Source organism: Daphnia carinata, unplaced genomic scaffold, assembly GCF_022539665.2.
Source record: "Daphnia carinata strain CSIRO-1 unplaced genomic scaffold, CSIRO_AGI_Dcar_HiC_V3 NW_026453032.1, whole genome shotgun sequence".
Classification (NCBI taxonomy): domain Eukaryota; kingdom Metazoa; phylum Arthropoda; class Branchiopoda; order Diplostraca; family Daphniidae; genus Daphnia; species Daphnia carinata.
In genome coordinates, this window is record NW_026712509.1 from 1 (window position 1) to 65,703 (window position 65,703).

General features: G+C 32.2%; 5 long non-coding RNA genes and 1 pseudogene across 13 annotated transcripts; 5 read left to right on the plus strand and 1 right to left on the minus strand.

Annotated features, from left to right (window-relative positions):
- The first annotated feature begins 2,185 nt into the window (after positions 1-2,185).
- Positions 2,186-4,333, plus strand: LOC130695746 (MFS-type transporter SLC18B1-like; annotated as a pseudogene).
- Positions 4,334-10,068: 5,735 nt separating this feature from the next.
- LOC130695747 (uncharacterized) lies at positions 10,069-11,232 on the plus strand. Its single transcript, XR_009422019.1, has 3 exons — positions 10,069-10,935; positions 11,009-11,147; positions 11,208-11,232. It is a non-coding gene; the product is annotated as an uncharacterized LOC130695747 (long non-coding RNA).
- Positions 11,233-12,960: 1,728 nt separating this feature from the next.
- Positions 12,961-13,901, plus strand: LOC130695751 (uncharacterized). Its single transcript, XR_009002468.2, has 3 exons — positions 12,961-13,080; positions 13,504-13,746; positions 13,819-13,901. It is a non-coding gene; the product is annotated as an uncharacterized LOC130695751 (long non-coding RNA).
- Positions 13,897-15,912, plus strand: LOC130695750 (uncharacterized). 4 transcript variants are annotated; one of them, XR_009002464.1, is made up of 7 exons: positions 13,897-13,966; positions 14,031-14,321; positions 14,378-14,496; positions 14,578-14,703; positions 14,759-15,022; positions 15,086-15,510; positions 15,574-15,912. It is a non-coding gene; the product is annotated as an uncharacterized LOC130695750 (long non-coding RNA). The 4 variants fall into 4 exon arrangements; XR_009422016.1 differs by having other exon boundaries at positions 14,378-14,703; XR_009422017.1 differs by having other exon boundaries at positions 14,382-14,703.
- Positions 15,913-17,708: 1,796 nt separating this feature from the next.
- Positions 17,709-19,319, minus strand: LOC130695753 (uncharacterized). 3 transcript variants are annotated; one of them, XR_009002474.1, is made up of 5 exons: positions 19,155-19,319; positions 18,882-19,097; positions 18,612-18,813; positions 18,090-18,554; positions 17,709-18,020 (listed from the first exon to the last, which is right to left on the minus strand). It is a non-coding gene; the product is annotated as an uncharacterized LOC130695753 (long non-coding RNA). The 3 variants fall into 3 exon arrangements; XR_009002473.1 differs by having other exon boundaries at positions 18,882-19,102; XR_009002472.1 differs by having other exon boundaries at positions 18,882-19,319.
- A 604-nt stretch (positions 19,320-19,923) lies between these two features.
- LOC130695748 (uncharacterized) lies at positions 19,924-22,139 on the plus strand. Of its 4 annotated transcripts, none has more exons than XR_009422020.1 (6): positions 19,924-20,156; positions 20,261-20,403; positions 20,462-20,916; positions 20,986-21,188; positions 21,247-21,711; positions 21,781-22,139. It is a non-coding gene; the product is annotated as an uncharacterized LOC130695748 (long non-coding RNA). The 4 variants fall into 4 exon arrangements; XR_009002463.2 differs by having other exon boundaries at positions 19,926-20,403; positions 20,462-20,646; positions 20,704-20,916; positions 21,781-22,137; XR_009002462.2 differs by having other exon boundaries at positions 19,927-20,403; positions 20,462-20,646; positions 20,699-20,916; positions 21,781-22,136.
- Positions 22,140-65,703: the final 43,564 nt, after the last annotated feature.

The following is a 65,703-nucleotide window of genomic DNA, read 5'->3' on the forward strand; positions in this document are numbered from 1 at the left end:
GGTATCTCATCTAACAAGTCTTTATAAATCAGAACCGTAATTACCTCTTTTCGTTGATCAATAAATAGGGGTAATAGACTTTTTCGAATTCCAAATTAATGGGTTTGACAAATTTTGCCGACACAAATGCGGCAGCTTCTCGGCCTAATTCCATGGCTTCGGCCACCGTGGGTACACCGAATTTCACCATTACGGAATCTGTGTTACCATAGATTACCTGACGTGACACTAATTGAGAAAATCCTCGAGTCGCCCCGCGGTCGCGACAAGAGTATTGCACCCAGCTTGAAGATTTGACCGATGATGGCTCGTGACAGTTCCTTGATATATGACAGATTTTAAAACCGAATTGTAGGAGAATTTACACGCCCCGCGGTGAATTTGAATCGAAAATTCACGAGTGCGTGCGACAATTACAACTTCTGGCTTTTGAACCATGGCGGGGATGCACCAGAAACACCTTGTTCTAACAATATGTTCATAAACGGTACCAAGTACGCCGCCTATATGAAAAAATGTGAAATTTTAGATGACTTAATCAACGAATGTCACGAAGGGTTTCTTGAGTATCTTAAATGCAATTGGACCTTTTCGTAGTCGCAATCACAGACGTGCCCACTCAAAATTACTTTTACCTCAACTTACCCAGTTCATATCGACCCATTCGAATCAAGTTAGTACGAAGGCATCAAGGTTTCAAAATTACACAGCGTTCATTAATTGGATTACCGTTTTGCCGGAGCCCGTGACAGCACAAGTAATCAAATCTCTTTTGGCAAGAATATCTGCAACTGAAGCTTTCTGTATAGGTGTTGATTTTATGTAGCCAGCAATCTTAATGTTTTGAAGTAGTAGTAGGCGCAGGCCGGCTTCTTCGAATGATGTTATTTATCGAGGTACATCTTTTTCTGTAACCTAAAGCAAATCCAAATAGATATTTTCAAAACATAAACTACTGTTTCGAAAAATGGTTTACCTGGAGGACGACTTTATCAAAATTGTTAAAGTGTTCCCCACAGACGATCCCCTTAAACAGTTCCTTTTCATCGCATGTCACAGCTTCTGGAATGTATTGTTCACGCAGCTTTCCGTCGATTCATCAATAGATTCGGGCAGCATTTCGAGGTGTGGCCGGACTCGGCTGGAGATTCGGGCTGAGAAATAGTTAATCATGGAAACTCACCGACATCCACGACGGAATAAGTAAACGATGTTGTCCTCGTAGATATGGCATCCACTGTCATGTCATCCCCGTCGGATTTGCCGTCCCCTTTCTTGCACTTTGGTAACATGAAGCAAATGGTTGCTAGTCCCTATAGAAGGAAATAAACAATACATCTAATTATTTGTTAATAGTCATTTTTGCACAAAACTTACCACTGTAATTTGGACAGAGAAGACGACGATAGCCGTCATTTGGAAACCAATGTGGTCCACTACAATGCCAGTCCCAGCGCGTAAAACAAAACGCCCAGCACCACTAAGAGACGACCATATACCGTCAACAAGCCCGTGAGTACTGGTATTATCCGGATAACCAGCATGTCTATTATCAAAATGCAAAAAAGAAATGAATACTGGCATAGCAAATTGAATTTTTAAAATGTGGCTTACACAGCTTCTCTCATGGCATCAACGACCCCCGAAACTTGTTGCCCTGCAAACGCAACTCCACTTAGTGCCAATGCCATACCGACAACAGCTAGATTTCTAAAATAAAATCAAATAATGATACTAGTTAACGGTTTGAATTTGAGAATTGAAATCAAAAGTACCGATCAATAGGAACGAAGGGAAAACGCCCCAGCAAAAATATGGACAAGGCTCCGATCATGGTACTGGAAAAAAGGCAGAGCTTCACAGGTCCTCGGCGATCGCACAAGTATCCCCAAATAGGGCTGGCTATACTGTTGGCACCGTCTTTCAGTCCGAAAAAGATATCCACGTAAAATGGTGTCAAGTCAAACTGCAAACAAAACATAAAATGATTCTAAAGAAATTAATAATAACGCCAAGTCGGAAAACATACCGTACGCAACACTTGCGGTTCAAAGTTGATCGAGAGGAACCCGTTCGACATGTCGATACGATGAACGTGAAGAACGGGATCCAAATGGATGGAATACACAAAATAGCCAATGGCGATTGAGTTTTAGTTTATCCCTCGTCATACTGTGACACTAAAATGTTGAGAAACGAGATGAGAAGGCTGGTGACCTACAATATTTTGAATCCTACTATAATTTTGAATGGCCTACTATAATCACGGCCAGCAAACGCGCAATTGTGTTTATCATATAGAGTTCTTGCGCCTAAAATTTTTTAAAATTGCCAGCAGGGGCTGTGCACATTATAAGTTTAGGGAACACACACACACACACACACTACACACACACACACACATTAGTACCAACGATAAATTACCAAATCGAAGTTTCTTGTCACTCCTTTTGTAGGAAAAAACGTAAATATTGCCCCAAATTTGTTCCCTAAACTTATAATGTGCATCTTAATCTTTCTTGCAGCTAAAAGTTATTAGCGTTCGGTTCGCGTTTGTTTCTGAAGTTTTCATTGGAGGTATTTGCTGCTTATTGTCGGGGTGAGTAAAAAATTACACAAAAAACGCGAAAGCTGGGTTTTAATCAGTAAACTTTAAAAGCTTTTTAGAGTATTTCCCTCCCGGGGGTTCATTCGTCGTAATCTCTATATTGATCCGCGTCATTCATGCGGCCGGAAACGCTGGTACAATTACGTCGACGTTTACTTACACTGCTGTAGAGTTTCCCAATTCGGTTCTCAATTCGAGTCTTACAAGAACAATGATGAACATTGCCCAGTTTGCTAGTCCTATAGTCGGTGGTGCATTGCATGAAGTAGGTGGTTTTAAGACTACCTTTATCCTCATGGGAGGAATTCAAACTATTATGGCCTTTATTGCATTACCCTTTCTCGCCGATTATGACGGTAAGTTAGTTCAAAATATTGTACGTCACCAGCCTTCTCATCTCGTTTCTCAACATTTTAGTGTCACAGTATGACGAGGGATAAACTAAAACTCAATCGCCATTGGCTATTTTGTGTATTCCATCCATTTGGATCCCGTTCTTCACGTTCATCGTATCGACATGTCGAACGGGTTCCTCTCGATCAACTTTGAACCGCAAGTGTTGCGTACGGTATGTTTTCCGACTTGGCGTTATTATTAATTTCTTTAGAATCATTTTATGTTTTGTTTGCAGTTTGACTTGACACCATTTTACGTGGGTATCTTTTTCGGACTGAAAGACGGTGCCAACAGTATAGCCAGCCCTATTTGGGGATACTTGTGCGATCGCCGAGGACCTGTGAAGCTCTGCCTTTTTTCCAGTACCATGATCGGAGCCTTGTCCATATTTTTGCTGGGGCGTTTTCCCTTCGTTCCTATTGATCGGTACTTTTGATTTCAATTCTCAAATTCAAACCGTTTAACTAGTATCATTATTTGATTTTATTTTAGAAATCTAGCTGTTGTCGGTATCGCATTGGCACAAAGTGGAGTTGCGTTTGCAGGGCAACAAGTTTCGGGGGTCGTTGATGCCATGAGAGAAGCTGTGTAAGCCACATTTAAAAAATTCAATTTGCTGTGCCAGTATTCATTTCTTTTTTGCATTTTGATAATAGACATGCTGGTTATCCGGATAATCCCAATACTCACGGGCTTGTTGCTGGTATTTGGTCGTCTCTGCTGGGCGTTTTGTTTCACGCGCTGGGACTGGCATTTTAGTGGACCACATTGGTTTCCAAATGACGGCTGCCGTCGTGGTCTCTGTTCAAATTACAGTGGTAAGTTTTGACCATAAATAAATGACTATTAACAAGTAAATAATAAGATGCATTATTTCTTTCCTTCTATAGGGTTTAGCAACCATGTGCTTCATGTTACCAAAGTGCAAGAAAGGTGACGGCAAATCCGACGGGGATGACACGACAGTGGATGCCATATCTACGAGGACAACATCGTTTACTTATTCGTGGATATCGTGGATGTCGGTGAGTTTCCACGATTAACTATTTCTCAGCCCGAATCTCCAGCCGAGTCCGTCACGTGCAAATCAGTGTCGATCCCATTACCGCGAGACTGTGCCATTATTCGCCGCATGCGCGCTGAAACATATGCCGGGTTCTCTGGCTGAACAGATTAGGCCCATCGTGTAGACTAGATAATTGAATTTAGAAACTTGAGAATCTCATCTAGCACCCTACCACTTGCCACATCTGTAACAATACCCGATATTTTCCGTGTCTCTTCCGGCTGGCTTTAACTATTTTATGAAAATCATATCCGGCTAATCCATACTCTGTCGCACGATCTGCTTTTAATCCAATCGATAATTTTCAGGAAAGCGTTTTGGCTTCGTTTTTTCAGCCAATTTTTGATATTCGAGCAGAACAAGAGAAAAATCGATTCATGCGACAAAATCTTGTTTAAATTTAATTGAGCTTAAGCCAAATTGAATTTTAAAAATGCATTACATTTTATGTGGTGTTGTGGCGAATGGTACGGGAATGGATGAATAGGCTTTTAACAGCTGTGGTGATCACATTCAAATATTATCGATTCGACCGAAAGATGGTCGTGCTCGTCAGAGCGTCCACCCACACGCTTTATGCTAGTCATTGACTAAAAAATGTTACTTAAAGAAGCGAACCGTTCTGACCGTTGAATGAAGGACGCACGCGAGTCTTTTGATCTACTAGCGGAATAAGGATACAAAAATTGATAAATTTCCAGTTTGAAGTAGACATTTTTTTCCCCTTTTTGCAATGATAACGCCATCAACCGTTATGGCGTGACGTGTTCCATCGTTCCAAATCACTTTTCTTGTTCCCATTTTCTTTTCCGAGGGCTTTTCAAGTGGGAAAAAGGAAGAAGCCTTTGAAGTAGGAAGAACAAGCAAAGTATAAACATAGAGATTGGTAACGATAACGGAATTTCGTGAAATTAAATATGGGGAACTGAGAATTCGATGACTAACTGTAAAATTATTAGTGCGATTGAGTTGTTTTCCTCTGCAATTTTTAAAAACTTGTACGTACCTATTGACTGATCTAGTATAGTCACAGGTAGAATACTCTAAACCAATGCAATCACGCGTGAATGTATAAAAATCGGAAGCCGCTTAAATTTTTTTTTCTTGCGCAAGAAGGAAGCGTGAATGACGGTACGATCACCAGGTCAATGCAATGAGAAGTTGTAAAAATAATTCAATTATTTTTCTTTGTTTAGGCTATTCCCAAAAAACTAATTGAAATCGTGTTTCATAAGCCACATTGTTTTAACTGGTAGCCCTTCGTGGTAGGACCATCGAAGCTCTTGTCTAAGTATTAAAACACTAGAATTCGTTGGAGCATTTTTTTTTTTTTAACATCTTTATTTTTAAGATCCAAATTATTGCCGACAGTACAAGCAATCTGTAGTAACCAAGCATAGAATTCGTGAAAGAAATCGAAAGAAAAGAGAAGCTGGAGAGGTATAACTATGAAAATGTAAGCATGCTTAGAAAATCTGTGGACTTTGTTCAAATCACGTCCCATTTAAATTAAGGTATTGGGAGAATGAATGAATGAAATTGGGGGAGGGAGAGAGGTGACAATGGCCATAACGATTAAAAAATTTTCCGCTTTAACAGCATAGTTATTTCTTAACCAATTATGCCATTGTCGTCTCTCTTCACTCAATTTTGCCCCTTCCTTCAAACGTTACGAATTTAAACAAAGCCAAAGCACACAGAATTATCTAAGCATCAAAACATATTCATTGTTAGACCTTCTTTCCTCTGCTTTCATTTGGTCGTTAGAAGAACGATGTCCAAACATCGTTTTGAGTCTTTTGAAGAATTTCTTCCCCTTTTTTTCTGCCTTTGGCTCCGGAAACATTTCTTTGGCGAAAGCCACTTCTGCCATCTTCTTCTCAAAATCGATATTTTCGTTTTCGACAATCACTTGCAGGGCTTTTTCTCTTCGCCGGAGAAGTTCGGTTAGTTTCGCGCGTTCTACTTCCGATGATGCAGACGCAAGTTTTGTTTTATGATCATCCAGCGCGTCTTCTGCATCACGTATAACTTCGCGGGACCTCCTTTTGTCATTTTCGTAGAGTTTTTCCAGCTTAGAAAAAGTCTTCCTGAGCTTGTCGATGCTGTTGCATTCAATGACAAGCGGTTCAGATTTGTTCCCGGAGGCGGCCCTTTTTATCTCGAACGCTACCATTATGGCCATTATGGTCTGTGACATGTACTTTTCATACTTTTCGCGATTTTTCTTATTCTTGTCTTTTGCTATATCGATCAGTAACGTCAAGTAATTGATCATAGCACCGGTCAAGTTTAGTGTAGTATTAGGTTCGGCATCCGATTTTGTTGTCGGGGTTTCGGGAGGCGTTTCCTTTCCTGTTGTGCGTGTTATTTTGATCAAATGCGCATTTTGTTGATGTAAATGGAGGTCGTGGAAGAGTCTGCAACCGAGGAAGTTGGGCATAGCCTTATATCCTGCACACACGTAAATTGGGATTTCAGTTGTTTTGTCTTGTAATACAACGTGGGTGTAGAAAAATCCAACGACCTCTTCCCATTTTACGTGCTCTTTGAACTTCCCTGTACGCTTAGACTTGACCAAATTGTACTTCGTAAAAGGCGTTAAGTTGGGCTCGCCTATTTGTTGCCATTGTTGTAGACTGATGATTGACTCGTCACAGCCTTTGTCAATCACCATATCCACTTTATGCTTGTTCAGACATACCTGCACAGACTTGATCTTGATGGTATTTTCTTCTCTCAAAAATCCCGGTTTGACGAATTTCTGTTTCATTCGCTCGAAGAATCGTGATTGCTTCGACTGTTGGGCGCCCTTTGCAGTTCCATCTGGTTTCTCTGCTTGGCAATCAGTACTAGATGAAGTATTCTGGGGTAAAGGATGCGTCGTGTTACATTCCTGTAACAAGTCGCTCCTGTTTTCTGGTGTCAACTGTTCAGGTTGTTCTTCTCTGCTGGAAGATCCTGTTAATGCTGTGACGAACGTGAAGATATTCATAAATGAGGGAACCATTTTGAATATTTCGATTTACTTCGGGTGCTTGAAAAACACCGCTCGCTGTCTCGCTTTATGGCATTTTTCGACGGAAGACAGAACCCATCACTGCTCAAACTCTGATGTTTTTTCAAAAAAAAATGTTAATAAAATAAGGTAATTTGAATTGTGTGAAGGAAATTAAATGAATTAGAATTTTTCCCGTAATGTTCAACACAAATAACTGTAAAAAACTCTAAAAAGTATTTTTATTTCGTGAAAAACTATCTCAGTTTTGGAATCTTCTGAATTCACATGCATGCCGTCTATAGGACATATACCCTGGTGGTTATTACTGTTTCCGCTATCATTTCCACGATATACCGTCCCGCCTTAGCCAACTCGTGTTTTTCGTTTGCACCTCGACGCAGACCTACGTTGTTATGTGCTTGAGTCTTGCTCTTTAGCATGCCAAAGAAATTTGACTACTATTGCTATTTTTATTTATAGCTAAGGAGAAGTAAGATACCACAAGCTGTTTGAAGAATGGGTATGTTGGATCGTTCACAACCTTGGCTAAGCCATGTTTGCCATACCCACCCTATCCAGAAAGACAGCAAAAGAATAGGTCAGTTTCGATGGCTGAAACATCACCAGTGCTTTGGCATGATCAGGTGCAAAAACGACTGAAAAGATTGAATCAACACTTATTACTCGAACGAAAAGGAGTTGAGCACAAAGGAGGATACTGTGAAAAAGGATAGATGCCTGTCAACAGCATCATCTGACAGTTGTAATGGAGGTTGTGGAGGGCTTAAGAAGAAAAAATATAGGCGTTTTGGAGAGGTTGATAAAACAGAGAAGAAAAAACTGACACCCAGACAATGGCTTCTATTGGTTGTTCTCTCATTAGCAACTCTCACATCATCATTTGCCTTTCCCCCCCGTTCTTTCCCTAAATTGTAAGTATCTGTGAAATAAGATCATATGTAATGTGAAATCTAAATGTTTGCTTTAATCTCTAGGCTGAAGATAAGGGTGCCACAGTATCCATTTATGGATTTATTATTGGTACCAACTGCCTGACATCGTTTCTTGTCACACTCCTTTTATTGGAAAAACGTAAATATTACCCCAAATTTGTTCCATAAACGTGTAATTTGCATCTTCATCTTTCTTTCAGCTAAAAGTTAGTGGCGTTCGGTTCACCTTTGTTTCTGGAGTTTTCATTGGAGGTATTTGCTGCTTATTATCGGGGTGAGTAGTAAATTACACAAAAAAAACGCAAAAGCTGGGTTTTAATCAGTAAACTTTAAAAGCTTTTTAGAGTATTTCCCTCCCGGGGGTTCATTCGTCGTAATATCTATATTGATCCGCGTCATTCACGCTGCCGGAAACGCTGGAACAATTACGGCGACGTTTACGTACACTGCTGTGGAGTTTCCCAATTCCGTTGCCAAAATCTTTGTAAGATTCACTAATGCAGGTTTAGCGTTCGCTGTTCAATTTCTACCATTGTTCTAATTTTAGAATCTTACAAGAACCATGATGAACATTGCCCAGTTTGCTAGTCCTATAGTCGGTGGTGCATTGCATGAAGTAGGTGGTTTTAAGACTACCTTTATCCTCATGGGAGGAATTCAAACTATTATGGCCTTTATTGCATTACCCTTTCTCGCCGATTATGACGGTAAGTTAGTTCAAAATATTGTACGTCACCAGCCTTCTCATCTCGTTTCTCAACATTTTAGTGTCACAGTATGACGAGGGATAAACTAAAACTCAATCGCCATTGGCTATTTTGTGTATTCCATCCATTTGGATCCCGTTCTTCACGTTCATCGTATCGACATGTCGAACGGGTTCCTCTCGATCAACTTTGAACCGCAAGTGTTGCGTACGGTATGTTTTCCGTCTTGGCGTTATTATTAATTTCTTTAGAATCATTTTATGTTTTGTTTGCAGTTTGACTTGACACCATTTTACGTGGGTATCTTTTTCGGACTGAAAGACGGTGCCAACAGTATAGCCAGCCCTATTTGGGGATACTTGTGCGATCGCCGAGGACCTGTGAAGCTCTGCCTTTTTTCCAGTACCATGATCGGAGCCTTGTCCATATTTTTGCTGGGGCGTTTTCCCTTCGTTCCTATTGATCGGTACTTTTGATTTCAATTCTCAAATTCAAACCGTTTAACTAGTATCATTATTTGATTTTATTTTAGAAATCTAGCTGTTGTCGGTATCGCATTGGCACAAAGTGGAGTTGCGTTTGCAGGGCAACAAGTTTCGGGGGTCGTTGATGCCATGAGAGAAGCTATGTAAGCCACATTTAAAAAAATCAATTTACTGTACCAGTATTCATTTCTTTTTTTTTTTTTCGTTTTGATAATAGACATGCTGGTTATCCGGATAATCCCAGTACTCACGGGCTTGTTGCCGGTATATGGTCGTCTCTTAGTGGTGCTGGGCGTTTTGTTTCACGCGCTGGGACTGGCATTTTAGTGGACCACATTGGTTTCCAAATGACGGCTGTCGTCGTCTTCTCTGTCCAAATTACAGTGTTAAGTTTTATGCAAAAATGACTATTAACAAATAATTAGATGTATTGTTTATTTCCTTCTATAGGGACTAGCAACCATTTGCTTCATGTTACCAAAATGCAAGAAAGGGGACGGCAAATCCGACGGGGATGACATGACAGTGGATGCCATATCTACGAGGACAACATCGTTTACTTATTCCGTCGTGGATGTCGGTGAGTTTCCATGATTAACTATTTCTCAGCCCGAATCTCCAGCCGAGTCCGGCCACACCTCGAAATGCTGCCCGAATCTATTGATGAATCGACGGAAAGCTGCGTGAACAATACATTCCAGAAGCTGTGACATGCGATGAAAAGGAACTGTTTAAGGGGATCGTCTGTGGGGAACACTTTAACAATTTTGATAAAGTCGTCCTCCAGGTAAACCATTTTTCGAAACAGTAGTTTATGTTTTGAAAATATCTATTTGGATTTGCTTTAGGTTACAGAAAAAGATGTACCTCGATAAATAACATCATTCGAAGAAGCCGGCCTGCGCCTACTACTACTTCAAAACATTAAGATTGCTGGCTACATAAAATCAACACCTATACAGAAAGCTTCAGTTGCAGATATTCTTGCCAAAAGAGATTTGATTACTTGTGCTGTCACGGGCTCCGGCAAAACGGTAATCCAATTAATGAACGCTGTGTAATTTTGAAACCTTGATGCCTTCGTACTAACTTGATTCGAATGGGTCGATATGAACTGGGTAAGTTGAGGTAAAAGTAATTTTGAGTGGGCACGTCTGTGATTGCGACTACGAAAAGGTCCAATTGCATTTAAGATACTCAAGAAACCCTTCGTGACATTCGTTGATTAAGTCATCTAAAATTTCACATTTTTTCATATAGGCGGCGTACTTGGTACCGTTTATGAACATATTGTTAGAACAAGGTGTTTCTGGTGCATCCCCGCCATGGTTCAAAAGCCAGAAGTTGTAATTGTCGCACGCACTCGTGAATTTTCGATTCAAATTCACCGCGGGGCGTGTAAATTCTCCTACAATTCGGTTTTAAAATCTGTCATATATCAAGGAACTGTCACGAGCCATCATCGGTCAAATCTTCAAGCTGGGTGCAATACTCTTGTCGCGACCGCGGGGCGACTCGAGGATTTTCTCAATTAGTGTCACGTCAGGTAATCTATGGTAACACAGATTCCGTAATGGTGAAATTCGGTGTACCCACGGTGGCCGAAGCCATGGAATTAGGCCGAGAAGCTGCCGCATTTGTGTCGGCAAAATTTGTCAAACCCATTAATTTGGAATTCGAAAAAGTCTATTACCCCTATTTATTGATCAACGAAAAGAGGTAATTACGGTTCTGATTTATAAAGACTTGTTAGATGAGATACCAGTTGCACTGTCTGTTTCTGTCTTCACAGGTATCCAGGATTGTATTGGACCAAACCTGAAAAGTTTGACAAAATGGATTGTAAGGGTTTAGAAACTGTTCGTCGTGATAATTGTCAACTCGTTGCCAATCTTATCAATAGCTGGTCTGCAGAAAAGTTTGATTGATCGGTAAACAAAAAGTCATCAGTTTTAGTATTCAAAGTTTGAGGTTTTGATATTTTCTCTTAGAGATCCGGGTGGAGCACTAGAATACGCCAAACAATCTATTTTCGACTTGCTGCGCAACAAAGTCGATATCTCACTTCTGATGATTACCAAGGTAGGCGTAACTATGTTTTGGAATACTGTGATTTTATCCGTTTGCTTTCTTTTATTAAAAAGGAGCTGACTAAAACAGATAAAGACTACGCCAGTAAACAGGCACATGTGGAACTAGCTCACAAGATGCGTAAGCGAGATGCTGGTACAACCCCAAAATTAGGGGATCGAGTTCCGTATGTCATTATCGCAGCCGCTAAAAGTACACCAGCCTACCTCAAGATTCGTCTTTGGATTTCAAATTTCTCATGAACTATTAAGTTTTCATACGTCTTCTTTAGACGGTAAACCCTATTTTTGTAATGGAATACAGCGTACCTATTGATGCCCCATACCATTTGGAAAATCAGCTTTCAAAACCCCTTGTTCGGATTTTGGAACCCATACTTGGATCTAAAGCGGAATCATTGTTGCTACGTAAACATGGACTTATCGCCTTTATTTGCTTGACATAATTGAACGGTTTGTATTCCGTATTGTAGATGGTTACTGTAACGAAGTCATAAAATACAATTTTTATTGAATTATATTGTGTTTTGATTGTTTGTTTTATTAATATGATTATATATTATATCCGTTGTCTTTATTTCTTATAGATATCATAATTCAAGTGTTGTTGCCCTTTCGTTGAATTCTATTTTTATATTGTACCTTGTGCTCTACTTATTTCCGATTGGATGAATCTGCATGAGTAGGAAGTCGCGCCATGCATTTCGGTGAATATGAAATGTTCCTGCGTACGACATCCGGAGCTCATTTGTCGGAAATGCTATGTTCCCTTAAGCCTGTAAAACGTATAAAAGGATGCCCTTTTTGTTCCCAAAAGTTAGTTCTATACTCCTACAGTTCTCTTCAGCCCTTCAGTTATTTCCAGTTCCAGTTCTCATTCTTAGTGCTACAAGTGCTGTCTATTTCTTCAAATATAGTGAGTTCAATTTTGTTACTCATTCAATAATTATTGTGAGTGCTTTCATCGCTTCTTGTGTGCCTGACAAGTTCCGTCTGTCTTATCTTTTCTCTTTCAACGTTTGCCATCTTTATTCCATCTTCGCCACGGCGGTGACGGTAAGACTAGACTCACCTGACTCCATTTTGTATTTCCGTTTCCCATTTATATTCTATATCTGTGTAATTCATTTATTATCTTCGGCCTATTAGAATAAAATATATTCGGCATTGTGGTAACGCCTTCCCGAGTTCATTTTCTTATTACAACTTGTCTTTAAATAACGTAAAGACGTTCTTTTATTACTAAAAGAATGCTTTACATTACCATACCCGGACGCCTTCATTTGTTACTTCAAAAATTGGTGGATTGGCTAGCTTTACCACACGCAAATCCACCTGTGTTGGATGCAAAACCGTCCTTCCAGACGATAGTGCTGTATGCAAGTAAGTCTAATTTCTGCCTATCTCGGCGATGTTTGTTAAATTTGCTGTTCCAATTTAAACAGATTTTGCAAGCCGAAAGAATCGGAGTTCTACCAGAGGGAAATTGGCCAACTTTATGCTCTCGAAGAGAAGTTTAATCGTTTATGGACAGAATGTCAACGGTGCCAGGGAAGTCTCAACGAAGAGATTCTTTGTTGCAAGTAAATAGTTTGAGTGATATCCTAATCATGTTACATACTTAATACTAATCGTTTGCCACATTTAGCCGAGATTGCCCCATCTATTATATGAGGACAAAAGTTAGAAAAAATCTCACGGAACAGGGTAAACTTATGGAAAGATTCAGCCTACCCTGACAACCTACCGCTCTCGTCAATGATGGTGCATACAGGTAGTGGCTTGGCTTTTGTAAAATAGATTGGAAACAATAAATTACACGACTCATTGTTCAGTAAGTTCCCCATAACCAAAAGATTTTAATAAAAATGGTGTATAGCGCCGTAAGAGTCTCGGAGGGAGCAGGCGGTAAAATACGTGATGTCATGTAATTCCGTATTTTGAAAAACGAAAGTTGATGGCATTAGTAAGTAGATGTATAAGTTATTAGAAAAGTCACGTTGTTGCGAATGATCCAGTCGACGAAACATCGTACGAACCAACGCACATTGATTTAATTAGATTAAGTTCTTAGTCTTTCTGTTGTTTTTTTTTGTGGTTTATTTCAATACCTAGATTTTTTTTCTTCCCATCCCATTAAAAAATTTTTTTTTTATTCAATTAAAGTCTTATTTGTCAAACAAAATATTTGCTTTAGGCTCGTAGGGGGCTAGTCGCTAGGTGGCCCAGGTGCTGTGCTGAGCTGAGCTGCTGATGGCCACATTTATCATGGCGTCGTAGCGGCTAGTTATATCACGGCAGCCGAACGTGGCAGACCTTTATTTTTGTAGGTGAAATCCAAGGGAGGAACTGCAAATGCTCGGCGCCATCTTGTACGAACGATGTGGTCTGGCGGACACCTTACCAAGGTGACCATGCATTACCTTCGAGTGTATTTAAGGTATACCATTTACTTGCTTTGTAAAAGCTAGGTTTTTAACTTGTGCATCGTAACGATTTTGAATTGGGTAAGTTGCAAGTCGGTAGATTTGCTCTGCAGTTTCCCGGATACCAGCACCCTGCTTCGCGAGAACTACTCTACGTTGTTCTGGGGGGCTTAGACGAACATCTGAATCCGATTTTGAAGAAGTCTTGCATCGATGGACACTGACAAAATATAGGTGAAATAGCTACAAATTTTTATTAGCAAGGTTCACTTGTGTTCCAACTCATTTTATTTTTCAGGAAGCTGCACATGAATGTTGGGTATTTTATCATAAGTAGAATACAGATAGATTCTGTAGTAGTAGATCTCTTTAGTTGGGTATTGAAATTGGCTTTGGTTTGTATGGGGTCTGATGAGGTCTCAGTTGCATTTGATCCTACTTGTTATTTATCACTGCCAATGCCAGTCGAAAAGGAAGTACCAGTTGACCTGTATCTGGCTAACGTGGACCTTTTAGCAGAAATTTTTCTGCTTTCAAGGGATTCAAAGAGTTTGTAGAATATTATGTCTCTAGGATTCCACAGTTTTAGGTATTCAATTCAATTGACAAGAAATTTACACTGATTCTTGTTTTATTTTTCTAAAGGCAGATTCTTAATTATAAAGGATTGGGAAAGAAAATTGACGGAGGCTCAGTGCCAAAAAAATTATGGTAGTTGGAATGATTACCGAAGCTCTTCGGATTCGTTTATTTCACTCGTTATGGTATTTAAAGAAAATAAACGTGTACCTGTGCCCCTTTGTATCTGTGACCCGATTTCCTCTTCACTTGCGATAATTCTGCAGCGGGTCATGCAGATACTGTGATCAGCAGAAAAAGTTGGAAGTGCGCTGCCCGGAAAGCAAATCTGGGGTAAAAGAAAAAAACTTATTCCAACTAGTAAGCCATTCCCAAATTCAACCAACAAAAAGGTACACAGTGAGATTTGCTTAACAATTATGTTTCTTTAATTGATTTTAAAATTAGGAAAAGGTGGAAGGAAAAACTTCGTTCTCTGGTAGTGTTTTAGTTAAAATCCTTTTTGTGCAAATTCATATTTGAAATTGTTTACCTCATTTTCGAATGGTTCCGTTCACATTTGTTGTTCATGTGAGATTTTATGTTTACCAGTTACTGCATTATATTGACCACTATTGCAAGATGTTTGTTTAGGAATAACTACTGTTTTGTTTATCTGGAATGTTGTGTGGGAGTCCATCAGGAATTGCTGGTCTGCAGTAAATTTGTCAGGTATATGTTAGCTTTCATCAGCAAAACGTTATGCACTAATTGTGTTTGGTTTTCGTGGTATAGGCTAGGTGATGAAGATCAATGAATCAGAAAATGTTTTGCATGGGTGGTGAATGTTCTGACAGTTTTAACAGTTGTGATGTGGTGTATTTCACTTCCACGCATCATGGTGTTTTTATCTATCAGTTGAATTGTATGGTTAATTTTCTGTTCGTGTAACCTCATTTCCTCTTGAATCATATAGTAGAAATTGGTGACCTGAAACAATGAACATGGAAAAATCACCTGTGCCAACGTTGACGATGTTTGATTGATGAAGTGCTGGAAACTAAAATTAATTTTCTTTACAATTTGGTTTCAGGCTATCTTTATAATTTTTTATTAGTTTTGCGTTTGTTTAGAGTCCGCAAGCTCGTAGCTGATTTCCTCCTTTAGATACCGCCTGTCGACGGTTTGACAGCCTCACACAATTGAACGTATGCCAAAAAGTAATTGATCCAATTTAATGTATGCAATGTATACTAATTACACCATTCAAAACAATATTCCAGGCCAAAGTGAGCTCTTCCGATCAGAAAAGTGACGGCGTATCCATTTAATTGAAAATAGGCACAAGATAACGCACAATTGGCGTTCTTGCCTCAATGGAGAAATTTTTCCGTGGAACTTATGACCGAAATACCATTGCAGCTGTTCAAAAAAAAAAGAAAAGTGTATTATCATGCAGATGTTGACTAGCTAACAATCCAGAGATACGTCAACTTGCGAAATTTCTAGATGTGTGTGAAGCGCAATCAGCATCCTTGTTGAACTGTGAACCCAAATCATGTATTTTCCTAGAAATATCTAGGTTTTTGGATAAATAAATAAAAGTCAGTGAAAAAATGTGATTGTGTGTGAGTGATTCACGATCTAAAAGTATGTTTAAAGAGTTCACATCAATGCAGTTCCCGTCTCAAAAAAGCAATATTTTCAATTTTGATGAATTTTTCGGTTGTTAATTGGAAAACAAGATGACGCTGCTGTGTCACTATTTACTTGCTGACTAAGTGTGAACGGTGAAAGCTGTGTTCGAAAGTTTCTGTTAAATATGTCATATTCCAATGGAAAACTTAAGAAAAACTAATGGTGCTTCTGTACGTTTTCATCCCTGAGTGTGTTTTAGAAGTGAAGCCCACAGAATGCTTGGTGTTTATGGTACACGTCTTTTAATCAACTATGTCAGCTGACAAACCAAAAAACTGTTAGCAACCTACTACGTTGCATTCATAAAACTATACGAGTGCTCATTGAGAGGTATAGGACTAATGTTTTGTTATCAGAATCTCATTGCCACCTCGAGCACTACAACATACTCCCCTCAAGCCAAGCAGGATTTCGTAAGGGCTGTTCCACACACGACCACCTATGGGATTTGGAGAATGCCGTCACCTCGGGCTTCAACAAGAAAAAAGAAACTCACTGCGTCTTTCTAGACATTAAAAAAGCTTACGACCTGGTGTGGCTACCCGGGCTGCTCTTCAAAATAAGTCAAGCGCGAGTTACAGGGAACATCCTCAAATGGCTCCTGAGATTGGCGGAGAAAAAGGCCCAGACGAAAAAGGCCCAGACGAAAAAGGCCCGCGAAAAAGGCCCAGACGAAAAAGGCCCATACGAAAAAGGCCCACTTTTTTCCAAATTCAAAAGTGGGCCTTTTTCTCCATTGGACTGGGCCTTTTTCTCCGTTTAATTTCCATGTTCCCACAAACTTTATATTTATTTTCAAAATATATTTCCAACCTCCTATTCCATGGAAAGTGGAATGTACATAGGTTGCTGAAACCGTTACCTTCTATTAGGTTTGCCGAGATCAAACAATGTTAGCGTATGTACATTAGTTAATCTTTGATTATTTATTCGTTAGCAATCTGATTTCGGATTATGTTAGTATTGATATATTGCTAATATCCCGTTAAATAAAGTTCATTTTTCACAATTTTTGTTTATTGAACTACTATCGGCGTTTTTTAATATAATACAAGAAATTAATGTTTTTCGCACTTAGCCTTGTTCTGTCCACCCTCTTTGATTATTCCCCCAACCCCCAGTCCATTTCCCTTATAACTTCCCTTTGTCGATACTTATGCCATAGGTAAAGACCACTGATTCGTTGTGAATAAGGAAACTGAATGAGTTCCGCGGGGCTTTTGTGGTTGCTGGGAACAAAAATATGTTACCACGAAGACTAGTTTATTATTATTAACATTTGATAAATAATGTTTATAGGAATAATAGTACAAACTTGAACTATCGTCTGAGGCAAGGACCAAAACAAAGACTATTGTAATTCAATATTGATTCTAATACTATTTATTCTTTATACATTTTCAATTCTTTTAACAATTACAAAGAGCCCAATAAATATATTAAAATCATAACCTACTGCTATAAATGATTTTGTTCGTTCTTCGTGTCCTGTTTTCACCTTTTGTACATTTTCAAGCAGCTATTGATTACCTAATTACACATCACATACTACATTGAGATATAAGGAAGCTTTACACTTTACGTTAGCAAAGCTACTAATAATGACAAATCAATTTTCTACTACGACGGATTTTTTTTATGAGAGTCTCTTATTAGTGAAGACACTAAACCTTTTAAATTGAATCTAAGATTTTTTTTCTTCAAATTTTCCACGATCATGGAAGGCATATCAGTGTATTTTTCTAAAAAACTATCACGACATGGCTGCACATGAAAGAACACAAGTTTAGCTGATCCATCAGTCAGTATCAGTCTTTCATGCGATAAATTTGCCTTTTTTCTTTAGTTTATTCACTTTATGTTCTTTCTTTTCAGTTTTCTTTTTCTTAATGTTGGCTTTTCTCCTTTTCTGTTGTTATTCCCTTCTCTTTTCCTTTTCTTCGATTCGTTCAGCGCAATTTTTGTTACTCTCTGATTTGATTTGATCTCGTTCATTAATTGGTTTGGCAAGCAATTCCACATAGTCTTTTACCTATTGCAATACAGAAAGGTTAAAAGTTTTCAAGATCTTACAAATATTTTTGTCAAATTGAAAGTTTACCTGAAAACCTTCAGCTATTTGCAGAGCACCATTTCGTGCCTGTTTCTCTTCAATACTTCTTGCATTTTCAACTTCAGCTTGGCCTACCAAGATTTTCATTTTTGGTTTAAGTTTTATTTTCTTTCATTTTAATCGTTGCCACTTCTGGATCTAAAGTGGTCTTATTCAGAATGGGTGAGGAATTAGATAGTTCTCCAAAGTCAAATTTGCCGGAAACTAGGCAGCCTCCACTGTTAAAAATCGGTGTTGGCAGTGTACTTGCTAGTCTTGCTTCAGGAATTTCTGTTTTAACAAACTCTGAAAGACCAGAGGTTGATGACACAGATGCTGCCTTGGTGGCTCGAGCATGTTTGGCAATTCAGGACCTCTTCTTCTTACTTTTCCTTTTTAATTTCTTCTTCATTCCCTCTAACTTCCGTTTAAGTTTGATTTTCGTTGTCTTATCAGACAATTCCAGCTTTTTCTCTGAAAATCAATGGAATAAACTGGCCGGTCTTCCTTAAATGTAAATGTTAGACATACCTGTTAAGTGTGAGGTGTTCATTCGGTTTATGTTCTTTCTTTTCAGTTTTCTTTTTCTTAATGTTGGCTTTTCTCGTTTTCTGTTGTTATTCCTTTCTCTTTTCCTATTCTTCGATGCGTTCAGCCAACTTCTTTTACAATTTGATTTGATTTCATCTTGTTTCTTAATAGATTTAGCAAGCAATTCCACATTGTTTTTCACCTATTGCAATACAGATAGGTTAAATTATTTAAAATCTTAAAAATATGTTTGTCAAATTGAAAGTTTACCTGAAAACCTTCTGCTCTTTGCAGAGCACCTTTTCATGCCTGTTTCTCTTCAATACTTCTCGCATTCAACTTCAGTTTGGCCATCCAAGATTTTCACTTTGGCTTTGAGTTTTTTTTTTTTTATCGTTGCCACTTTTGAATCTAAAGTGGTCTTGTTCAGAATGGGTGAGGGATAAGATAGTTCTCCTAAATCAAATTAGCTGAATACTAGGCAGCCTTCACTGTTGAAAATTTGTGTTAGCAGTGTACTTGTTGGTCTTGGTTCAGGAATACCTGTTTTGACAAACTCTGTCGGATCAGAGGTTGATGACACTGATGCTGCCTCGGTGGCTTGTGCAAGTTTAGCAATTCAGGACCACTTCTTGTTATTTTTCTTTTTTAATTTCTTCTTCTTCTATTTTTCTAATTTTTTTAAAGTTTGGTTTTCATTGTCCTATTAGACAAATCCGCCATTTCCCTGAAAATAGATGGAATAAGCTGGCCAGTCTTCCTTAAACGTAAAGATTAACACATACCTGTTAAGTGTGAGGTGTTAGCTGCTAGACATTCTTCTTGTTCAACACCAACCTTATTGCTATTGAGATCGTCAACTGTAGATACACTTTCAGTTGGAATGTTGGTCAATAAGCTAGCAATGAAAAACTCTTCAGGAGAGAGTTGCTTTTTAAGAGCGACGATGTCAATGGACCCTCGCGTTTTATAAGGCTCTTGATTTTTAGGGTCCTCATTTCCTACAAATTTTGTTTAGACGTCACTTTCAAGTTCTTGTTTTCTCTTTTTCTATTTACAAAAACTGCCTCTCATATTATAACCTTTAAACTTTATTATTATTTACCTTGATCTCTCAACATTATCACTGATCACTCCATAGATCAAACTATACGAAACAATAAGTCTATTGTTATTTTCTTTAGGGAACGGCATTTTGAAGCCAAATCTAGCGTCAGGACGCCACAAACAATGGCGGACGGTGGAAAGCTGTTATTAAAACTTTTAGCTAAAGCTTTATTAAATTCAACAAAATTTAGTTCCTTTGTTATTGTTCTATTATTATAATTCATTATTATTGTTATACAAAGGAACTAAATTTTGTTGAATTTGTAATAAAAGAATTAAAAATTTTTAAAATTTTATGTTAAAAACCGTCCGCCATTGTTTGTGGCGTCCTGACGCTAGATTTGACTTGAAAATGCCGTTCCCTGAAGAAAATAACAATAGACTTGTTTCGTATAGTTTGATCTATGGAGTGATCAGTGATAATGTTGAGAAATCAAGGTATATAATAATAAAGTTTAAAGGTTATAATATGAGAGGCAGTTTTTGTAAATGGAAAAAGAGAAAACAAGAACTTGAAAGTGTCGTCTAAACAAAATTTATAGGAAATGAGGACCCAAAAAATCATGATTTCTAGCTTATTGACCAACATTCCAATTGAAAGTGTATACAGTTGACGATCTCAATAGCAATAAGGTTGGTGTTGAACAGGAAGAATGTCTAGCAGCTAACACCTCACACTTAACAGGTATGTGTTAATCTTTACGTTTAAGGAAGACGGGCCAGCTTATTCCATCTATTTTCAGGGAAAAGGCTGGATTTGTCTGATAGAACAATGAAAACCAAACTTAAAAGGAGTTAGAAAAATTGAAGAAGAAGAAATTAAAAAAGAAAAATAACAAGAAGTGGTCCTGAATTGCCCAACTTGCACAAGCCACCGAGGCAGCATCAGTGTCATCAACCTCTGATCCCACAGAGTTTGTCAAAACAGGTATTCCTGAACCAAGACCAACAAGTACACCGCTAACACCAATTTTCAACAGCGAAGGCTGCCTAGTATTCAGCAAATTTGATTTAGGAGAACTATCTAATCCCTCACCCATTCTGAACAAGAACACTTTAGATTGAAAAGTAGCAACGATAAAAAAAAACTCAAAGCCAAAGTGAAAATCTTGGATGGCCAAGCTGAAGTTGGAATGTGAGAAGTATTGAAGAGAAACAGGCATGAAAAGGTGCTTTGCAAAGAGCTGAAGGTTTTCAGGTAACCTTTCAATTTGACATACATATTTGTAAGATCTTAAATAATTTTAACCTTTCTGTATTGCAATAGGTAAAAAACAATGTGGAATGGCTTGCTAAATCTATTATGAAACAAGATGAAATCAAATCAGATAGTAAAAAGAAGTTGGCTGAACGCATCGAAGAATAGGAAAAGAGAAAGGAATAACAACAGAAAACGAGAAAAGCCAACATTAAGAAAAAGAAAACTGAGAAGAAAGAACATAAACTGAATGAACGCCTCACACTTAACAGGTATGTGTTAACATTTACATTTAAGGAAGACCGGCCAGTTTATTCCATTGATTTTCAGAGGAAAAGCTGGAATTGTCTGATAAGACAACGAAAATCCAATTTAAACGGAAGTTAGAGGGAATGAAGAAGAAATTAAAAAGAAAAAGTAAGAAGAAGAGGTCCTGAATTGCCAAACATGCTCGAGCCACCAAGGCAGTATCTGTGTCATCAACCTCTGGTCTTTCAGAGTTTGTTAAAACAGAAATTCCTGAACCAAGACTAGCAAGTACACTGGCAACACCAATTTTTAACAGTGAAGGCTGCCTAGTTTCCAGCAAATTTGATTTTGGAGAACTATCTAATTCCTCACCCATTCTGAAAAAGACCACTTTATATCCAGAAGTGGCAACGATTAAAATGAAAGAAAATAAAACTTAAACCAAAAATGAATATCTTGGTAGGCCAAGCTGAAGCTGAGAATGCAAGAAGCATTGAAGAGAAACAGGCATGAAATGGTGCTCTGCAAATAGCTGAAGGTTTTCAGGTAAACTTTCAATTTGACAAAAATATTTGTAAGATCTTCAAAACTTTTAACCTTTCTGTATTGCAATAGGTAAAAGACTATGTGGAATTGCTTGCCAAATCAATTAATGAACGAGATCAAATCAGAAAGTAACATAAATTGCGCTGAACGAATCGAAGAAAAGGAAAAGAGAAAGGAATAACAACAGAAAAAGAGAAAAGCCAACATTAAGAAAAATAAAACTGAAAAGAAAGAACATAAAGTGAATAAACTAAAGAAAAAAGGCAAATTTACCGTATGAAAGACTGATACTGACTCATGGATGAGCTAAACTCTTGTTCTTTCATGTGCAGCCATGTCGTGATAGTTTTATAGAAAAATACACTGGCATGCCTTCCATGATCGTGGAAAATTTGAAGAAAAAATATCTTAGATTCATTTAAAAAGGTTTAGTGTCTTCACTAATAACAGACTCTCATTTAAAAAAAAGTCCGTCATGGTAGAAAATTGATTTGTCATTATTAGTAGCTTTGTTAACGTAAAGTGTAAAGCTTCCTTATATCTCAATGTATTATGTGATGTGTAATTAGGTAATCAATAGCTGCTTGAAAATGTGCAAAAGGTGAAAACAGGACACGAAGAACGAACAGAATCATTTATAGCAGTAGGTTATGATTTTAATATATTTATTGGGCTCTTTGTAATTGTTAAAAGAATTGAAAATGTATAAGGAATAAATGGTATTAGAATCAATATTGAATTACATAATCTTTGTTTTGGTCCTTGCCTCAGACGATAATTTAAGTTTGTAATATTATTCCTATAAACATTATTTATCAAATGTTAATGATAATAAACTAGTCTTCGTGGTAACATATATTTTTGTTCCCAGCAACCACAAAAGCCCCGCGGAACTCATTCAGTTTCCGTATTCCCAACGAATCAGTGGTCTTTACCTATGGCATAAGTATCGACAAAAAGAAGCTATATGGGAGATGGACTGGGGGTTGGGGGAATAATGAAAGAGGGTGGACAGAACAAGGCTAAGTGCGAAAAACATTTATTTTTTGTATTATATTTAAAAAAGCGATGGTAGTTCAATAAACAAAAATTGTGAAAAATGAACTTTATTAAACGGGATATTAGCAATATATAAATACTAATATAATCCGAAATTAGATTGCAACCGAATAAATAATCAAAGATTAACTAGCGTACAAACGCTAACATTGTTTGATCTCTGCAAACCTTAAAGAAAATCACGGTTTCAGCAACCTTTGTACATTCCAAATTCCACGGAATAGGAGGTGGGAAATACAATTTTCGAAACAAACATAAAGTTTGTAAGAAAATGGAAATTGAGCGGAGAAAAAGGCCCAGTCCAATGGAGAAAAAGGCCCACTTTTGAATTTGGAAAAAAGTGGGCCTTTTTCGTATGGGCCTTTTTCGTCTGGGCCTTTTTTCGCGGGCTATATTTTTCGTCTGGGCCTTTTTCGTCTGAATGGCCTTTTTCTCCGACCTCACTATATTCACATTGAATACACGTATATTTGATGCTGTTTGAATGTAGATATGAAACTGATTCTATAACACTATATTCACATTGAATACACGTATATTTGATGCTGTTTGAATGTAGATATTGAAATCACTGTACTATATTCACATTGAATACACGTATATTTGATGCTGTTTGAATGTAGATATTGAAACTGATTGTATCACACTATATTCACATTGAATACACGTATATTTGATGCTGTTTGAATGTAGATATTGAAACTCACTGTATCACACTATATTCACATTGAATACACGTATATTTGATACTGTTTGAATGTAGATATTGAAACTGATTCTATAACACTATATTCACATTGAATACACGTATATTTGATGCTGTTTGAATGTAGATATTGAAACTCACTGTATCACACTATATTCACATTGAATACACGTATATTTGATACTGTTTGAATGTAGATCATGAAACTGATTCTATAACACTATATTCACATTTAATACACGTATATTTGATACTTTTGAATGTAGATATGAAACTGATTCTATAACACTATATTCACATTGAATACACGTATATTTGATGCTGTTTGAATGTAGATATTGAAACTCACTGTATCACACTATATTCACATTGAATACACGTATATTTGATGCTGTTTGAATGTAGATATTGAAACTGACTGTATCACACTATATTCACATTGAATACACGTATATTTGATACTGTTTGAATTTAGATCATGAAACTGATTCTATAACACTATATTCACATTGAATACACGTATATTTGATGCTGTTTGAATGTAGATATTGAAACTCACTGTATCACACTATATTCACATTGAATACACGTATATTTGATGCTGTTTGAATGTAGATATTGAAACTCACTGTATCACACTATATTCACATTGAATACACGTATATTTGATGCTGTTTGAATGTAGATATGAAACTGATTCTATAACACTATATTCACATTGAATACACGTATATTTGATGCTGTTTGAATGTAGATATTGAAACTGACTGTATCACACTATATTCACATTGAATACACGTATATTTGATGCTGTTTGAATGTAGATATTGAAACTGATTCTGTATAACACTATATTCACATTGAATACACGTATATTTGATGCTGTTTGAATGTAGATATTGAAACTCACTGTATCACACTATATTCACATTGAATACACGTATATTTGATGCTGTTTGAATGTAGATATTGAAACTGATTCTATAACACTATATTCACATTGAATACACGTATATTTGATGCTGTTTGAATGTAGATATTGAAACTGATTCTATAACACTATATTCACATTGAATACACGTATATTTGATGCTGTTTGAATGTAGATATTGAAACTGATTCTATAACACTATATTCACATTGAATACACGTATATTTGATGCTGTTTGAATGTAGATATTGAAACTCACTATATCACACTATATTCACATTGAATACACGTATATTTGATGCTGTTTGAATGTAGATGCTGTTTGAAACTGATTCTATAACACTATATTCACATTGAATACACGTATATATTTGATGCTGTTTGAATGTAGATATTGAAACTGATTGTATCACACTATATTCACATTGAATACACGTATATTTGATGCTGTTTGAATGTAGATATTGAAACTCACTGTATCACACTATATTCACATTGAATACACGTATATTTGATGCTGTTTGAATGTAGATATTGAAACTGATTCTATAACACTATATTCACATTGAATACACGTATATTTGATGCTGTTTGAATGTAGATATTGAAACTGATTGTATCACACTATATTCACATTGAATACACGTATATTTGATGCTGTTTGAATGTAGATATTGAAACTGATTCTATAACACTATATTCACATTGAATACACGTATATTTGATGCTGTTTGAATGTAGATATTGAAACTCACTGTATTATAACTATATTCACATTGAATACACGTATATTTGATGCTGTTTGAATGTAGATATTGAAACTCACTGTATCACACTATATTCACATTGAATACACGTATATTTGATGCTGTTTGAATGTAGATATGAAACTGATTCTATAACACTATATTCACATTGAATACACGTATATTTGATGCTGTTTGAATGTAGATATTGAAACTCACTGTATAACACTATATTCACATTGAATACACGTATATTTGATGCTGTTTGAATGTAGATATTGAAACTGATTCTATAACACTATATTCACATTGAATACACGTATATTTGATGCTGTTTGAATGTAGATATTGATCATTGAAACTCTGTTTGAATGTAGATGAAACTGATTATATTCACACACTATATTCACATATGAATACACGTATATTTGATGCTGTTCGAATGTACATCATGAAACTGATTGTATAACACTATATTCACATTGAATACACTTATATTTGATACTGTTTGTATGTAGATATTGAAACTGACTGTATCACACTATATTCACATTGAATACACGTATATTTGATGCTGTTTGAATGTAGATATTGAAACTGATTCTATAACACTATATTCACATTGAATACACGTATATTTGATGCTGTTTGAATGTAGATATTGAAACTGATTCTGTATAACACTATATTCACATTGAATACACGTATATTTGATGCTGTTTGAATGTAGATATTGAAACTCATTGTATAACACTATATTCACATTGAATACACGTATATTTGATGCTGTTTGAATGTAGATATTGAAACTGATTCTATAACACTATATTCACATTGAATACACGTATATTTGATGCTGTTTGAATGTAGATATTGAAACTGATTCTATGTATCACACTATATTCACATTGAATACACGTATATTTGATGCTGTTTGAATGTAGATATTGAAACTGATTCTATAACACTATATTCACATTGAATACACGTATATTTGATGCTGTTTGAATGTAGATATTGAAACTGATTCTATAACACTATATTCACATTGAATACACGTATATTTGATGCTGTTTGAATGTAGATATTGAAACTCACTGTATCACACTATATTCACATTGAATACACGTATATTTGATGCTGTTTGAATGTAGATATTGAAACTGATTCTATAACACTATATTCACATTGAATACACGTATATTTGATGCTGTTTGAATGTAGATATTGAAACTGACTGTATCACACTATATTCACATTGAATACACGTATATTTGATGCTGTTTGAATGTACATCAGGAAACTGATTGTATAACACTATATTCACATTGAATACACGTTTACTTGGTGCTGTTTGAATGTAGATATTGAAACTCACTGTATCACACTATATTCACATTGAATACACGTATATTTGATGCTGTTTGAATGTAGATATTGAAACTGATTCTATAACACTATATTCACATTGAATACACGTATATTTGATGCTGTTTGAATGTAGATATTGAAACTGATTCTATAACACTATATTCACATTGAATACACGTATATTTGATGCTGTTTGAATGTAGATATTGAAACTCTGATTGTATCACACTATATTCACATATGAATACACTTATATTTGATGCTGTTTGAATGTAATTGAAACTGATTCTATAACACTATATTCACATTGAATACACGTATATTTGATGCTGTTTGAATGTAGATATTGAAACTGATTCTGTATCACACTATATTCACATTGAATACACGTATATTTGATGCTGTTTGAATGTAGATATTGAAACTGATTGTATAACACTATATTCACATTGAATACACGTATATTTGATGCTGTTTTGAATGTAGATCACATGAAACTGATTATATAACACTATATTCACATTGAATACACGTATATTTGATGCTGTTTGAATGTAGATATTGAAACTCACTGTATCACACTATATTCACATTGAATACACGTATATTTGATGCTGTTTGAATGTAGATATTGAAACTGATTCTATAACACTATATTCACATTGAATACACGTATATTTGATGCTGTTTGAATGTAGATATTGAAACTGATTGTATAACACTATATTCACATTGAATACACGTATATTTGATGCTGTTTGAATGTAGATATTGAAACATTCTATAACACTATATTCACATTGAATACACGTATATTTGATGCTGTTTGAATGTAGATATTGAAACTCACTGTATCACACTATATTCACATTGAATACACGTATATTTGATGCTGTTTGAATGTAGATATGAAACTGATTCTATAACACTATATTCACATTGAATACACGTATATTTGATGCTGTTTGAATGTAGATATTGAAACTGATTCTATAACACTATATTCACATTGAATACACGTATATTTGATGCTGTTTGAATGTAGATATTGAAACTGATGTATAACACTATATTCACATTGAATACACGTATATTTGATGCTGTTTGAATGTAGATATTGAAACTCACTGTATCACACTATATTCACATTGAATACACGTATATTTGATGCTGTTTGAATGTAGATATTGAAACTGATTCTATAACACTATATTCACATTGAATACACGTATATTTGATGCTGTTTGAATGTAGATATTGAAACTGATTCTATAACACTATATTCACATTGAATACACGTATATTTGATGCTGTTTGAATGTAGATATTGAAACTCACTGTATAACACTATATTCACATTGAATACACGTATATTTGATGCTGTTTGAATGTAGATATTGAAACTGATTCTATAACACTATATTCACATTGAATACACGTATATTTGATGCTGTTTGAATGTAGATATTGAAACTGATTGTATAACACTATATTCACATTGAATACACGTATATTTGATGCTGTTTGAATGTAGATATTGAAACTGATTGTATAACACTATATTCACATTGAATACACGTATATTTGATGCTGTTTGAATGTAGATATTGAAACTGATTCTATAACACTATATTCACATTGAATACACGTATATTTGATGCTGTTTGAATGTAGATATTGAAACTGACTGTATCACACTATATTCACATTGACTACACGTATATTTGTTTCTGTTTGAATGTAGATCATGAAACTGATTCTATAACACTATATTCACATTGAATACAAGTATATTTGATGCTGTTTGAATGTAGATATTGAAACTGATTGTATAACACTATATTCACATTGAATACACGTATATTTGATGCTGTTTGAATGTAGATATTGAAACTCACTGTATCACACTATATTCACATTGAATACACGTATATTTGATGCTGTTTGAATGTAGATATTGAAACTCACTGTATCACACTATATTCACATTGAATACACGTATATTTGATGCTGTTTGAATGTAGATATTGAAACTGATTCTATAACACTATATTCACATTGAATACACGTATATTTGATGCTGTTTGAATGTAGATATTGAAACTGATTCTATAACACTATATTCACATTGAATACACGTATATTTGATGCTGTTTGAATGTAGATATTGAAACTCACTGTATCACACTATATTCACATTGAATACACGTATATTTGATGCTGTTTGAATGTAGATATGAAACTGATTCTATAACACTATATTCACATTGAATACACGTATATTTGATGCTGTTTGAATGTAGATATTGAAACTGATTGTATCACACTATATTCACATTGAATACACGTATATTTGATGCTGTTTGAATGTAGATATTGAAACTGATTGTATCACACTATATTCACATTGAATACACGTATATTTGATGCTGTTTGAATGTAGATATTGAAACTGATTCTATAACACTATATTCACATTGAATACACGTATATTTGATGCTGTTTGAATGTAGATATTGAAACTGATTGTATAACACTATATTCACATTGAATACACGTATATTTGATGCTGTTTGAATGTAGATATTGAAACTGATTCTGTATCACACTATATTCACATTGAATACACGTATATTTGATGCTGTTTGAATGTAGATATGAAACTGATTCTATAACACTATATTCACATTGAATACACGTATATTTGATGCTGTTTGAATGTAGATATTGAAACTGACTGTATCACACTATATTCACATTGAATACACGTATATGATGCTGTTTGAATGTAGATATTGAAACTGACTGTATCACACTATATTCACATTGAATACACGTATATTTGATGCTGTTTGAATGTAGATATTGAAACTGATTGTATCACACTATATTCACATTGAATACACGTATATTTGATGCTGTTTGAATGTAGATATGAAACTGATTCTATAACACTATATTCACATTGAATACACGTATATTTGATGCTGTTTGAATGTAGATATTGAAACTGACTGTATCACACTATATTCACATTGAATACACGTATATTTGATGCTGTTTGAATGTAGATATTGAAACTCACTGTATCACACTTTATTCACATTGAATACACGTATATTTGATGCTGTTTGAATGTAGATATTGAAACTCACTGTATCACACTATATTCACATTGAATACACGTATATTTGATGCTGTTTGAATGTAGATATGAAACTGATTCTATAACACTATATTCACATTGAATACACGTATATTTGATGCTGTTTGAATGTAGATATGAAACTGATTCTATAACACTATATTCACATTGAATACACGTATATTTGATGCTGTTTGAATGTAGATATTGAAACTCATTGTATCACACTATATTCACATTGAATACACGTATATTTGATGCTGTTTGAATGTAGATATTGAAACTGATTCTATAACACTATATTCACATTGAATACACGTATATTTGATGCTGTTTGAATGTAGATATTGAAACTCATTGTATCACACTATATTCACAATGAATACACGTATATTTGATGCTGTTTGAATGTAGATCATGAAACTGATTCTATAACACTATATTCATATTGAATACACGTATATTTTATGCTGTTTGAATGTAGATCATTGAAACTGATTCTATAACACTATATTCACATTGAATACACGTATATTTGATGCTGTTTGAATGTAGATATTGAAACTGATTGTATCACACTATATTCACATTGAATACACGTATATTTGATGCTTTTTGAATGCAGATATTGAAACTGATTCTATAACACTATATTCACATTGAATACACGTATATTTGATGCTGTTTGAATGTAGATATTGAAACTGACTGTATCACACTATATTCACATTGAATACACGTATATTTGATGCTGTTTGAATGTAGATATTGAAACTGATTGTATAACACTATATTCACATTGAATACACGTATATTTGATGCTGTTTGAATGTAGATATTGAAACTGATTGTATCACACTATATTCACATTGAATACACGTATATTTGATGCTGTTTGAATGTAGATATTGAAACTCATTGTATCACACTATATTCACATTGAATACACGTATATTTGATGCTGTTTGAATGTAGATCATGAAACTGATTCTATAACACTATATTCACATTGAATACACGTATATTTGATGCTGTTTGAATGTAGATATTGAAACTGACTGTATCACACTATATTCACATTGAATACACGTATATTTGATGCTGTTTGAATGTAGATATTGAAACTGATTCTATAACACTATATTCACATTGAATACACGTATATTTGATGCTGTTTGAATGTAGATATTGAAACTGATTGTATAACACTATATTCACATTGAATACACGTATATTTGATGCTGTTTGAATGTAGATATTGAAACTGATTCTATAACACTATATTCACATTGAATACACGTATATTTGATATTTGCTGTTTGAATGTAGATATTGAAACGCACTGTATCACACTATATTCACATTGAATACACGTATATTTGATGCTGTTTGAATGTAGATATTGAAACTGACTGTATCACACTATATTCACATTGAATACACGTATATTTGATGCTGTTTGAATGTAGATATTGAAACTGATTCTATAACACTATATTCACATTGAATACACGTATATTTGATGCTGTTTGAATGTAGATATTGAAACTCACTGTATCACACTATATTCACATTGAATACACGTATATTTGATGCTGTTTGAATGTAGATATTGAAACTGATTCTATAACACTATATTCACATTGAATACACGTATATTTGATGCTGTTTGAATGTAGATCATTGAAACTGATTCTATAACACTATATTCACATTGAATACACGTATATTTGATGCTGTTTGAATGTAGATATTGAAACTGATTGTATCACACTATATTCACATTGAATACACGTATATTTGATGCTGTTTGAATGTAGATATGAAACTGATTCTATAACACTATATTCACATTGAATACACGTATATTTGATGCTGTTTGAATGTAGATATTGAAACTCACTGTATCACACTATATTCACATTGAATACACGTATATTTGATGCTGTTTGAATGTAGATATGAAACTGATTCTATAACACTATATTCACATTGAATACACGTATATTTGATGCTGTTTGAATGTAGATATTGAAACTGATTCTATATCACACTATATTCACATTGAATACACGTATATTTGATGCTGTTTGAATGTAGATATTGAAACTCACTGTATCACACTATATTCACATTGAATACACGTATATTTGATGCTGTTTGAATGTAGATCATGAAACTGATTCTATAACACTATATTCACATTGAATACACGTATATTTGATGCTGTTTGAATGTAGATATTGAAACTCACTGTATCACACTATATTCACATTGAATACACGTATATTTGATGTTGTTTGAATGTAGATATTGAAACTTACTGTATCACACTATATTCACATTGAATACACGTATATTTGATGCTGTTTGAATGTAGATATTGAAACTCACTGTATCACACTATATTCACATTGAATACACGTATATTTGATGCTGTTTGAATGTAGATATGAAACTGATTCTATAACACTATATTCACATTGAATACACGTATATTTGATGCTGTTTGAATGTAGATATTGAAACTGACTGTATCACACTATATTCACATTGAATACACGTATATTTGATGCTGTTTGAATGTAGATATTGAAACTCACTGTATCACACTATATTCACATTGAATACACGTATATTTGATGCTGTTTGAATGTAGATATTGAAACTCACTGTATCACACTATATTCACATTGAATACACGTATATTTGATGCTGTTTGAATGTAGATATTGAAACTGATTCTATAACACTATATTCACATTGAATACACGTATATTTGATGCTGTTTGAATGTAGATATTGAAACTGATTGTATAACACTATATTCACATTGAATACACGTATATTTGATGCTGTTTGAATGTAGATATTGAAACTCACTGTATCACACTATATTCACATTGAATACACGTATATTTGATGCTGTTTGAATGTAGATATTGAAACTCACTGTATCACACTATATTCACATTGAATACACGTATATTTGATGCTGTTTGAATGTAGATATTGAAACTCACTGTATCACACTATATTCACATTGAATACACGTATATTTGATACTGTTTGAATGTAGATCATGAAACTGATTCTATAACACTATATTCACATTGAATACACGTATATTTGATGCTGTTTGAATGTAGATATTGAAACTCACTGTATCACACTATATTCACATTGAATACACGTATATTTGATGCTGTTTGAATGTAGATATTGAAACTCATTGTATCACACTATATTCACATTGAATACACGTATATTTGATGCTGTTTGAATGTAGATATTGAAACTCACTGTATCACACTATATTCACATTGAATACACGTATATTTGATGCTGTTTGAATGTAGATATGAAACTGATTCTATAACACTATATTCACATTGAATACACGTATATTTGATGCTGTTTGAATGTAGATATTGAAACTGACTGTATCACACTATATTCACATTGAATACACGTATATTTGCTGCTGTTTGAATGTAGATATTGAAACTGACTGTATCACACTATATTCACATTGAATACACGTATATTTGATGCTGTTTGAATGTAGATATTGAAACTCACTGTATCACACTATATTCACATTGAATACACGTATATTTGATGCTGTTTGAATGTAGATCATGAAACTGATTCTATAACACTATATTCACATTGAATACACGTATATTTGATGCTGTTTGATTGTAGATATGGTAACTGATTGTATCACACTATATTCACATTGAATACACGTATATTTGATGCTGTTTGAATGTAGATATTGAAACTGATTCTATAACACTATATTCACATTGAATACACGTATATTTGATGCTGTTTGAATGTAGATATTGAAACTCACTGTATCACACTATATTCACATTGAATACACGTATATTTGATGCTGTTTGAATGTAGATATTGAAACTGATTCTATAACACTATATTCACATTGAATACACGTATATTTGATGCTGTTTGAATGTAGATATTGAAACTCACTGTATCACACTATATTCACATTGAATACACGTATATTTGATGCTGTTTGAATGTAGATATTGAAACTCACTGTATCACACTATATTCACATTGAATACACGTATATTTGATGCTGTTTGAATGTAGATATTGAAACTGATTCTATAACACTATATTCACATTGAATACACGTATATTTGATGCTGTTTGAATGTAGATATTGAAACTCACTGTATCACACTATATTCACATTGAATACACGTATATTTGATGCTGTTTGAATGTAGATATTGAAACTGATTGTATCACACTATATTCACATTGAATACACGTATATTTAATGCTGTTTGAATGTAGATATTGAAATTCTATGTATCACACTATATTCACATTGAATACACGTATATTTGATGCTGTTTGAATGTAGATATTGAAAAACTGATTCTATAACACTATATTCACATTGAATACACGTATATTTGATGCTGTTTGAATGTAGATATTGAAACTGACTGTATCACACTATATTCACATTGAATACACGTATATTTGATGCTGTTTGAATGTAGATATTGAAACTCACTGTATCACACTATATTCACATTGAATACACGTATATTTGATGCTGTTTGAATGTAGATATTGAAACTCACTGATCACACTATATTCACATTGAATACACGTATATTTGATGCTGTTTGAATGTAGATATTGAAACTGATTCTATAACACTATATTCACATTGAATACACGTATATTTGATGCTGTTTGAATGTAGATATTGAAACTGACTGTATCACACTATATTCACATTGAATACTCGTATATATGATACTGTTTGAATGTACATATGAAACTGATTGTATAACACTATATTCACATTGAATACACGTATATTTGATGCTGTTTGAATGTAGATATTGAAACTCACTGTATCACACTATATTCACATTGAATACACGTATATTTGATACTGTTTGAATGTAGATCATGAAACTGATTCTATAACACTATATTCACATTGAATACACGTATATTTGATGCTGTTTGAATGTAGATATTGAAACTGACTGTATCACACTATATTCACATTGAATACACGTATATTTGATGCTGTTTGAATGTAGATATTGAAACTGATTGTATCACACTATATTCACATTGAATACACGTATATTTGATGCTGTTTGAATGTAGATATTGAAACTCACTGTATCACACTATATTCACATTGAATACACGTATATTTGATGCTGTTTGAATGTAGATATGAAACTGATTCTATAACACTATATTCACATTGAATACACGTATATTTGATGCTGTTTGAATGTAGATATTGAAACTGACTGTATAACACTATATTCACATTGAATACAAGTATATTTGATGCTGTTTGAATGTAGATATTGAAACTGACTGTATAACACTATATTCACATTGAATACACGTATATTTGATGCTGTTTGAATGTAGATATTGAAACTCACTGTATCACACTATATTCACATTGAATACACGTATATTTGATGCTGTTTGAATGTAGATATTGAAACTCACTGTATCACACTATATTCACATTGAATACACGTATATTTGATACTGTTTGAATGTAGATCATGAAACTGATTCTATAACACTATATTCACATTGAATACACGTATATTTGATGCTGTTTGAATGTAGATATTGAAACTCACTGTATCACACTATATTCACATTGAATACACGTATATTTGATGCTGTTTGAATGTAGATATTGAAACTGACTGTATAACACTATATTCACATTGAATACACGTATATTTGATGCTGTTTGAATGTAGATATTGAAACTCACTGTATCACACTATATTCACATTGAATACACGTATATTTGATGCTGTTTGAATGTAGATATTGAAACTGATTCTATAACACTATATTCACATTGAATACACGTATATTTGATGCTGTTTGAATGTAGATATTGAAACTGACTGTATCACACTATATTCACATTGAATACACGTATATTTGATGCTGTTTGAATGTAGATATTGAAACTCACTGTATCACACTATATTCACATTGAATACACGTATATTTGATGCTGTTTGAATGTAGATATTGAAACTCACTGTATCACACTATATTCACATTGAATACACGTATATTTGATGCTGTTTGAATGTAGATATTGAAACTGATTCTATAACACTATATTCACATTGAATACACGTATATTTGATGCTGTTTGAATGTAGATATTGAAACTCACTGTATCACACTATATTCACATTGAATACACGTATATTTGATGCTGTTTGAATGTAGATCATGAAACTGATTCTATAACACTATATTCACATTGAATACACGTATATTTGATGCTGTTTGAATGTAGATATTGAAACTCACTGTATCACACTATATTCACATTGAATACACGTATATTTGATGCTGTTTGAATGTAGATATTGAAACTGATTCTATAACACTATATTCACATTGAATACACGTATATTTGATGCTGTTTGAATGTAGATATTGAAACTCACTGTATCACACTATATTCACATTGAATACACGTATATTTGATGCTGTTTGAATGTAGATATTGAAACTCACTGTATCACACTATATTCACATTGAATACACGTATATTTGATGCTGTTTGAATGTAGATATGAAACTGATTCTATAACACTATATTCACATTGAATACACGTATATTTGATGCTGTTTGAATGTAGATATTGAAACTCACTGTATCACACTATATTCACATTGAATACACGTATATTTGATGCTGTTTGAATGTAGATATTGAAACTGACTGTATAACACTATATTCACATTGAATACACGTATATTTGATGCTGTTTGAATGTAGATATTGAAACTCACTGTATCACACTATATTCACATTGAATACACGTATATTTGATGCTGTTTGAATGTAGATCATGAAACTGATTCTATAACACTATATTCACATTGAATACACGTATATTTGATGCTGTTTGAATGTAGATATTAAAAATGACTGTATCACACTATATTCACATTGAACACACGTATATTGTAGATATTGAAACTCACTGTATCACACTATATTCACATTGAATACACGTATATTTGATGCTGTTTGAATGTAGATATGAAACTGATTCTATAACACTATATTCACATTGAATACACGTATATTTGATGCTGTTTGAATGTAGATATTGAAACTCACTGTATCACACTATATTCACATTGAATACACGTATATTTGATGCTGTTTGAATGTAGATCATGAAACTGATTCTATAACACTATATTCACATTGAATACACGTATATTTGATGCTGTTTGAATGTAGATATTGAAACTCACTGTATAACACTATATTCACATTGAATACACGTATATTTGATGCTGTTTGAATGTAGATATTGAAACTGATTCTATAACACTATATTCACATTGAATACACGTATATTTGATGCTGTTTGAATGTAGATATTGAAACTGACTGTATCACACTATATTCACATTGAATACACGTATATTTGATGCTGTTTGAATGTAGATATTGAAACTCACTGTATCACACTATATTCACATTGAATACACGTATATTTGATGCTGTTTGAATGTAGATCATGAAACTGATTCTATAACACTATATTCACATTGAATACACGTATATTTGATGCTGTTTGAATGTAGATATTGAAACTCACTGTATCACACTATATTCACATTGAATACACGTATATTTGATGCTGTTTGAATGTAGATATTGAAACTGATTCTATAACACTATATTCACATTGAATACACGTATATTTGATGCTGTTTGAATGTAGATATTGAAACTCACTGTATCACACTATATTCACATTGAATACACGTATATTTGATGCTGTTTGAATGTAGATATTGAAACTGATTCTATAACACTATATTCACATTGAATACACGTATATTTGATGCTGTTTGAATGTAGATATTGAAACTGACTGTATCACACTATATTCACATTGAATACACGTATATTTGATGCTGTTTGAATGTAGATATTGAAACTCACTGTATCACACTATATTCACATTGAATACACGTATATTTGATGCTGTTTGAATGTAGATATTGAAACTCACTGTATCACACTATATTCACATTGAATACACGTATATTTGATACTGTTTGAATGTAGATCATGAAACTGATTCTATAACACTATATTCACATTGAATACACGTATATTTGATGCTGTTTGAATGTAGATATTGAAACTGACTGTATAACACTATATTCACATTGAATACACGTATATTTGATGCTGTTTGAATGTAGATATTGAAACTCACTGTATCACACTATATTCACATTGAATACACGTATATTTGATGCTGTTTGAATGTAGATATTGAAACTCACTGTATCACACTATATTCACATTGAATACACGTATATTTGATACTGTTTGAATGTAGATATGAAACTGATTCTATAACACTATATTCACATTGAATACACGTATATTTGATGCTGTTTGAATGTAGATATTGAAACTGATTCTATAACACTATATTCACATTGAATACACGTATATTTGATGCTGTTTGAATGTAGATCATGAAACTGATTCTATAACACTATATTCACATTGAATACACGTATATTTGATGCTGTTTGAATGTAGATATTGAAACTCACTGTATCACACTATATTCACATTGAATACACGTATATTTGATGCTGTTTGAATGTAGATATTGAAACTGATTCTATAACACTATATTCACATTGAATACACGTATATTTGATGCTGTTTGAATGTAGATATTGAAACTCACTGTATCACACTATATTCACATTGAATACACGTATATTTGATGCTGTTTGAATGTAGATATTGAAACTCACTGTATCACACTATATTCACATTGAATACACGTATATTTGATGCTGTTTGAATGTAGATATTGAAACTCACTGTATCACACTATATTCACATTGAATACACGTATATTTGATGCTGTTTGAATGTAGATATTGAAACTGATTCTATAACACTATATTCACATTGAATACACGTATATTTGATGCTGTTTGAATGTAGATATTGAAACTGACTGTATAACACTATATTCACATTGAATACACGTATATTTGATGCTGTTTGAATGTAGATATTGAAACTCACTGTATCACACTATATTCACATTGAATACACGTATATTTGATGCTGTTTGAATGTAGATATTGAAACTGACTGTATCACACTATATTCACATTGAATACACGTATATTTGATGCTGTTTGAATGTAGATATTGAAACTCACTGTATCACACTATATTCACATTGAATACACGTATATTTGATGCTGTTTGAATGTAGATCATGAAACTGATTCTATAACACTATATTCACATTGAATACACGTATATTTGATGCTGTTTGAATGTAGATATTGAAACTCACTGTATCACACTATATTCACATTGAATACACGTATATTTGATGCTGTTTGAATGTAGATATTGAAACTCACTGTATCACACTATATTCACATTGAATACACGTATATTTGATGCTGTTTGAATGTAGATATTGAAACTCACTGTATCACACTATATTCACATTGAATACACGTATATTTGATGCTGTTTGAATGTAGATATTGAAACTCACTGTATCACACTATATTCACATTGAATACACGTATATTTGATGCTGTTTGAATGTAGATATTGAAACTGATGTATAACACTATATTCACATTGAATACACGTATATTTGATGCTGTTTGAATGTAGATCATGAAACTGATTCTATAACACTATATTCACATTGAATACACGTATATTTGATGCTGTTTGAATGTAGATATTGAAACTCACTGTATCACACTATATTCACATTGAATACACGTATATTTGATGCTGTTTGAATGTAGATATTGAAACTGATTCTATAACACTATATTCACATTGAATACACGTATATTTGATGCTGTTTGAATGTAGATATTGAAACTGACTGTATCACACTATATTCACATTGAACACACGTATATTTGATGCTGTTTGATGTAGATATTGAAACTCACTGTATCACACTATATTCACATTGAATACACGTATATTTGATGCTGTTTGAATGTAGATATTGAAACACTGTATCACACTATATTCACATTGAACACACGTATATTTGATGCTGTTTGAATGTATATATTGAAACTCACTGTATCACACTATATTCACATTGAATACACGTATATTTGATGCTGTTTGAATGTAGATATTGAAACTCACTGTATCACACTATATTCAAATTGAATACACGTATATTTGATGCTGTTTGAATGTAGATATTGAAACTGATTCTATCACACTATATTCACATTGAATACACGTATATTTGATGCTGTTTGAATGTAGATATTTAAACTCACTGTATCACACTATATTCACATTGAATACACGTATATTTGATGCTGTTTGAATGTAGATATTGAAACTCACTGTATCACACTATATTCACATTGAATACACGTATATTTGATGCTGTTTGAATGTAGATATTGAAACTCACTGTATCACACTATATTCACATTGAATACACGTATATTTGATGCTGTTTGAATGTAGATATTGAAACTGTATCACACTATATTCACATTTAATACACGTATATTTGATGCTGTTTGAATGTAGATATTGAAACTCACTGTATCATACTATATTCACATTGAATTCACGTATATTTGATACTGTTTGAATGTAGATCATGAAACTGATTCTATAACACTATATTCACATTGAATACACGTATATTTGATGACCTGTTTGAATGTAGATATTGAAACTGATTCTTATAACACTATATTCACATTGAATACACGTATATTTGATGCTGTTTGAATGTAGATATTGAAACTGATTCTGGTATAACACTATATTCACATTGACTACACGTATATTTGATGCTGTTTGAATGTAGATATTGAAACTCACTGTATCACATTGTATTCACATTGAATACATGTATATTTGATGCTGTTTGAATGTAGATATTGAAACTGATTTTACACTATATTCACATTGAATACACGTATATTTGATGCTGTTTGAATGTAGATATTGAAACTGATTCTATGACACTATATTCACATTGAATACACGTATATTTGATGCTGTTTGAATGTAGATATTGAAACGTGGCGTAGAAATACTATATTCACATTGAATACACGTATATTTGATGCTGTTTGAATGTAGATGAATGATGCTCGACTGGTACTGCTCGGACGCTACTATATTGCACTTCGTAAAATCGATGCGAACGTGTAGATTTTCTGCTGCAGGATGGTCCTCGAGAATTGTTGCCGGCAATTGAAAGTTTTGTCCGTAAGTATAGTTCAGCACAGTGGTGTTTACCTGTATATTTGATGCTGTTTGAATGTAGAATTGACCGTAGGTAAACACTATATCTTCTGACATTGGGACCGAAGAGCTGACTTAAGACAGCGATGCCATCTCTCACTATATTTTGAATAAGCGTATATTTGATATGCCGTAGTTTTAATATGATGTGTACCCAACAGTCGGGTAAAGGCGGTGAATAACGATGATTCAAATTGTCGTCCTCGGTTGAATGTGATTTTGGCTGGTATAACGAACTATATTCACATGGAAAAGTATATTTGCGTGTCGGCGATGGTAGATCAGCTGAACACTCCTGAACTGGAATTCACATTGGCCAACGTAAAATATCTTCGATGATTGTTGAATGATAGAGTAACCACGGCTATGGCACTATATTCACATTGACGATGTCTACGTTGATATGTTCGAAACGCGCTGATACTGGTTCGTATTTTCCAATTGCGCTGGCTGTATGTCGAGACATTTAACCTTCTGGCACGGTATGCACACTATATTCACATTGATGACACGTATATTTGATATGTTTGAATGTAGATATGACCGGCGTACCTATATTCACATTGAATACACGTAATTTGATGGGCTGTTTGAATGTAGATATTGAAAATTGCTTTTCGGACTATATTCACATTGAATAGGGCGTATATTTGATGCTGTTTGAATGTAGTCGCAAAAACGTTTACCGCACTATATTCACATTTAATGAAGTGATATTTGATATTGTTTGAATGTAGATATTGCAACTCGGCGTCAGTTGCTATTAACTATATTCTTCATTAAATTGACGTATAGGAGATTGTTTGAAATACGCGAGAGAAGATTCTATCATTCTCTCTTCACGGGATGAAACACGTATATTTATCTGTTGTAAATGTAGATATGAAATCCAAGTGTCTAAGTATGTCTCGGAGATACGATCGTATATTTTTGTTGGAAGGCATAGGATAGTGGACGATGGTCGGTATAACTTTGAACTGGCGGTATATTTCAAGCGCGTATCTGAAATGTTTGATAGCGAGATACACTGCTAGGATTCACGATGAATGTACTGTATATTTGATGCGCCTTGTTGAATGAGAGAAGAAGGCCAGGGGTTCTATAAGACTATGGATTCGTTGCTGATGAATCCCCCACAGCGTATATTCGCTGGCGTCCGTCATTAAGACTATTGGCAGATCCTGACAACTATATGCCAAAAGCACGTATATTTGATCTCTCTGCAATTTGATATTGGCGCTGCGCGTTTCGTCTGTCACACTGGATATGCACATGGTGTCGCGTTATTTGTTGCTATCGATGTAGATTCTGATAGCACCGCTATATTCGTACATTGAATTGTATATTTGAGCTCGGAATGTAAAAAGATATGAGAACGAGGAATTTTCTCAACTCCTATATTGTTGGGTAGCGGAAAATGATGCTATAGGTTTTATACGTTCAGGATGAGGCAAAATACCTGTAGGATTCACATTGAATACACGTATAATAGGTTTAATGTAGATATTGCACCAAAAACGCACTATATGCGAAGTTTATGTTTATGTTGAATGTCTCTAGCTGCGTGAAAAGTAGGCGTAAATGTTTGAAATATTCTTCCTCTATTGCGCTTGCGATAAGTAAGTCATCCATATAGGCGTACACGAAATCCAAGTTTTTGACGATTGAATTGATGAAGCGTTGCCACGATTGGGCTGCGTTCTTGAGACCAAATGACATTTTTAAGAACTCAAAAAGACCAAACGGCGCAATCACTGCAGTTTTTTTAATGTCACTAGGTTCGACTGGTATATGGTAACACTACACAACACTATATTCACATTGAATACACGTATATTTGATGCTGTTTGAATGTAGATATTGAAACTCACTGTATCACACTATATTCACAATGAATACACGTATATTTGATACTGTTTGAATGTAGATCATGAAACTGATTCTATAACACTATATTCACATTGAATACACGTATATTTGATGCTGTTTGAATGTAGATATTGCAACTCACTGTATCACACTATATTCACATTGAATACACGTATATTTGATGCTGGTTGAATGTAGATATTGAAACTCACTGTATCACACTATATTCACATTGAATACACGTATAAGATGCTGTTTGAATGTAGGTATTGAAACTCACTGTATCACACTATATTCACATTGAATACACGTATATTTGATACTGTTTGAATGTATATCATGAAACTGATTCTATAACACTATATTCACATTGAATACACGTATATTTGATGCTGTTTGAATGTAGATATTGAAACTCACTGTATCACACTATATTCAAATTGAATACACGTATATTTGATACTGTTTGAAAGTAGATCATGAAACTGATTCTATAACACTATATTCACATTGAATACACGTATATTTGATGCTGTTTGAATGTAGATATTAAAACTGACTGTATCACACTATATTCACATTGAATACACGTATATTTGATGCTGTTTGAATGTTGATATTGAAACTCACTGTATCACACTATATTCACATTGAATACACGTATATTTGATACTGTTTGAATGTAGATAATGAAACTGATTCTATAACACTATATTCACATTGAATACACGTATATTTGATGCTGTTTGAATGTAGATATTAAAACTCACTGTATCACACTATATTCACATTGAATACACGTATATTTGATGCTGTTTGAATGTAGATATTGAAACTCACTGTATCACACTATATTCACATTGAATACACGTATATTTGATGCTGTTTGAATGTAGATATTGAAACTCACTGTATCACACTATATTCACATTGAATACACGTATATTTGATACTGTTTGAATGTAGATCATGAAATTGATTCTATAACACTATATTCACATTGAATACACGTATATTTGATGCTGTTTGAATGTAGATATTGACACTCACTGTATCACACTATATTCACAATGAATACACGTATATTTGATGCTGTTTGAATGTAGATATTGAAACTCACTGTATCACACTATATTCACATTGAATACACGTATATATGATGCTGTTTGAATGTAGATATTGAAACTCACTGTATCACACTATATTCACATTGAATACACGTATATTTAATGCTGTTTGAATGTAGATATTGAAACTCACTGTATCACACTATATTCACATTGAATACACGTATATTTCATACTGTTTGAATGTAGATCATAAAACTGATTCTATAACACTATATTCACATTGAATACACGTATATTTGATGCTGTTTGAATGTAGATATTGAAACTCACTGTATCACACTATATTCACATTGAATACACGTATATTTGATACTGTTTGAATGTAGATAATGAAACTTATTCTATAACACTATGTTCACATTGAATACACGTATATTTGATGCTGTTTGAATGTAGATATTGAAACTCACTGTATCACACTATATTCACATTGAATACACCTATATATGATGCTGTTTGAATGTAGATATTGAAACTCACTGTATCACACTATATTCACATTGAATACACGTATATTTGATGCTGTTTGAATGTAGATATTGAAACTCACTGTATCACACTATATTCACATTGAATACACGTATATTTGATGCTGTTTGAATGTAGATTTTGAAACTCACTGTATTACACTATATTCACATTGAATACACGTATATTTGATGCTGTTTGAATGTAGATATTGAAACTCACTGTATCACACTATATTCACATTGAATACACGTATATTTGATACTGTTTGAATGTAGATCATGAAACTTATTCTATAACACTATAATCACATTGAATACAAGTATGTTTGATACTGTTTGAATTTAGATCATGAAACTGATTCTATAACACTATATTCTCATTTAATACTAGTATATTTGATGCTGTTTGAATGTAGATATGGAAACTCACTGTATCACACTATATTCACATTGAATACACCTATATATGATGCTGTTTGAATGTAGATATTGAAACTCACTGTATCACACTATATTCACATTGAATACACGTATATTTGATGCTGTTTGAATGTAGATATTGACACTCACTGTATCACACTATATTCACAATGAATACACGTATATTTGATGCTGTTTGAATGTAGATATTGAAACTCACTGTATCATACTATATTCACATTGAATACACCTATATATGATGCTGTTTGAATGTAGATATTGAAACTCACTGTATCATACTATATTCACATTGAATACACCTATATATGATGCTGTTTGAATGTAGATATTGAAACTCACTGTATCACACTATATTCACATTGAATACACGTATATTTGATGCTGTTTGAATGTGGATATTGAAACTTACTGTATCACCCTATATTCACATTGAATACACGTATATTTGATACTGTTTGAATTTAGATCATAAAACTGATTCTATAACACTATATTCACATTGAATACACGTATATTTGATGCTGTTTGAATGTAGATATTGAAACTCACTGTATCACACTATATTCGCATTGAATACACGTATATTTGATACTGTTTGAATTTAGATCATGAAACTTATTCTATAACACTATATTCACATTGGATACACGTATATTTGATGCTGTTTGAATGTAGATATTGAAACTCACTGTATCACACTATATTCACATTGAATACACGTATATTTGATGCTGTTTGAATGTAGATATTAAAACTCACTGTATCACACTACATTCACATTGAATACACGTATATTTGATGCTGTTTGAATGTAGATTTTGAAACTCACTCGATTCTATAACACTATATTCACATTGAATACACGTATATTTGATGCTGTTTGAATGTAGATATTGAAACTCACTGTATTATATCACATTGAATACACGTATATTTGATGCTGTTTGAATGTAGATATGAATGTTTGTGATTCTATCACACTATATTCACATTGAATACACGTATATTTGATGCTGTTTGAATGTAGATATTGAAACTGATTCTATAACACTATATTCACATTGAATACACGTATATTTGATGCTGTTTGAATGTAGATATTGAAACTGATTGTATCACACTATATTCACATTGAATACACGTATATTTGATGCTGTTTGAATGTAGATCATGAAACTGATTCTATAACACTATATTCACATTGAATACACGTATATTTGATGCTGTTTGAATGTAGATATTGAAACTGATTCTATAACACTATATTCACATTGAATACACGTATATTTGATGCTGTTTGAATGTAGATATTGAAACTGATTCTATAACACTATATTCACATTGAATACACGTATATTTGATGCTGTTTGAATGTAGATATTGAAACTGATTCTATAACACTATATTCACATTGAATACACGTATATTTGATGCTGTTTGAATGTAGATATTGAAACTGATTGTATCACACTATATTCACATTGAATACACGTATATTTGATGCTGTTTGAATGTAGATATTGAAACTGATTCTATAACACTATATTCACATTGAATACACGTATATTTGATGCTGTTTGAATGTAGATATTGAAACCGTATTGTATAACACTATATTCACATTGAATACACGTATATTTGATGCTGTTTGAATGTAGATATTGAAACTGATTCTATAACACTATATTCACATTGAATACACGTATATTTGATGCTGTTTGAATGTAGATATTGAAACTGATTCTATAACACTATATTCACATTGAATACACGTATATTTGATGCTGTTTGAATGTAGATATTGAAACTGATTCTATAACACTATATTCACATTGAATACACGTATATTTGATGCTGTTTGAATGTAGATATTGAAACTGATTCTATAACACTATATTCACATTGAATACACGTATATTTGATGCTGTTTGAATGTAGATATTGAAACTGATTCTATAACACTATATTCACATTGAATACACGTATATTTGATGCTGTTTGAATGTAGATATTGAAACTCACTCTATCACACTATATTCACATTGAATACACGTATATTTGATGCTGTTTGAATGTAGATATTGAAACTCACTGATTCTATAACACTATATTCACATTGAATACACGTATATTTGATGCTGTTTGAATGTAGATATTGAAACTGATTCTATCACACTATATTCACATTGAATACATGTATATTTGATGCTGTTTGAATGTAGATATTGAAACTCACTGTATCACACTATATTCACATTGAATACACGTATATTTGATGCTGTTTGAATGTAGATATTGAAACTCAATGTATAACACTATATTCACATTGAATACAAGTATATTTGATACTGTTTGAATGTAGATAATGAAACTGATTCTATAACACTATATTCACATTGAATACACGTATATTTGATGTTGTTTGAATGTAGATATTGAAACTGATTGTATAACACTATATTCACATTGAATACACGTATATTTGATACTGTTTGAATGTAGATCATGAAACTCACTGTTTCATACTATATTCACATTGAATTCACGTATATTTGATGCTGTTTGAATGTAGATATTGAAACTCACTGTATCATACTATATTCACATTGAATACACGTATATTTGATGCTGTTTGAATGTAGATATTGAAACTCACTGTATCACACTATATTCACATTGAATACACGTATATTTGATGCTGTTTGAATGTAGATATTGAAACTCACTGTATCACTATATTCACATTGAATACACGTATATTTGATGCTGTTTGAATGTAGATATTGAAACTCACTGTATCATACTATATTCACATTGAATACACGTATATTTGATGCTGTTTGAATGTAGATATGAAACTGATTCTATAACACTATATTCACATTGAATACACGTATATTTGATGCTGTTTGAATGTAGATATTGAAACTCACAACTATCACACTATATTCACATTGAATACACGTATATTTGATACTGTTTGAATGTAGATCATGAAACTGATTCTATAACACTATATTCACATTGAATACACGTATATTTGATGCTGTTTGAATGTAGATCATGAAACTCATTGTATAACACTATATTCACATTGAATACACGTATATTTGATGCTGTTTGAATGTAGATCATGAAACTGATTCTATAATACTATATTCACATTGAATACACGTATATTTGATACTGTTTGAATGTAGATCATGAAACTGATTCTGTAACACTATATTCACATTGAATACACGTATATTTGATGCTGTTTGAATGTAGATATTGAAACTCACTGTATCACACTATATTCACATTGAATACACGTATATTTGATGCTGTTTGAATGTAGATATTGAAACTACTGTAACACTATATTCACATTGAATACACGTATATTTGATGCTGTTTGAATGTAGATATTGAAACTCACTGTATCACACTATATTCACATTGAATACACGTATATTTGATACTGTTTGAATGTAGATCATGAAACTGATTCTATAACACTATATTCACATTGAATACACGTATATTTGATGCTGTTTGAATGTAGATATTGAAACTGATTGTATCACACTATATTCACAATGAATCCACGTATATTTGATGCTGTTTGAATGTAGATCATGAAACTGATTCTATAACACTATATTCACATTGAATACACGTATATTTGATGCTGTTTGAATGTAGATATTGAAACTCACTGTATCACACTATATTCACATTGAATACACGTATATTTGATACTGTTTGAATGTAGATCATGAACACTATATTCACATTGAATATACGTATATTTGATGCTGTTTGAATGTAGATATTGAAACTGATTCTGTAACACTATATTCACATTGAATACACGTATATTTGATGCTGTTTGAATGTAGATATTGAAACTCACTGTATCACACTATATTCACATTGAATACACGTATATTTGATACTGTTTGAATGTAGATCATGAAACTGATTCTATAACACTATATTCACATTGAATACACGTATATTTGATGCTGTTTGAATGTAGATATTGAAACTCACTGTATCATACTATATTCACATTGAATACACGTATATATGATGCTGTTTGAATGTAGAACATGAAACTGATTCTATAACACTATATTCACATTGAATACACGTATATTTGACACTGTTTGAATGTAGATCATGAAACTGATTCTATAACACTATATTCACATTGAATACACGTATATTTGATGCTGTTTGAATGTAGATATTGAAACTCACTGTATCACACTATATTCACATTGAATACACGTATATTTGATGCTGTTTGAATGTAGATCATGAAACTGATTCTATAACACTATATTCACATTAAATACACGTATATTTGATGCTGTTTGAATGTAGATATTGAAACTCACTGTATCACACTATATTCACATTGAATACACGTATATTTGATGCTGTTTGAATGTAGATATTGAAACTGATTCTATAACACTATATTCACATTGAATACACGTATATTTGATGCTGTTTGAATGTAGATCATGAAACTGATTCTATAACACTATATTCACATTGAATACACGTATATTTGATGCTGTTTGAATGTAGATATTGAAACTGATTCTATCACACTATATTCACATTGAATACACGTATATTTGATGCTGTTTGAATGTAGATATTGAAACTGATTCTATAACACTATATTCACATTGAATACACGTATATTTGATGCTGTTTGAATGTAGATATTGAAACTCACTGTATCATACTATATTCACATTGAATACACGTATATTTGATGCTGTTTGAATGTAGATATGAAACTGATTCTATAACACTATATTCACATTGAATACACGTATATTTGATACTGTTTGAATGTAGATATTGAAACTCACTGTATCACACTATATTCACATTGAATACACGTATATTTGATGCTGTTTGAATGTAGATATTGAAACTCACTGTATCACACTATATTCACATTGAATACACGTATATTTGATGCTGTTTGAATGTAGATCATGAAACTGATTCTATAACACTATATTCACATTGAATACACGTATATTTGATGCTGTTTGAATGTAGATATTGAAACTCACTGTATCACACTATATTCACATTGAATACACGTATATTTGATACTGTTTGAATGTAGATCATGAAACTGATTCTATAACACTATATTCACATTGAATACACGTATATTTGATGCTGTTTGAATGTAGATATTGAAACTCACTGTATCACACTATATTCACATTGAATACACGTATATTTGATGCTGTTTGAATGTAGATATTGAAACTCACTGTATCATACTATATTCACATTGAATACACGTATATTTGATGCTGTTTGAATGTAGATATTGAAACTCACTGTATCACACTATATTCACATTGAATACACGTATATTTGATGCTGTTTGAATGTAGATCATTGAAACTGATTCTATAACACTATATTCACATTGAATACACGTATATTTGATACTGTTTGAATGTAGATCATGAAACTGATTCTATAACACTATATTCACATTGAATACACGTATATTTGATGCTGTTTGAATGTAGATATTGAAACTCACTGTATCACACTATATTCACATTGAATACACGTATATTTGATACTGTTTGAATGTAGATCATGAAACTGATTATATAACACTATATTCACATTGAATACACGTATATTTGATGCTGTTTGAATGTAGATATTGAAACTCATTGTATCACACTATATTCACAATGAATACACGTATATTTGATGCTGTTTGAATGTAGATCATGAAACTGATTCTATAACACTATATTCACATTGAATACACGTATATTTGATGCTGTTTGAATGTAGATCATGAAACTCACTGTATCATACTATATTCACATTGAATACACGTATATTTGATACTGTTTGAATGTAGATCATGAAACTGATTCTATAACACTATATTCACATTGAATACACGTATATTTGATGCTGTTTGAATGTAGATATTGAAACTCACTGTATCATACTATATTCACATTGAATACACGTATATTTGATGCTGTTTGAATGTAGATATTGAAACTCACTGTATCATACTATATTCACATTGAATACACGTATATTTGATACTGTTTGAATGTAGATCATGAAACTGATACTATAACACTAGATTCACATTGAATACACGTATATTTGATACTGTTTGAATGTAGATAATGAAACTGATTCTATCACACTATATTCACATTGAATACACGTATATTTGATACTGTTTGAATGTAGATATTGAAACTCACTGTATCATACTATATTCACATTGAATACACGTATATTTGATGCTGTTTGAATGTAGATCATGAAACTGATTCTATAACACTATATTCACATTGAATACACGTATATTTGATGCTGTTTGAATGTAGATCATGAAACTGATTCTATAACACTATATTCACATTGAATACACGTATATTTGATACTGTTTGAATGTAGATCATGAAACTGATTCTATAACACTATATTCACATTGAATACACGTATATTTGATGCTGTTTGAATGTAGATATTGAAACTCACTGTATCACACTATATTCACATTGAATACACGTATATTTGATGCTGTTTGAATGTAGATATTGAAACTGATTCTATAACACTATATTCACATTGAATACACGTATATTTGATACTGTTTGAATGTAGATCATGAAACTGATTCTATAACACTATATTCACATTGAATACACGTATATTTGATGCTGTTTGAATGTAGATATTGAAACTCACTGTATCACACTATATTCACATTGAATACACGTATATTTGATGCTGTTTGAATGTAGATATTGAAACTCACTGTATCATACTATATTCACATTGAATACACGTATATTTGATGCTGTTTGAATGTAGATCATGAAACTGATTCTATAACACTATATTCACATTGAATACACGTATATTTGATGCTGTTTGAATGTAGATATTGAAACTCATTGTATAACACTATATTCACATTGAATACACGTATATTTGATGCTGTTTGAATGTAGATATTGAAACTGATTGTATCACACTATATTCACATTGAATACACGTATATTTGATGCTGTTTGAATGTAGATCATGAAACTGATTCTATAACACTATATTCACATTGAATACACGTATATTTGATACTGTTTGAATGTAGATCATGAAACTGATTCTGTAACACTATATTCACATTGAATACACGTATATTTGATGCTGTTTGAATGTAGATATTGAAACTCATTGTATCATACTATATTCACATTGAATACACGTATATTTGATACTGTTTGAATGTAGATCATGAAACTGATTCTATAACACTATATTGACATTGAATACACGTATATTTGATGCTGTTTGAATGTAGATATTGAAACTCATTGTATCACACTATATTCACATTGAATACACGTATATTTGATGCTGTTTGAATGTAGATATTGAAACTCACTGTATCACACTATATTCACATTGAATACACGTATATTTGATGCTGTTTGAATGTAGATATTGAAACTGATTCTATAACACTATATTCACATTGAATACACGTATATTTGATGCTGTTTGAATGTAGATATTGAAACTCATTGTATCATACTATATTCACATTGAATACACGTATATTTGATGCTGTTTGAATGTAGATATTGAAACTGATTCTATAACACTATATTCACATTGAATACACGTATATTTGATGCTGTTTGAATGTAGATATTGAAACTCACTGATATCATACTATATTCACATTGAATACACGTATATTTGATACTGTTTGAATGTAGATCATGAAACTGATTCTATAACACTATATTCACATTGAATACACGTATATTTGATGCTGTTTGAATGTAGATCATGAAACTCATTCTATCACACTATATTCACATTAATTACAAGTATATCTGATGCTGTTTGAATGTAGATATTGAAACTCACTGTATCACACTATATTCACATTGAATACACGTATATTTGATACTGTTTGAATGTAGATCATGAAACTGATTCTATAACACTATATTCACATTGAATACACGTATATTTGATACTGTTTGAATGTAGATCATGAAACTGATTGTATAACACTATATTCACATTGAATACACGTATATTTGATGCTGTTTGAATGTAGATATTGAAACTCACTGTATCACACTATATTCACATTGAATACACGTATATTTGATGCTGTTTGAATGTAGATATTGAAACTCATTGTATCACACTATATTCACAATGAATACACGTATATTTGATGCTGTTTGAATGTAGATCATGAAACTGATTCTATAACACTATATTCACATTGAATACACGTATATTTGATGCTGTTTGAATGTAGATATTGAAACTCACTTCTATCACTATATTCACATTGAATACACGTATATTTGATGCTGTTTGAATGTAGATATTGAAACTCACTGTATCATACTATATTCACATTGAATACACGTATATTTGATGCTGTTTGAATGTAGATATTGAAACTCACTGTATCATACTTTATTCACATTGAATACACGTATATTTGATACTGTTTGAATGTAGATCATGAAACTGATTCTATAACACTATATTCACATTGAATACACGTATATTTGATGCTGTTTGAATGTAGATCATGAAACTGATTGTATAACACTATATTCACATTGAATACACGTATATTTGATGCTGTTTGAATGTAGATATTGAAACTCACTGTATCACACTATATTCACATTGAATACACGTATATTTGATGCTGTTTGAATGTAGATATTGAAACTGATTCTATAACACTATATTCACATTGAATACACGTATATTTGATGCTGTTTGAATGTAGATATTGAAACTGATTCTATAACACTATATTCACATTGAATACACGTATATTTGATGCTGTTTGAATGTAGATCATGAAACTGATTCTATAACACTATATTCACATTGAATACACGTATATTTGATGCTGTTTGAATGTAGATCATGAAACTCATTCTATAACACTATATTCACATTGAATACACGTATATTTGATGCTGTTTGAATGTAGATATTGAAACTCACTGTATCATACTATATTCACATTGAATACACGTATATTTGATACTGTTTGAATGTAGATCATGAAACTGATTCTATAACACTATATTCACATTGAATACACGTATATTTGATGCTGTTTGAATGTAGATATTGAAACTGATTCTATAACACTATATTCACATTGAATACACGTATATTTGATACTGTTTGAATGTAGATATGAAACTGATTCTATAACACTATATTCACATTGAATACACGTATATTTGATGCTGTTTGAATGTAGATATTGAAACTCACTGTATCACACTATATTCACATTGAATACACGTATATTTGATGCTGTTTGAATGTAGATATTGAAACTGATTCTATAACACTATATTCACATTGAATACACGTATATTTGATGCTGTTTGAATGTAGATATTGAAACTCATTGTATCACACTATATTCACATTGAATACACGTATATTTGATGCTGTTTGAATGTAGATCATGAAACTCATTGTAACGTATATTTGACACTGTTTGAATGTAGATCATGAAACTGATTCTATAACACTATATTCACATTGAATACACGTATATTTGACACTGTTTGAATGTAGATCATGAAACTGATTCTATAATACTATATTCACATTGAATACACGTATATTTGATACTGTTTGAATTTAGATTATAAAACTGATTCTATAACACTATATTCACATTGAATACACGTATATTTGATACTGTTTGAATGTAGATCATGAAACTTATTCTATAACACTATATTCACATTGAATACACGTATATTTGATACTGTTTGAATGTAGATCATGAAACTGATTCTATAACACTATATTCACATTGAATACACGTATATTTGATGCTGTTTGAATGTAGATATTGAAACTCACTGTATCATACTATATTCACATTGAATACACGTATATTTGATACTGTTTGAATGTAGATCATGAAACTGATTCTATAACACTATATTCACATTGAATACACGTATATTTGATGCTGTTTGAATGTAGATATTGAAACTGACTGTATCACACTATATTCACATTGAATACACGTATATTTGATGCTGTTTGAATGTAGATATTGAAACTCACTGTATCACACTATATTCACATTGAATACACGTATATTTGATACTGTTTGAATGTAGATCATGAAACTGATTCTATAACACTATATTCACATTGAATACACGTATATTTGATGCTGTTTGAATGTAGATATTGAAACTCATTGTATCACACTATATTCACATTGAATACACGTATATTTGATGCTGTTTGAATGTAGATATTGAAACTGATTCTATAACACTATATTCACATTGAATACACGTATATTTGATACTGTTTGAATGTAGATATTGAAACTCACTGTATCATACTATATTCACATTGAATACACGTATATTTGATACTGTTTGAATGTAGATATGAAACTGATTCTATAACACTATATTCACATTGAATACACGTATATTTGATGCTGTTTGAATGTAGATATTGAAACTCACTGTATCATACTATATTCACATTGAATACACGTATATTTGATGCTGTTTGAATGTAGATCATGAAACTGATTCTATAACACTATATTCACATTGAATACACGTATATTTGATGCTGTTTGAATGTAGATATTGAAACTCATTGTATCATACTATATTCACATTGAATACACGTATATTTGATCCTGTTTGAATGTAGATATTGAAACTCACTGTATAACACTATATTCACATTGAATACACGTATATTTGATACTGTTTGAATGTAGATCATGAAACTGATTCTATAACACTATATTCACATTGAATACACGTATATTTGATGCTGTTTGAATGTAGATATTGAAACTCACTGTATCATACTATATTCACATTGAATACACGTATATTTGATACTGTTTGAATGTAGATCATGAAACTGATTCTATAACACTATATTCACATTGAATACACGTATATTTGATGCTGTTTGAATGTAGATATGAAACTGATTCTATAACACTATATTCACATTGAATACACGTATATTTGATGCTGTTTGAATGTAGATCATGAAACTCATTGTATAACACTATATTCACATTGAATACACGTATATTTGATACTGTTTGAATGTAGATCATGAAACTGATTCTATAACACTATATTCACATTGAATACACGTATATTTGATGCTGTTTGAATGTAGATATTGAAACTCACTGTATCATACTATATTCACATTGAATACACGTATATTTGATACTGTTTGAATGTAGATATTGAAACTGATTCTATAACACTATATTCACATTGAATACACGTATATTTGATACTGTTTGAATGTAGATCATGAAACTGATTCTATAACACTATATTCACATTGAATACACGTATATTTGATGCTGTTTGAATGTAGATATGAAACTGATTCTATAACACTATATTCACATTGAATACACGTATATTTGATACTGTTTGAATGTAGATCATGAAACTTATTCTATAACACTATATTCACATTGAATACACGTATATTTGATGCTGTTTGAATGTAGATATTGAAAATGATTCTATAACACTATATTCACATTGAATACACGTATATTTGATGCTGTTTGAATGTAGATATTGAAACTCACTGTATCACACTATATTCACATTGAATACACGTATATTTGATGCTGTTTGAATGTAGATATTGAAACTGATTCTATAACACTATATTCACATTGAATACACGTATATTTGATGCTGTTTGAATGTAGATATGAAACTGATTCTATAACACTATATTCACATTGAATACACGTATATTTGATGCTGTTTGAATGTAGATATTGAAACTCACTGTATCACACTATATTCACATTGAATACACGTATATTTGATGCTGTTTGAATGTAGATATTGAAACTGATTGTATCACACTATATTCACATTGAATACACGTATATTTGATACTGTTTGAATGTAGATATTGAAACTCATTCTATAACACTATATTCACATTGATTAAACGTATATTTGATGCTGTTTGAATGTAGATATTGAAACTCATTGTATCACACTATATTCACATTGAATACACGTATATTTGATGCTGTTTGAATGTAGATATTGAAACTGATTCTATAACACTATATTCACATTCAATACACGTATATTTGATGCTGTTTGAATGTAGATATTGAAACTGATTGTATAACACTATATTCACATTGAATACACGTATATTTGATGCTGTTTGAATGTAGATATTGAAACTCACTGTATCACACTATATTCACATTGAATACACGTATATTTGATGCTGTTTGAATGTAGATATGAAACTGATTCTATAACACTATATTCACATTGAATACACGTATATTTGATGCTGTTTGAATGTAGATATTGAAACTCACTGTATCACACTATATTCACATTGAATACACGTATATTTGATACTGTTTGAATGTAGATCATGAAACTGATTCTATAACACTATATTCACATTGAATACACGTATATTTGATGCTGTTTGAATGTAGATATTGAAACTCACTGTATCACACTATATTCACATTGAATACACGTATATTTGATACTGTTTGAATGTAGATCATGAAACTGATTCTATAACACTATATTCACATTGAATACACGTATATTTGATGCTGTTTGAATGTAGATATTGAAACTCACTGTATCACACTATATTCACATTGAATACACGTATATTTGATGCTGTTTGAATGTAGATATTGAAACTGATTCTATAACACTATATTCACATTGAATACACGTATATTTGATGCTGTTTGAATGTAGATATTGAAACTCACTGTATCACACTATATTCACATTGAATACACGTATATTTGATACTGTTTGAATGTAGATCATGAAACTGATTCTATAACACTATATTCACATTGAATACACGTATATTTGATGCTGTTTGAATGTAGATATTGAAACTGATTGTATCACACTATATTCACATTGAATACACGTATATTTGATGCTGTTTGAATGTAGATATTGAAACTGATTGTATCACACTATATTCACATTGAATACACGTATATTTGATACTGTTTGAATGTAGATCATGAAACTGATTCTATAACACTATATTCACATTGAATACACGTATATTTGATGCTGTTTGAATGTAGATATTGAAACTCACTGTATCACACTATATTCACATTGAATACACGTATATTTGATGCTGTTTGAATGTAGATATTGAAACTGATTCTATAACACTATATTCACATTGAATACACGTATATTTGATGCTGTTTGAATGTAGATATTGAAACTCACTGTATCACACTATATTCACATTGAATACACGTATATTTGATACTGTTTGAATGTAGATCATGAAACTTATTCTATAACACTATATTCACATTGAATACACGTATATTTGATGCTGTTTGAATGTAGATCATGAAACTGATTCTATAACACTATATTCACATTGAATACACGTATATTTGATGCTGTTTGAATGTAGATATTGAAACTGACTGTATCACACTATATTCACATTGAATACACGTATATTTGATGCTGTTTGAATGTAGATATTGAAACTCACTGTATCACACTATATTCACATTGAATACACGTATATTTGATACTGTTTGAATGTAGATCATGAAACTGATTCTATAACACTATATTCACATTGAATACACGTATATTTGATGCTGTTTGAATGTAGATATTGAAACTCACTGTATCACACTATATTCACATTGAATACACGTATATTTGATACTGTTTGAATGTAGATCATGAAACTGATTCTATAACACTATATTCACATTGAATACACGTATATTTGATGCTGTTTGAATGTAGATATTGAAACTCACTGTATCACACTATATTCACATTGAATACACGTATATTTGATGCTGTTTGAATGTAGATATTGAAACTCATTCTGTATCACACTATATTCACATTGAATACACGTATATTTGATACTGTTTGAATGTAGATCATGAAACTGATTCTATAACACTATATTCACATTGAATACACGTATATTTGATGCTGTTTGAATGTAGATATTGAAACTCACTGTATCACACTATATTCACATTGAATACACGTATATTTGATACTGTTTGAATGTAGATCATGAAACTGATTCTATAACACTATATTCACATTGAATACACGTATATTTGATGCTGTTTGAATGTAGATATTGAAACTCACTGTATCACACTATATTCACATTGAATACACGTATATTTGATGCTGTTTGAATGTAGATCATGAAACTGATTCTATAACACTATATTCACATTGAATACACGTATATTTGATGCTGTTTGAATGTAGATATTGAAACTCACTGTATCACACTATATTCACATTGAATACACGTATATTTGATGCTGTTTGAATGTAGATATTGAAACTCACTGTATCACACTATATTCACATTGAATACACGTATATTTGATGCTGTTTGAATGTAGATATTGAAACTCACTGTATCACACTATATTCACATTGAATACACGTATATTTGATGCTGTTTGAATGTAGATATTGAAACTGATTCTATAACACTATATTCACATTGAATACACGTATATTTGATGCTGTTTGAATGTAGATATTGAAACTCACTGTATCACACTATATTCACATTGAATACACGTATATTTGATGCTGTTTGAATGTAGATATTGAAACTGATTGTATCACACTATATTCACATTGAATACACGTATATTTGATGCTGTTTGAATGTAGATATTGAAACTCACTGTATCACACTATATTCACATTGAATACACGTATATTTGTATATTTGATACTGTTTGAATGTAGATATTGAAACTCACTGTATCACACTATATTCACATTGAATACACGTATATTTGATGCTGTTTGAATGTAGATATTGAAACTCACTGTATCACACTATATTCACATTGAATACACGTATATTTGATGCTGTTTGAATGTAGATATTGAAACTCACTGTATCACACTATATTCACATTGAATACACGTATATTTGATGCTGTTTGAATGTAGATATTGAAACTCACTGTATCACACTATATTCACATTGAATACACGTATATTTGATACTGTTTGAATGTAGATCATGAAACTGATTCTATAACACTATATTCACATTGAATACACGTATATTTGATGCTGTTTGAATGTAGATATTGAAACTCACTGTATCACACTATATTCACATTGAATACACGTATATTTGATGCTGTTTGAATGTAGATATTGAAACTCACTGTATCACACTATATTCACATTGAATACACGTATATTTGATGCTGTTTGAATGTAGATATTGAAACTCACTGTATCACACTATATTCACATTGAATACACGTATATTGATGCTGTTTGAATGTAGATATTGAAACTCACTGTATCACACTATATTCACATTGAATACACGTATATTTGATGCTGTTTGAATGTAGATCATGAAACTGATTCTATCACACTATATTCACATTGAATACACGTATATTTGATGCTGTTTGAATGTAGATATTGAAACTCACTGTATCACACTATATTCACATTGAATACACGTATATTTGATGCTGTTTGAATGTAGATATTGAAACTCACTGTATCACACTATATTCACATTGAATACACGTATATTTGATACTGTTTGAATTTAGATCATGAAACTGATTCTATAACACTATATTCACATTGAATACACGTATATTTGATGCTGTTTGAATGTAGATATTGAAACTCACTGTATCACACTATATTCACATTGAATACACGTATATTTGATGCTGTTTGAATGTAGATATTGAAACTCACTGTATCACACTATATTCACATTGAATACACGTATATTTGATACTGTATCACACTATATTCACATTGAATACACGTATATTTGATACTGTATAGATTAGATGAATACACGTGAAACTGAATTAGATATAACACTATATTCACATTGAATACACGTATATTTGATGCTGTTTGAATGTAGATATTGAAACTCACTGTATCACACTATATTCACATTGAATACACGTATATTTGATACTGTTTGAATGTAGATCATGAAACTGATTCTATAACACTATATTCACATTGAATACACGTATATTTGATGCTGTTTGAATGTAGATATTGAAACTCACTGTATCACACTATATTCACATTGAATACACGTATATTTGATGCTGTTTGAATGTAGATATTGAAACTCACTGTATCACACTATATTCACATTGAATACACGTATATTTGATGCTGTTTGAATGTAGATATTGAAACTCACTGTATCACACTATATTGACTTTAATAGACGTATATTTTATGCTGTTTGAATGTAGATATTGAAACTCACTGTATCACACTATATTCACATTGAATACACGTATATTTGATACTGTTTGAATGTAGATCATGAAACTGATTCTATATCACTATATTCACATTGAATACACGTATATTTGATGCTGTTTGAATGTAGATATTGAAACTCACTGTATCACACTATATTCACATTGAATACACGTATATTTGATGCTGTTTGAATGTAGTGAAACTCACTGTATTACACTATATTCACATTGAATACACGTATATTTGATGCTGTTTGAATGTAGATATTGAAACTCATTGTATCACACTATATTCACATTGAATACACGTATATTTGATACTGTTTGAATGTAGACCATCAAACTGATTCTATAACACTATATTCACATTGAATACACGTATATTTGATGCTGTTTGAATGTAGATATTGAAACTCACTGTATCACACTATATTCACATTGAATACACGTATATTTGATGCTGTTTGAATGTAGATCATTGAAACTGATTCTATAACACTATATTCACATTGAATACACGTATATTTGATGCTGTTTGAATGTAGATATTGAAACTCACTGTATCACACTATATTCACATTGAATACACGTATATTTGATGCTGTTTGAATGTAGATATGAAACTGATTCTATAACACTATATTCACATTGAATACACGTATATTTGATGCTGTTTGAATGTAGATATTGAAACTCACTGTATCACACTATATTCACATTGAATACACGAAAATATCATTTGAATACACGTATATTTGATACTGTTTGAATGTAGATCATGAAACTGATTGTATAACACTATATTCACATTGAATACACGTATATTTGATGCTGTTTGAATGTAGATATTGAAACTCACTGTATCTGAACACTATATTCACATTGAATACACGAACATTTGATGCTGTTTGAATGTAGATATTGAAACTCACTGTATCACACTATATTCACATTGAATACACGTATATTTGATGCTGTTTGAATGTAGATATTGAAACTCACTGTATCACACTATATTCACATTGAATACACGTATATTTGATGCTGTTTGAATGTAGATATTGAAACTCACTGTATCACACTATATTCACATTGAATACACGTATATTTGATGCTGTTTGAATGTAGATATTGAAACTCACTGTATCACACTATATTCACATTGAATACACGTATATTTGATACTGTTTGAATGTAGATCATGAAACTGATTCTATAACACTATATTCACATTGAATACACGTATATTTGATGCTGTTTGAATGTAGATATTGAAACTCACTGTATCACACTATATTCACATTGAATACACGTATATTTGATGCTGTTTGAATGTAGATATTGAAACTGATTCTATAACACTATATTCACATTGAATACACGTATATTTGATGCTGTTTGAATGTAGATATTGAAACTCACTGTATCACACTATATTCACATTGAATACACGTATATTTGATGCTGTTTGAATGTAGATATTGAAACTCACTGTATCACACTATATTCACATTGAATACACGTATATTTGATGCTGTTTGAATGTAGATATTGAAACTCACTGTATATTTGACACTATATTCACATTGAATACACGTATATTTGATACTGTTTGAATGTAGATCATGAAACTGATTCTATAACACTATATTCACATTGAATACACGTATATTTGATGCTGTTTGAATGTAGATATTGAAACTCACTGTATCACACTATATTCACATTGAATTGATTCTATACACGTATATTTGATGCTGTTTGAATGTAGATATTGAAACTCATTCTATAACACTATATTCACATTGAATACACGTATATTTGATACTGTTTGGATGTAGATATGAAACTGATTCTATAACACTATATTCACATTGAATACACGTATATTTGATGCTGTTTGAATGTAGATATTGAAACTCACTGTATCACACTATATTCACATTGAATACACGTATATTTGATGCTGTTTGAATGTAGATATTGAAACGTATATTTGACTGTTTGAATGTAGATATGAAACACTATATTCACATTGAATACACGTATATTTGATACTGTTTGAATGTAGATCATGAAACTGATTCTATAACACTATATTCACATTGAATACACGTATATTTGATGCTGTTTGAATGTAGATATTGAAACTCACTGTATCACACTATATTCACATTGAATACACGTATATTTGATGCTGTTTGAATGTAGATATTGAAACTCACTGTATCACACTATATTCACATTGAATACACGTATATTTGATGCTGTTTGAATGTAGATATTGAAACTCACTGTATCACACTATATTCACATTGAATACACGTATATTTGATGCTGTTTGAATGTAGATATTGAAACTCACTGTATCACACTATATTCACATTGAATACACGTATATTTGATGCTGTTTGAATGTAGATATGAAACTGATTCTATAACACTATATTCACATTGAATACACGTATATTTGATGCTGTTTGAATGTAGATATTGAAACTCACTGTATCACACTATATTCACATTGAATACACGTATATTTGATACTGTTTGAATGTAGATCATGAAACTTATTCTATAACACTATATTCACATTGAATACACGTATATTTGATGCTGTTTGAATGTAGATATTGAAACTCACTGTATCACACTATATTCACATTGAATACACGTATATTTGATGCTGTTTGAATGTAGATATTGAAACTCACTGTATCACACTATATTCACATTGAATACACGTATATTTGATGCTGTTTGAATGTAGATATTGAAACTCACTGTATCACACTATATTCACATTGAATACACGTATATTTGATGCTGTTTGAATGTAGATATTGAAACTCACTGTATCACACTATATTCACATTGAATACACGTATATTTGATACTGTTTGAATGTAGATCATTGAAACTGATTCTATAACACTATATTCACATTGAATACACGTATATTTGATGCTGTTTGAATGTAGATATTGAAACTCACTGTATCACACTATATTCACATTGAATACACGTATATTTGATGCTGTTTGAATGTAGATATTGAAACTGATTCTATAACACTATATTCACATTGAATACACGTATATTTGATGCTGTTTGAATGTAGATATTGAAACTCACTGTATCACACTATATTCACATTGAATACACGTATATTTGATACTGTTTGAATGTAGATCATGAAACTGATTCTATAACACTATATTCACATTGAATACACGTATATTTGATGCTGTTTGAATGTAGATATTGAAACTCACTGTATCACACTATATTCACATTGAATACACGTATATTTGATGCTGTTTGAATGTAGATATTGAAACTGATTCTATAACACTATATTCACATTGAATACACGTATATTTGATGCTGTTTGAATGTAGATATTGAAACTCACTGTATCACACTATATTCACATTGAATACACGTATATTTGATGCTGTTTGAATGTAGATATTGAAACTCACTGTATCACACTATATTCACATTGAATACACGTATATTTGATGCTGTTTGAATGTAGATATTGAAACTCACTGTATCACACTATATTCACATTGAATACACGTATATTTGATGCTGTTTGAATGTAGATATTGAAACTCACTGTATCACACTATATTCACATTGAATACACGTATATTTGATGCTGTTTGAATGTAGATATTGAAACTGACTGTATCACACTATATTCACATTGAATACACGTATATTTGATGCTGTTTGAATGTAGATATTGAAACTCACTGTATCACACTATATTCACATTGAATACACGTATATTTGATGCTGTTTGAATGTAGATCATGAAACTGATTCTATAACACTATATTCACATTGAATACACGTATATTTGATGCTGTTTGAATGTAGATATTGAAACTCACTGTATCACACTATATTCACATTGAATACACGTATATTTGATACTGTTTGAATGTAGATCATGAAACTGATTCTATAACACTATATTCACATTGAATACACGTATATTTGATGCTGTTTGAATGTAGATATTGAAACTCACTGTATCACACTATATTCACATTGAATACACGTATATATGATGCTGTTTGAATGTAGATATTGAAACTCACTGTATCACATTGTATTCACATTGAATACACGTATATTTGATACTGTTTGAATTTAGATCATGAAACTGATTCTATAACACTATATTCACATTGAATACACGTATATTTGATACTGTTTGAATTTAGATCATGAAACTTATTCT